Source organism: Medicago sativa, chromosome 8, assembly GCF_051527215.1.
Source record: "Medicago sativa cultivar Bolivia chromosome 8, Bolivia_mono, whole genome shotgun sequence".
In the NCBI taxonomy this organism is placed as follows: Eukaryota; Viridiplantae; Streptophyta; class Magnoliopsida; order Fabales; family Fabaceae; genus Medicago; species Medicago sativa.
In genome coordinates, this window is record NC_140756.1 from 30,771,859 (window position 1) to 30,843,947 (window position 72,089).

Here is a 72,089-nt window from a genome sequence, read left to right on the forward strand (position 1 = left end):
AACAAAATGGGTATTCACAAACAAGCTGAATGAGCAAGGAGAAGTAACAAGAAACAAAGCCAGACTTGTTGCACAAGGGTATAGTCAACAAGAAGGCATTGATTACACTGAAACATTTCTCCAGTTTCAAGATTGGAAGCAATCAGGTTACTTCTTTCCTATGCAGTTAATCATGACATAATATTATATCAAATGGATGTCAAGAGTGCATTTCTTAATGGTGTCATAGAAGAATAAGTGTATGTCAAGCAACCTCCTGGATTTGAGGATATCAAATATCCTGACCATGTTTTTAAACTGAAGAAATCACTATATGGCTTGAAACAAGCTCCCAGAGCTTGGTATGATAGGCTAAGTAATTTCTTAATCAAAAATGATTTTAAAAGAGGACAGGTTGATACAACACTCTTCAGAAGGACCTTTGGGAAAGATATTCTTGTTGTGCAAATATATGTTGATGATATAATATTTGGTTCTACTAATGCATCTCTTTGCAAGGAATTTTCTAAGTTAATGCATGATGAATTTGAAATGAGCATGATGGGAGAGCTGAAGTTCTTCCTGGGCATTCAAATTAATCAATGCAAAGATAGAGTCTATGTTCATCAATCAAAGTAAACAAAGGAGCTTTTGAAGAAGTTCAAGCTTAAAGATTGTAAAGTGATGAACACTCCAATGCATCCTACGTGCACCTTAAGCAAAGAAGATTAAGGAGATAAAGTAGATCAGAAGCTATATAGAGGTATGATTGGTTCTTTGTTATACCTCACTGCATCTAGGCCAGATATTTTATTCAGTGTATGCTTGTGTGCAAGATTCCAATCAGATCCTAGAGAATATCATATGACTGCTGTCAAGAGAATCTTCAGGTATTTGAAAGGAACAACTAATCTTGGACTCCTTTATAGGAAATCCTTAGATTATAAGCTAATTGGATTCTGTGATGCTGATTATGCTGGTGATAGGATTGAAAGAAAGTCAACCAGTGGCAATTGTCAATTTCTGGGTGATAATCTTATATCCTGGGCTAGCAAAAGACAAACAACTATTGCTATGTCTACAGCAGAAGCAGAATACATTTCAGCTGCAAGTTGTTGTACACAACTACTTTGGATGAAACATCAGTTGGAAGACTATCAGATAACTGCTAATAGTATTCCCATTTATTGTGATAATATTGCTGCTATTTGTTTGTCTAAAAATCCAATTTTGCATTCAAGAGCTAAGCACATTGAAATCAAACACCATTTTATCAGAGACTATGTTCAAAAAGGAATTTTAGATATACAATTCATTGATACTGAAAATCAATGGGCTGATATATTTACTAAGCCTTTAACTGTTGAAAGATTTGATTTTATAAAGAAAAATTTGAACATGCACTTTGTGTCTGATTAAATGTTTGCTTGCTCCTGAATAGGATTTTAGGTTCTGAAGTTAGTTCAGAAGCAGTAGTCCATCAGAAGCTCTTTATTGAGGTTCTGAGGAAAACTCGCTTCTGATGATGACGTTAGCATCTGAAGTCCAGAAGCTGGATTTTATGCTTCTGAATAGTAGAGTTAGTGGAAACGTTGGGAGTTACTTTTTGTGGTAACTTCTGGCCCATTAACTTGGTAGTTACTCTGAGAACTTCTGACGTGGCCTGTATGTATTGGTGTATAACTAAAAAGGGCAATGATGATTTAATAGCTTTGAAAGTACTTTTCACGCGCCCCCAATTTTGTCATTAATGTTATGTTTGTTTGTCTCTTTTGAATTGCAATCGTTTTACTTTTAACACTTTGTCAATTCACACACTACTCACTCACAACAAACACATCTGCTCTCAAACCTATTGCGAAGTAAGCGCATTCTCTCAACCCTAGAACCCTAAAACCATCATCTTCTTCAAATCTTCTTCAATCATCAAATGGCGTCATCAAGCTCACAACGAAAAGTTTCAGAATCTACTTCTAGCATGCAAGGCGCATCAGAATCTGGGTCCGTGTACAAAGAGAAGACTATGGATATTCCATGGAAATCCTTAATAGTTCAAATAGAATCACCGGTGGATTTCGCTTCACTTAAGAAGTACGAAGTGGACATGGAAGGTTTGGTAGATACTCAGAAGCTATCTGAGTACTTCAAGATGTTGAATGGGCCAACTTATGTGAACTTGGTCAAGGACTTTTGGTTAAGGGCTGAGGTGTACAATGGAAAGCCTGCAAAGGTCGCAAGTAAACAAGCTGGGTCAAAGAAAGGAAAAATGACGTGGATTTGAATCCTACCTCTTTTGATAGCTTAGAAATAAGGTCTGAAGTGATGGGCATTCCTATAACCATCACTGAGGATGTTATAGCTAAAGCTTGTAGAGTGGATGCAGAGGGAAGATTCCAAGAAATAGTCAAAAGGGAGATGTCATGCTAAAGAGCTACTATAACACGCTTCTGGGTGGGAACAAAGATGCTAAGCCTTATGTAATGGAGATTCACAACAGGATGTTGGTGAAATTCAGTAATGATTGCTTCTTTCAAAGAGCAGGAGGGTCTGATCAACCCAACAACCAACAGAAGCTAGCAATTTACTTCATGGCTATTTTTGATAAGATAAATTTCCCAAGATATGTCACGGATCATCTCTGCTGGGCCATAAATGAAGGCATTGTTAAAGGAAGGAAACAAGTGCCCTATGGAAGATTACTATCTGAAATCTTTTATCAAGGAAGGGTGCTGGATTTCTTGAAAAAGACAAGGGGTGCTTCTGACAAGTGCTTCAAAGTTTCTACTGCTGAAAGGACTATCAGTAGCAGGAGCTTATTTTCTATGAACTTTATCAAGAAAACCCCTGAAGATGAGAAGTGGATAGAGATGACTACTGCAGAAACTAAGATTATCAGGGACTTCCCTTCAATCTTTAAGGAAAGCAATCCTGAAATCTTAGCTAAATCAGTAGCTGAGTATGTCATGGAAACAGATGCAAGCCCACAGGAGGAAGCTGCTCCTGTTAAGACCAAAGGGAAGAAAGTCAAGGGAGTTACTGCAGAAGCCACTGATGATAAGCCCAAGCAACAGAAGGATGCTAAGAGAAAAAGGGGTAAAGCTGAAAAGGAGACGGTGCAAGAAGCTCTTGAGAGGTTAGAACAGGAAGAAATGGAGCCTAAAAAGAAAAAGAAGAAGGCTGCTGAATCTAAAATTCTTCCTATGTTTGAACCTACACCTGATATGAAAAAAAGGGCTAAAGAACAAAGTGATCAGTTCTTAGCTGACAGGAAGAAAAAGAAAACTGGGCCAAGCAAATCTGAATATTACTTTGTGGAGAAGATAACAGATGTTAAGAAAATTGCTGATGAAGCTGAACGAATGGTCATGAAGAAAGCTGATACTTCAGAAGCTGATGCTTCAAAGTCTACTTCAGAAGCTGTTGATATCACATCAAAGTTATCTCAGGTATCAAATGTCTCACACACATCTTGTACCACATCCTCTATTCCTTCTGAAGACACTTCTCTTTTAGATCACCTAGAAAGTCATTATCTAGGTGAACTAACCCGATCTAGCTTTAACACAACCTCAAAGAAAGCCTCTGAGACAACCCCAGAAGCATCTGCTTCTGATAAAGTTGTTTCAGAAGACCCCCCACAACAACAACCAGAACCCGAAAAAGCCTTTTCACCCCCTCAAACAGAACCTACAACTTCATCACCCCCAACTGTTCCTGAACCATCTGTTCCTGAACAAGTCACTCCTCAAAAGACCGTTCCTGAACATATTGTTCCTGAACAACCAGTTACTAAACCCATTCCTGAACCTGCATCTGAAACTGCTGCTCCTGAACACATTGTTCCTGAGCTAACCCCTGCTTCCATAACTCCTTCACCAGTACAAGCCATCAAGATCACCCACCATACTGGTGTATGTGATATGGACACAGACTCTGAGGATGATCAAGATGATCATGCCTCTGATATGGTAGTTGACCCCACTCCTGACCAACCATCAACTAGCCAATCCTTAACTACAAATGACCAATCATCATCAAACCTACCCACTGTAAACTTAGCCCCTCCAAAACCCTCTAAACAACCTTCACCTCCCACCATTTTCCTGGATTCTCAAGTGCTACAAGATGTGTGGGAAGATATTGCTTCTGAAGTTCTCAGACTGATAGCAGGAAGAAATGACTTGGGTCATCAAGTTAACTATCAGAAGTAATGGAGAAGGATCAAGGAAAGGGTCATCAACCTAATTTCAGCACTGCATGATTCCTGCATTGAGGCTCAAGAGCAAGCCAAGCAAAAGCTGGAAGATTGGTTGAATGGAATTGAAGAGAATACTGGAGATGTAGAAATTCTTGGTACTTGGGTGAAGAACCCACTCAGTATCAGAGGCAGAGAACCTGGTGAATTCCTGCCTAAGGATTTGCATCTGATTATTCCTTCTGAGATCCTGGAGAAGAATGATGCACCTGACCTGGCTCTAGCTCAGGAGAACAAGGTGCTCAAAGAAGAAAATGAAAGACTTGAAACAGAGCTACTAGAGCAGAAGCTGAAGATATCAAAATTGGAAGCTGGTATGCAAGAAGCCAAGATCAGATAAGACAACTACAGAAAAGACATGGACAAGAAGTATGCTGATGTTCAAGAGCTTCTGAATAAGATTTTAGAGAAATAAGCCAAACCCATAGATGCATACTTTTAGCTTATTTTTGTCTCTTTAGGCTTTTAATATTCTGATCATCTCTGCTTCTGATTCAGTTCTTTTCGCTTCTGATATTATATGCTTCTGAATTCTTCTTGCTTCTGAATATCATTAACTGTTTATATCATGTGTGTTGTTATTTGCTTTGATAATAATGCTTGTTATGCCCTGTTTATTTAATTTTTGAAGATGGTTAATATGCTTTAAAATAATTTGAATTATGCTCTGAACCTTTAATCTTACGTTTTTCTCATCTCTTCTTTTTGTTTATGTCTTTTTGCTAATGACAAAAGGGGGAGTATATGTGATAGTATTTAAAGGCTCTGAGCCCCATTAATAATATTTGAAATTTTTGAAAATTTCTATCCTTTTGTTTTACCTTAAAACGGTGTATCAAAAAGGGGGAGTATCAAATTTTAAATAAAATTAATTGAACCATTCTTCTTATTTATAAGTCAATTCTTTCAAATTTTTTTAAGCTCTGATATTATTGTGCGAAAAATGAATTTAATTAACCTGGATAGAACTTAGGGGGAGCTTACAAACCTCACCTTAAAAACTATCAGACTCAGGGGGAGTTAGAGCTTACAAACCTCAGACTCTGAGCTTACAAACCTCAGAAACCCCAAAGTCAACTCGTTAATTAGATTAACAACAATTGACCAATTTTAAATACTATTGTTTGTCATCATCAAAAAGGGGGAGATTGTTGGAACAAAATGTGTTTAACAATGAACCTTAAAGAGTTTTGATGATAACAAGGTATTAAAAATTGTAAATTGGACTAGCTAATATTTGTTCAAGTGTACAGGACAAAAATTAAAAGGTTACATCATTTATTGGTTCTGAATGAGCAAATAAAGAGCAAAAGGAATCAACAAGATTGAAGCTTAGTGCTCCTGAAGGCAACTCTTTCCTGAAGAGAAAAAGCGCTCCTGAAGAAAAGCCGCTCTTGAAGATTAATATAGTGCTTCTGAAGAATAGTGCTCCTGAAGACAAGAGGTCCAGAAGCCACATTATCAGAAGTTGCGTTATCAGAAGCCACGTTATCAGAAGCTGCATCATCAGAAGCTGCCTCATCAGAAGTCATTTCACCAGAAGCTGAAGATCAACTAGATTTGCAAAAGATTCAAAGATTGAAGAATCAACACTGCAAAAGCTAACTATTGGATTCGAAAACATAGCAGAAAATTAGTGGAACATTGTAACGGTCATTTCAAAGGTGTTTGAAGGCATGTGCTTGCAATTTGGACGAAAGCGTTGACATTGTACTATTGTACGAACTGTACAACCACCTTCTCCACTACTCTGTTTTGTGTCCACACTACAAGACAAGAAAACAGCTCCAGAATACGGCTTCGCCTGCATAGATGTTCCTTTGGATAAGGAATGGATTTCAAATTGGTTCTTCATAGGACAACAACCAAATCAGGGAAAAGATCATTGGTGAAAGATCAAGCTTCAACAACGACTCTTTGATGTGCTGGCAATTTCACAACGTCTCTTTCACACCTCTATATAAAGGAGTGAAGACTTAGAGTTTTGGTAATGCTGAATGAAAGACTCACAACATTATTACAAGTGCCAAACCTCTGCTGAAATTGTTCTGCATTCACTTAGAATTTCTGTGTCTCAAAGTCATATCTTAGAAATTCTTAAGTCATTGAGTCTGTATCTGATTTGTATTGTGAGCACCTCTGATTGTATATCAAGTGTTCAACCTTAAACAATTTTCTGTGTAATTTTGTTTAGTTAGAAGTCTCTTGCAGTTGTGCTTGAGCAGGAAGTCTCTTGATTGTGTTCTTGAGCAAAGGAAGTCTCTTGCTTGTGTGCTTGAGCAAAGGAAGTCTCTTGCTTGTGTGATTGAGCAATTGTAATCAGATATTACTCTTAGTGAAATCTCCTTGGAAGTGCAAGGGGGACTGGACTACTTCCGGATTGTGGAAGGAACCAGTATAATTGCTTTGTGTCTTTCTTCTTCTCTCTCTCTCTCTCTGTTTTATTCCGCTGCATTTAGATTCTGATTACCACTTCAGAAGCTGTCTCACTTAGCTTCTGATCAAGTGTGTTCAGTTTTAGGAGAAACGAAGAATTTTTCAAAAGACAATTCAACCCCCCTTCTTATGTTTTTCTCACCTTCAGTCCCTACTCGCTTTTAGCATTGTATATCGCCCATGGTCTTCCTTCGTCATTGCTGACCATGGCCCTTCCTTTTCCCATGGGAGCTTCAGATTTTGGGAAGGCACCAGGATCAGTGCTCTGCCTTTCTGAGTTCTCTTGCTGCTTTTGTGAAACATCCATTGATGCCACCTTTGGAGGGTGATCTTGGAGGCTTAGATCGACACACCTTGTTTTGGCATGGCACCATTCCTCTATTCCTGATGTAGTCATGGCTCGTCCCTTTCTCAGTTTGCGGAGTAGGACTTTTTCATGGTTGTCTACCAGTTCGACAAGCGTGGGGCGCTAGCTTGAAGGAGGATCTTTTGTTTCTTTTCCCTCTGTAACGAGATTTCCTCTTTGATGTTGCTTCTTGAGGGTTTTTGTCTTGTGAGGGTGTGACCTTCCCCCATAGCGCAGTAATTTCGTTTATTAGAATAATAATAAAGAATTTGTTTATCATTGTCGTGTATTTACTTGCTTTATCATTCCTTTACTTGTTATATATCTACTTGGATTTTCGTAACTGCCTTTTGAATTGGGCGATCACCGACCTACTTTTATAGCTTGCTAAAGTGAACACCATGGCTTTATCGGCCTTGGTCTTAGACTGAAACCTTTTGGCTGCCCGGAGCCATAGCTCGGGTTTTGGCCTGAAAAGGTTCAAACGTTGGACCAAGTGATTTGCCACGATTTGTCCAGGCCTTATTTTGTCTTGCCGTTCTGGCGAGCTTAGGTGTAACGCCCTACTTTTAATATTTATTATTTAATTGATTTATTACATTTTAGTAGAGTATTTTATGATTTATTATATATATTTTGATGGAATATATATTAATAGTTGATATTATAAGTATTAATATCATTATTATGTGGGGGAGGAGTATTATTATTAGAAATAAATAATTATTAGGGAAGAAAGTAGTTTTTAGGGAGAAGAGCAATTAGAGAAAGGGTTAAGAGTCAGTTATAGGGAAAGAAAATAATAACACGTACAATTGGAGAAAAGAGGAGGAGTCAGAGAGAACCCTAAGAACGAAGAACGCAGCCGTTGGAATTCAGAAAAATAATCTAAGGTAAGGGTGAGGCTAACTCTCATTAGTATCAAGTTTTGATTCATGAAGTTTGGTCAATTGTGGTAGTTTAAAATTTGGGAATTAGGTTAATCAGTTGTTGTAGGTTTTAGAGGAGTTGAAGATAGGTTTAATTCAATAAAGATTATATAAAGTGTATGAATTCTCATGAACTGTTGTGTTTAATTGATGTTTAGGTGGTAAAACAGACATAGATTGAGTTCCCTATTGTTTATGGGTGTTGGGGGATCAGAAATTGAGTTTTTGGGGTGAAAATGTTGTTGAAATCGTAACAGTAGATGAAAAACTCGCCAGAAATTTGCTATCAGCGAAACTCTCTGGAACATTTTCGTTATTAGCCAGGATTTTAGCTATCAGCGAAATTGGCCAGTGACAACATTTTCTGTTTCGCGTTCTTGCATCTTTTTCATACATTTCTGTTTAGAACCGGCTTTTGGTGTAAGCATAGAAGTTGTAGATAATTGAGTTAGCTTTCTAATGGCTTTGGAGTGACTCGAAAATGTTTTGTGAATCTTAAGTTATGATAAAAATAGTCCAAGTAGGTCTCGGAAAAACCATTTCCTATTTTGCGTTCTTGCGTCTTTTTCAACCGTTTCTATTTAGAACTGGCTTTTGGTGTAAACATAAAAGTTGTAGATAATTGAGTTAGCATCCTAATGACGTTGGGTTGACTTGAAAGTGATTTTTAGATCTTAAGATATGATAAAAATACTCTAAGGAGGTCTAAGTGAAATGTTATGAAAACAAAACCTCCTTCTTTCTCCATATTGACAGAACAGATCTCCTCTGGATCTCACCCAATAACAGGCAGAGTGCCTGCTCTGATGCCAATTGAAATTATGGCACGTTAGACTTAAGATGTTCTAAACGATGTTCCAACACAAAACACAGTAAAGAGAAGTTGTATACGATGTTTAGAACATTAAGCTAACAAACATAAACATAATAAAACAAAACAACAGACAGGAAAGAAAAGAGGCACAGGGAAATTGTAAACCCAGTTCGGTGCAACATCACCTACTCTGGGGGCTCCAAGCCAGGAAGGAAATCCACTAGTGCAGTCCGTATTCAAAAGCTCTCAGCAAACCTCGTTTGCACTTATGACCTAGGACCTACCCCAACAAGACTTCAACCTAGGAACTCCTAGATCTGAGATCCCATCTCACGCCCTTACAACTGATCACAAACCCCCGTGATTCACAAATTACAGACTTAAATGAAATGAGGTTACCCTCAAAAATAACAACATGCAACCTTGCTTAAAGGCTTAGATGCAGTTCACAGTCTACCTAGCTCCTTGCTTAAAAGCTTCGGAGTAGTGCACAGTTTACAACTCAAAGTACAGTCCTAAACATGCATCAAGATGATACACGAAAGGCTCACAATCAAAAACTCTAAACCTAAACAAACTCTATTTTGTAAAACAATGTCTTGAATAATTCTTCAGGTCTTGCAGCCTCCTTTATATACTGAAGCAAAGCGTGTCATCCCTTCAATCAAGCTTCAGATCAAACCTGTGACTCATTGCTCAATCAACATGGCCAGATAAGAAAACTCCTAGAAAGTAGGCTCATTAAAAGTCACATTATCATCACCTTAAAAATACTTTCCTAAGTCGTTTTAACAATTCCTTAAGAAATCACATATGTTCTGATCTTCTCATAATTGCACACGGTTTAGACCAACTCAAGCTGGCGTGGATTCCTTCAATCAGGCGAACGCGTGCATGAATGTAGACAAGGCACAGAACGTACAGACCAAGCCTTGATGTTGGAATATTTATTTTAGGCAAAAGTGAAGCCAACATACAAATATCCAACAATCTTCCCCTTTGGCAAATTTTTTGGCTAAAACAAATTGAGCCCAAACCTGTTAAATCAGAGAGATAACACACGCAACCTTTCCTTCAATTTTCACAATAAAAATCTACCTTGAAGAAAGGTTCGCATTCTTAGATTTCCAATAGATACCAAAATACAATTCTTCAGTCATCACGCATAATCTTCAGGTCTTGGAAGAAGTATAACATTATTCTCAGATTCTGCTTCCAATATTTTCACACAACAATTAACACATGGAAATAAGCAGACAAGAGAACTAGTAGGTATCACCATAGAGAATCAAAGTCTTGCAACAGAGGATATATAAGGAAAAATAAATTCATGTACATCCTAACCAGACAGTCAATCTGTCACAACACGCTACTTAGAGAAAAATAGGAAAAATAAATTCCCAGATAATATTCAGTAGCTCAAACAAGCAGGATGTTCCAACATCCACAGGAACATTCAGGGACACAGGAGTTTACTCCCCCTCAAAGGGCACAAACAACATATCTATCTTCTCCCCTTGAATACATGCATACTAATTTTTTTTTTTAAACAAACAAGCAAGAATACCAGAAAACCAAAATCACCAGAAAACCAGAATCAGATGTCTCAACATCAGTAGGCACATAGTCAGGAAACATACAACATGGATATATCTACTCCCCCCTTTTAGCCATAAAATATGCCAAATTAAAAGTTGATAAATGTAACACCCTATTTCTATTAAGCGGTAAAACGCGCGAATATAACAAAAATATTCTAGAAATAGATGCTACGTCTCAAAATAAAACCAACTTATATCATGCATATACATAATATTTCAACGGTCACAGCGGAATTCAAATCATAAACTTCAACATATACATGCCATGGTCAAAATATATCCTCATGTGAAAATAATCCAAGTCCGACAAGTGGACAATAGCAACAACATAGCAACGGAATCCAAAACAACAAATAGACGCTAAGCCTAATCAGAGCCTAGATACTACGATACTGACACGACAACGGAGAAAGCTCCCGTCATCCAAACATCCAACAAGCAAACTCACCAAGCGTCTAATCCTGCGCAACGTCTACCCATCCATACAGACAGGTAGGCGGTCGAAACCACTGGGGGTAAGTATTACATTAATCATAATCCATAAAAGATTTAAACATGAACATTGGAAATGAAAGATATATTCAAGAATACAAAATAACAAATCATACATGTATTCACAGTATTCATGATTCTCATACCATTCAAATCATTCCATATCATCATTCCAAGTTCATATCAACAAGTGTATCATACACGTATCACATATACATAACCCTCCCTCCTAGAACACTAGCATCACATGATCATTATTATCCCCCATCACTTACATTTCAAGCTATCACATTATTATCATAGCATAGCATGCATATTCAACCTCTAATCAAGTCATCAACAAAAGCTCATCATTTATCAACATCAATCAATGAAAACATTACTCACTTCATTACTCATCTAGCATGCTTATCTCAACAAGTACAATTCGTCATATCGAAGTTATAAGCAAGCCATCATCATTATCAAAGAACATCACCACATCATATATGTATATATACCTATACAAATCTCACCTCATCATTATTATTAAAATAACCATCTTCAATTGATTCACCAAGTGTATACGCACAAACAATTAAGACATGCAATTAGAGCATAATATAATTATTCACAACCATCCACAAAATTCACCAATGTACATATACACCAATCCACATAATCACAACATTCACCAAATTTCACCAACACCCAATTCACCAAGTCATATATTCAATTATGACACAACTCATCAATTATTCAAATGCATGCAATGTTCTAGACTCTTCTCTAGATGCATGTGGTACCAAATCAACAACAGTCATTAGATGCCAACTGAACATCTATGTAAGAGTACACCTCCTCTTACATGTAAGAGTACACCTCCTCTTACAACAACTATGTAAAAGTACACCTCCTTTTACATTTCAACAACAACAACAACATGGTATGATGCATGGACATATAGCAATGACTCGATAATGCACAACTCCAACATAACAACTACCAAAAACAATGTAAAGGTACACCTCCCTTTACATTTCAACAACTCAACAACATTGCATTATCAAGAATCATGCCCATACATTCAACAATCACATCTCACATAAGATTCATCAACATTCATCAACATTCATCAACATCGATTTACAATTCATTTCCATTTACATCACATAATTCAAGTAAAATGGAATAACACAACAATTTATGACAAACATCATTCTCATCCCTTCGCAATCATTCAAATACAATTATTTAGTCATATGTGACCATTCACAAAAGATTCATAAGACTTTAGTTCAACAAGAGTCATTTCTACTAAGTTCGTCTCCAAAAGTCACCATTTAAAAATACTAGAGGTTATGAACCAAAACCAATTCTACAAGCTCAATTGCCTATGACATGTATTCTCACAAGTCACTTATAGGTGCAGTAGAGTTTACATAGGGATTTCATCGGCCAAATACGATGAATTCATGAAGAACTCAAAGTTCGTCTCACTTTATCACTTTTCACAAAAAATTCCATTTTCAAATCACAACAAGTTAGATCCATCACCTCATAGATTAGATAGTATTAAACACCTTAATTGAACTCATAAAACCCAAGTTTGAAGTTTGGAAACAATCCATAAGGTTTGGGTCGACTTAGAAATAGTTATGCGGATTTTTCGTAAAATTTTCTCTAAGACCTCCTTGGAGTATTTTCCTCATAACTCAAAAACCAAAAATCATTTTCATGTCAAACCAAAGCCATTGGAAAGCTAACAAAATTATCTACAACTTTCATGTTTACACCAAAGACCAGATCAAAACAGAAACGAGGGAAAAAGACGCAAGAACGCGAAATAGAAAAGCTGTTTCTGGGCAATTTCGCTATTAGCGTAGTTGGAGCTATTAGCGTAGTAACTCCAGACAGTTTCGCTATTAGCGCAGTTCTAGCGAATTTCTTCAGTAGTTACGGGTTTTTACACCATTTTTGCCCAAAATCCCAATTTTCAAACCCCCAACTCCCAAATCAACTTCCAGAAAGTGTTTATGGGTCAAAACAGGTTCAATACACTTAAACAAACATGATTCAAGCATTAAAAACAACAACATAGCTCATTTCATCAAATTCACAAAATTCTTTCAAAACACCAACATAACCACCAATCTCCTCATGAATCCATAAACAACGATTCCAGTTACACAATTTTGATTCTAACAGCTCAACAATCATCAACAACAACTAATGAACACAAATTCATGCACAATTCAACATCACAACCTCATTTTTCATCAAAATTTCTCAAGAACACAATATACCCACAAATGCACATTTCAACATGTTAATTCACATACTAACATGCAATTATCATATAAATCATGCTCTCAATCATAACAACAACAATTATGCACGAATTCAGAGCAATTAGATTCAATTTATCAATTTCATAAAAATGGGTATAAATGAAAAATGATGAAATTATGATCAAAAACTAACCCCCTTACCTCTAACACCAAGAATCTTTAATTCAAGCCTCAATTTAGCTCCTAGATGATGAATCCCCTCTTCTAGCTCTAGCCCTTGTTCTTGTTCTTCTCTCTAGCTTCTATCTCTTCTCTTCTCAAATGAAATGAAATGTGAAATGTTGTGAAACCTAATTTTCACCAACAACTAGACTTTATATATGTGCTCTATTCAATTGGGCTTATCTCACAACCTTAATGGGCCTAACTCATTTCTATTCTAACATCCAAAGTGTCACTACTCACTTAAAGGTAAATTACAACACTAACGGTCACTTACCGGTAAATAAAATAATTACTACACCCTCTCTAGTAACTTGGTAAAATAACATTCTTACTAACACTCAAAATAATAAAATAACGCTAGCGAAAATTGGGCTGTTATAATAAAAGCATAAATTATAGCTAAAAGTACCTGACACTCTGAGCATTGATTGCTATAATTCCTCATGGACGCAAATACCCAGCTTGCTCCTCAGTTTCTCAAATTGTTTGACATCTAAGGCTTTTGTGAAGATGTCAGCCAGTTGTTCTTCAGTAGTCACATGCTCCAGAGTTACTACTTTGTCTTCAACAAGATCCCCAATGAAGTGATGCCGGATGTCAATATGCTTTGTCCTGCTGTGTTGTATAAGATTCTTGGAGATGTTGATAGCACTCAGATTGTCACAGTACAATGTTAGAACACTTTGTTGAATATCATACTCTTCCAGCATTTGCTTCATCCATACTAACTGAGAACAGCTACTTCCTGCAGCAATATATTCTGCTTCTGCTGTTGATAGAGAAACAAAATTTTGTTTCTTGCTGAACCAAGACACTCGATTGTTCCCAAGAAAGAAGCACCCTCCTGAAGTACTCTTTCTGTCATCTGCACTACCTGCCCAATCTGCATCACAATAACCAATTAACCTGGAATTGTCACTGTGAAAATATAGAATTCCATAGTCTGTGGTGCCATTTATGTACTTCAGAATCCTCTTGACTTGAACAAGATGACTCATTTTGGGCTCTGCTTGATATCTAGCACAAACTCCTACAGCAAAAGTTATGTACGGTCTGCTTGCTGTAAGATATAGGAGACTTCCAATCATGCTTCTGTACAGACTTTGATCAACAACTACACCATTTTCATCTTTGGATAACTTTAAGTGAGTGGCTGCTGGTGTTCTTTTATGGCTGGCATTATCTAGTCCAAACTTCTTCACAATATTCTTGGCATACTTGCTCAGGGAGATGAATATTGTGTCTTCCATCTGCCTGACTTGTAGACCAAGAAAGTAGGTCAGTTCTCCTTCTAGACTCATCTCAAATTCAGACTGCATCTGATGAACAAAATGTTGAACCATTTGATTCGACATCCCTTCAAACACAATATCATCAACATAGATCTGAGCTATCATGAGTCTTCCTTTGTCCTTCTTAACAAACAAAGTCTTGTCTGTTCCTCCCTTCTTGTATCGTTGATGGCTCAGAAATTTTGTGAGTCTTTCATACCAAGCCCTAGGGGCCTGTTTTAACCCATACAATGCCTTCTTTAGCTTGTACACATGATCAGGAAAATTTGGATCAACAAATCCCTTTGGTTGCTCAACATAAACTTCTTCATGGAGATACCCATTTAGAAAGGCACTCTTTACATCCATCTGAGACAATTTGAACTTTAGAATACAAGCCACTCCCAAGAGTAACCTTATGGATTCCAGTCTGGCTACAGGTGCAAATGTTTCATCAAAGTCTAATCCTTCTATTTGAGTATAACCTTGTGCTACCAATCTTGCCTTGTTTCTGGTAACAGTACCATTTTCATCTGACTTGTTTTTGTAGATCCATTTTGTCCCAATGACATTTATATCATTTGGTCTTGGCACTAGATCCCATACTTCACTTCTTTTGAACTGGTTGAGTTCTTCTTGCATGGCTTCAATCCAGAAATCATCAATGAGAGCTTCCTTCACATTCTTAGGTTCAAATTTGGACACAAAACAGGAGTTGGAGACAACATCATTAGATCTTCTGGTTCTGACTCCTTGATCTGGATTTCCAATAATGAGCTCTTGAGGATGATTCTTCTGAACTCTGATTGAAGGTCCTTTATTTGATTCTGCATTCTCCATCTCAGTATCTTCAGGGTTAGTCTCAGGTTCTTCAACCGTTTCAGGCATTACTTTCTTTTGAACAAATGTTTCAGGATATGCTTCAACACCTGGTACAACTTCAAGCATTGGTTCTTTAACCACATCATCTATCACCACATTGATGGATTCCATAACAACTTGAGTTCTGTTGTTAAACACTCTATAGGCTTTGTTGTTAGTAGAGTAACCCAGAAAAACTCCTTCATCACTCTTTGGGTCCATCTTTCTTCTGTAATCTCTATCTGCTAGAATGTAATACTTGCTACCAAGGACATGGAAATATTTTACAGTAGGCTTTCTTTCCTTCCATAGCTCATACAGGGTAGTTGTAGTACCTGTTCTTAAAGTGACTCTGTTATGAACATGACAAGCTGTATTCGTAGCTTCAGCCCAGAAATAAAGTGGAAGGTGCTTAACATGTAACATAACTCTGGCTGATTCTTGCAGAGTCCTATTCTTCCTTTCCACCACTCCATTCTGTTGAGGTGTTATGGGAGATGAGAATTCATGCCTAATTCCTTCATCTGCACAGAATTCATGAAATCTGGAGTTTTCAAATTCTGTTCCATGATCACTTCTTATCCTGAGAATACCTCTATTTTTCTCTCTTTGTAGTTGAATGCAAAGTTCTTTGAGTGATTCAAAGGTATCAGATTTCTCTCTGATAAAGTTCGCCTAGGTAAATCTTGAAAAATTATCAACAACCACCAGAACATACCTCTTTCCACCAATGCTAGCAACTTGCATTGGTCCCATTAAATCAATATGAAGAAGTTTAAGTGTTTTTGTTGTTCCTTGATGTTCCAACCTAGGATGGGACATTCGAGTCTGTTTACCAACTTGACACTCACCACAGATACTTCTATCAGTGATTTCCAGTTTGGGGATACTTCTGATTGCTTCTAGAGAGATAGCCTTTTTTTATTCCTTGCATATTCAAGTGACCTAGTTTTTGTTGCCACAACTTTACCTCTTCAGCTTTGCTCAGCAAGCATGAGGATATGATGTTCTTGAGAGATCCATAAATAACAGTTGTCCTTAGACCTAGTACCACATGCATATTGAAGTTGTCTAAGATGTTGTTGTTTAAGATGAGGAGTTGTTGTTGCATTGTAGAGTCGTCATAACATGAAATAAATGATGATTGCTTGTGATGTCGTTGTTGTTCTTGACGATGTTGATGCTGTTCTGACATTAATAGATGATGTTAATTGATGTTTATTTAATGTTGAATATATGTATGTTGATTACTCTTTATGAATTGTTATTTGCTATTAATGAATGTGAAATCTCACCCCTTCTGCTTGAAAATGTTGCTCTTCGTATGAGTAACTTGCAGGTAGAGAAGAATAGTGCAGTTGTGAGTAATCTCCGCCGTGTCGTCTAGGATGCTCTGATATGTAACGTGTAACACCCACATTAGACGTATCTAGAAAGTCTAGCATGTGTATTATTTTAGTACTGGATACATTAAAAATTTACAACAATAACTACTTCGAATGAATATATTATACAACCAAATGCATTCATACATAATAATACAACTCAACTTTTCTAAAGTATAATAGATGCATCCTTGAATATCCACCTCATCCTGCAGCGGTACGAACGAACGCTTGTCGCAACATCCATTCGGCTACTAGCTTGCTAATCCTTCCTGATATCTGAAACAAATAAGGATTGGGATGAGACATAATGTCTCAGTGAGTTCCACCTAATCCTAGACTATAGGTAACCTCGGGGGAAACCTACGGTCACCACGTGTCTACAATACAACCTGCCGGTTGAGTATACGTGTGTGGGGACTTGCTTTTCTAGACGGTCGTGCATACTAGGGCCGTCATAGCCTCATCTTAACTTGTTATAGGCTTCTCTTCTATACGTGTCATGGCGGTCAAGGGGAATCTAAAACTGCGATGCCAAAATATACTCTACGTATCGAGGCCTAAGCATAACATAATCATGACACGGTTCTAGACCGGACGATTAGGGGAAACCTAAGATCGTCATCGGCATATCTTTCTTTACTTGCTTCTACTTGCTTGAATACGTTGTATCTAACAACATATCATCTCTTATCACAAAAGTGATTCTTGCTAACTTACTAGTTCTTGAAGATCTACGTCAAGGCTCTATGACATGACATATAAATGTATGAACAATATGCATGGTCATATTCATTGATTATGTTAGCGTGTAACAAACAAACATTATCTGAGTTCATTTTACGGATTAGTCCCGAGTGGAGTAACCCCGGAAGTTAATCCCTTACTACCGATAAAATGCCTAGCTATGGCGTACCGGACTCCCTCAGTGGCATGCGGGTCCCTTACGGCTTGCCCGTTCCCCTCGTAGAACCCCTTGAATCCATCCTAGGAAGGATTACAAGAGACACGACACCTATTCTTACTTAATGGTCTTGACCATATATGATTCTTATCTTAAAACTTGCTTAAACTTTCTTGTGAATATGATATTAATCGCATCACATCTTTAACAAAATCTTGGTCTTATGCATGTATGAAGGTTAAACCTAATCATACTATCTCTTTTACCTCGGATCCTTAAACAATCCCACTAGAGGTAACTATATGCTTACTTAACTTACTTCGTGGATAGATATCTAATCGATTCACGTCTTGCCATACTCGTATGACACTTAACTCCTATACAAAGATAATATTCTAAATTACTTCGCATCTTATCAAGCATATTACTAATGCATAGCATTCTATTTCTTGACAAACTATGTCAAGGCTCTACTTTCATTCCCTTGCTTAATGATTATCTTGCTACCCGATTCTTGTTGTGCTATTCTCTCATTTGCCATGCTATATTAACTTTTCAAATACTTTCTTCTTCCTCAAGAAAACTTTGCTAAATACTATCAAATAGGACCTTGGTTTGAGGGGTTTACTTCTTGCTCAAAGAAAACAGTTCGAAAAGATGACAAAGCTGCCGGAAGCGAGCGAACCGTGTGTGACCACACAGTCTGCTCGCCATGGCGAGCAACTACACTGGGGAGGCGAGTACCTACTCGCCATGGCGAGTAGGAGGCGAGAAAATCATGTGCTCTGTTGCTTCTGCTCGCTGTGGCGAGTACTAGCTCGCCGTGGTGAGTTGTGACAGTCCAGAACCCTCAAAAATGATATTTTTGACCCAAAAACCTCAAACCAAGTTTCTCTAAGTATATTGGAATATATTTGATCATAAAATACTTGTAAAACACTCATATGGCAAGTATTGACAAGTTTGGTAAGCAAGGCAAGAAAAGGGCAACTAACTTACTTATAAAAAAAACTAAGTTGTCATACTATACTCACAAATCATAACATAATCCCAAAGGTAAGGAATACTAGCTATGGAACTCACCTAATGATTTGCATTTGATCCCCAAGCTTACAAGAATCATCAACATTACTTTACAAACCCTAATTCTTGATCTTGTTCAAAAACTCCATGATACGTGCTTCACCATAAGCTTCCATGCTCAAGCAACTAAAACCCTAGCCTCTTAGTCAATAACCAAACCTTAGCTTCCATAACCACATCTCTTGAGAACCAAAGTGAAGAGAGAGTTTAATCCAAACCCTAGAGCATGTAACTCCTTTCAAATAGTATCCAATCTTTGTAGAGGTTGGAGCTAACCCATTCTTGAAGAAACTTCATGCATAAACCTTTAATAAGAATCTCTACCAATCCAAAACCCTAACCCTTGATTCTCTTCTTGAGAGAAGATGTAGAGAAACCAACAAAATCCACACTTCCTTAAGTTTAAGAGATCATAAGGGAACATAGTTTGAAAGCTTACCATGAGAGGATGAAGTTTTAGGAAAGATTGATGAAGAGGAGAAGAGAGAGTGACGTGAGAGAAGAAGAGAGAAGGAGGAGGATGTCTTTACCAACAACTTAAGAGAGAGAAATGGATAAGGATAATGAGATATTTTGGTGCCTTCACCATTTAAATATCCTTTAAACGTGCAATTACCAAATTGCCCTTGCTCCAAGCGTGTTAAACACGACACTGATACTTAACTCGTATTTAGCTGACATCTCATAATAATTATTTCCGTCAAACTATCTTTCGTAACATTAATTCTCTGACACGATCGACTGGTAATATTCCGATACTGACAGGCGGGATATTACATAACGGGATGGGGATTGTCTGATGCATGTTTTCCTTGTTACGTATTTCCTTTTATTATTGTTGAACTATTCTCAAGAAGACTATTTAAGATGTTAATGTTGTGGCCTTTTAGTGCCAAGGATTTTTATAAGATGATGTAAAACTAATTCCGCTGCATGATTGTTGGATTTTTATAACGACTGGTTGTTTTAATAAATAGTATTTTGTTCTATTTAAATTGTGGAAAATGTTGAAAGATGAATGTGATGCTCCGTTTATGATGGTAAACTCTGATATTCTTTATATTTATTTATGTTGGGAAAACGGAGTGTTACATTAGGCCCATCTGGGGGATTTTACGGACCATCTTTATGGCTGTTACTTTGTCCGCCATTAGGGTGTATCGAGGGTTGTCGAGGCATCGAAGCCCGGACTTGTTCCCTTTACCATTATACATATGAGGGGGGAACATACCTTTGTCAATTCATTTATTACGTGATGGTATACTAACTGGAAAGTAATATACTTGATCAGGGTTGCATTTTGCCATGAACTATTTTGATTGCATTAAATAGCATGACCTTAAGAGGTAATTTATGAGCTTTTCCTCAATTGTGTAAATCACTACATCATAATTCTGGACTTTACAGGCCTGTTGAAGTTTTCCTTACAGGCCTGTTGAAGTTTTCCTAGTATAGTGCACCCAATCTTACTCAAGTAATAAAGTAGTAAGTTATCGTCTCCATAAGGATTTTCATTCAACTCAATAATTAGCAGAATTTATTTGAAAAGTAAATAAAAGAAAAGATTGGAGTGGTTGCAAAGTTTTAATTGTCCTTTCCCATGCGAGATTTGGTTTTTGAGATTTAGAAGTGTAACGTGTTGGACCAATAAGGGTCTTGTACAATTCCGCTGAGGTTTTGATGATAACCAAGTATTGAAGAACAATTAGATATACTAATATTTGTTCAAGTGTGCAGAATCATATAATATATCCATCAAAGTATTGAACATGTGTTACAGCATCAGAAGCACAAGAGAAGCTCAAAAGACTATGGTAGAAGATCTGGAGAAAGATCAACCAGAAGTCAACACATTGGATCATAAGAAAAGGACGCATCTCATAAGCTCAAGAGATCATCAGACTATGAAGAGATCAACAGACTCAGAAGACCTAGTCAGGTATAGAAGACTCCATCAGACTTGGAAGACCTTCACACCTCAGAAGCACCTGAGGGACCTAGACTCCACGTCATTTTTGTCGTCTTCTGTAGTATTACATTTTTTTAATTCAAATCTAAATACACATCAATTAATATGTTTTTGTGACTTGCAATTTGGTTTCACAATTTTTACTTGTTCAAATTCTATAATTCAAACGTGTATTTCAGATAATTTAAATATCTAAACTCTATAATCCAGACACATATAAAAGTTACAGAATCTAACAGAACCAAACCTAATGAAAAAGGTGTTTTCTAAACATTCAAAATTTAGACTCCAGACATAAGAAACGTATAAACTACAAGTCCGGATTATAGAATTCGAACCCGTTAAATATAGTAATTACTTGTGTGTTCTAGAATGCACCAACGGTTTGTATGGTTAAGAACACAGCAATAATTTACGGGTTTACAATGAATTGAAACTTGTGTAAAGTGACATGTATGGTTCATTATAGTTCACAAACCAACTTAACATGTCAAAATGAATTCTAAAATAGCATCAATTTAGATCGACGTATTTGGTTCATTAGACTGAAACTTCAAAACGACGACGATGTGAACAATCTTCTCTATATTCGCTTAGTATAATTCCAAGGAACTGATCGAGTCAAACACTATATTGATCAAGTTTGTTCATGTTATTGAGGCAAACACGTCATCTTGCGAGATTTCTACACCCAAGACAACAAGCAAGGTGTATAAGAACCTCTTCCTCATTAAAAACTTTACAACAAAATCCAGAGAGATAAATTCTTGATGAAGGGAAAAAAGAGTGCAGGGTCTACAAAGAAGAAATAAAAAGGTTCTAACATCAAATCAACAAAATCTATATATAAGTCGTTTTAAAAAAAGAATCTATACATAGGTAATCCTAACCTATTACGATTAAAATCTTCCCCAATTGAATCGCAGATATGATCCCACCAAGTGAATGTGGGGATTGATAGACCAATATTAGCAATCTTATTAGCAAAACAATTAAAAATGAATCTCTGACTTTTAATGAGAAATGAAAGTTTGAAGGAAGGCCCCATAATAACTAGAAGAAACACATTGCCTACAATTACTTGAAAAATCTTCTTTTGAATAACCAAGTTTATCATTATATCATATCAACATTTGTATTTTATACATTGTATTTCTTTGCATCGGCCCCTTTCCATCAGGAACACTAAATCATCAATAGATTTTGGCAGTGATCATCAATTTCCTCCTAACGTATTTGAGGAAGCATTTGTGTTCCCTGATTTCCAGTAACAACTTCTCTACACATTCAATCCTTTTTATCTAATAGTATCCATGCCCTGTAAACTGAAACATCAAGACAAAATGGAATAAAATCATACACCTTTAATATATATTCAAGGAAAATGGAATACAATCATAAAGTTTAATATATTTTTTGACAAAAATACATAACATAAAAACAAAAGTAATATTGAAACTGGTGGTAACCTGTTTGATGGCATTTCAGTTGAGAGATGGTATGCTAGTAAGTATACTTCCAGTCAATTGATACAAAAACAAGTTCAAGGAGCCCAATAGTCCAGAAAGCTCTGTCAATGTCTGCAGCAGTATTCTTACCAAGATTATTCCTAGAAAGATCGATGACATCAAATCATGAATTTGCATAAAATCAAAAACTCAATTCATTTGCTATAAAAATTAGAGTTTCTTTAAAGTGGCCTAGACTAGAAATATGGAATAGTAGCTTGTTAACATTTAGAGAGAAACTTAAGTTCAGTTCAAAGACAGAACATAATGTTGATATTTTGAGAGAAACTTACCAACCTTTATTATTTTGATGCTTGAAGCTGTTGACAACTAGTTTATGTGTTGTTCAATCGAATAACATTTATGATTGTTGAAATCAACTCCCTGAATCATTGAAAATTGTACTTCAAATAAGTTTCCAAGGGCACAATTAATTCCTTGTAAAGGATTATAAATTTATAATCTAACTGTGAAATATCTTACCCTAGAAAAAACTGACTTATATCACCACCAAGTAGTTGTCTATATGGAAAAGACTCGATGTTTGGTGTAATTGAAGAAAAAGCTCTGTCTTCTCTATGTTCTGAACTTCGCTATTTTTCTAGTGCCCCCCATTCCTCTCAGAGCATGAACACTAAATAAAATCAACGGATCTTTTTAGAATCCAACTTCAACAGAGGCATAATGATAACAGAAATTCTTGCATGTAATATAGAAAGAACAAATTTATGTGCAAACTAGAGTTAAACATTTCCAATAAACAAGATTGTCGTATAGGGATGAATGTATAGAGAATTAATTTAAATTAAAAACAGCAAAGAATAAAGATGTTAAATTTGAAATTGAAAGATACATATGTTTGTTCCCAGAGCAGGTACCTGCTTAAAATCTGGACAATATGAGAATCAGCTCATGCATCATCTAGAACTTGTAGTTCAAGTTATTATGACATCATTGATCACCACACATTGAATGTGAGAAATCTTCCCCCAATCTTCACCATTAGGTTTCATGCATCTATGTTTGAGCAACAAAGAACCGGTAATTTCTAGATGTGAAATGGATTTAGGTAGGCCCTCCACGGGTAACTATTGAAGGTTGGGAGAGGAGAGGTGGCAGAGACCCTTGTCGTCCAGTTTTTTAAGATTCAGACAACCATGGATAGACAGACAAGTGAGAGAGAGGGGAAGAAACCCAATATCTGGAAAAGACAACCATTTGAAAGCTTCTTGATTTTGGCAGTGATCACCAACCTTCTCCTAGCCATCCCTTCTAACATATCTAAGGCAGCATTTGTGTTCCCTAATTTCCAATAAGCAAAAGCGAGACTAGTGTAGATTACACGTCATTGTTGCCTGAAATACCTTTCCATATGAAATAATACCAAGACAAGTTTGATGGCATTTCAGTTGCCTGAAAAATATTAATAGATTAGGCCAATTGACATAAAAAGAAATGAGATAATATGCACCATGTTTGTCGAAGATGTTCATTGCTACCTTCTACTCGAATTAAGCTATCACTTTCTTTACATGTATGCATGTCAATTAGAAGGGTTACAACAGGTTTACAAAAATAAACCCAAAGAAAATTTATTTACCATCCTCATGATTGTTAATAATTATAAAATAAAATTTGTATATATCATGTTGCTTAAAAATTCAAATCAAGGTTAAAATAAAAAATTAATGACATCAAACTAATGTTTTATAAGAAGAATCAAAAAACAATAATCCCTGTTGAAATCAACTCCCCAAATCATTCAAAAATGAATTTGAAACAAGTTTCTACGGGCATGATGAATTCCTTGTAAAGGATTAATTACAATCCAACTGTGAAATCTCTTACCCAATCAAAAACTCATACTTAATAACCATAGACTTGTTATTTGGTGTAGTTGAAGACTCCTTCAAAAGTTGCATGGTCATTGATTTCAGAAGAAATCAAATTTGAAATTCAGCAAGTGTACCGGCCTCATATATCTTTGCCTTCTCTTTCTCCAGAACTTCAATGCTTCACCATTATACTAGTTCCTCATTCCTCACAAAACTTGAACACTAAATATAAACGACGTATCTGATTAGAATTCCAACTTCAACAGAGGCATAATGATAACGGAAATCCATGCATGTAAAACAAGAAGGAAAAAAATTTGTTGTGTTCAAAAAGAAGATGCAAATTCAAGTAAAAAGTATGCCAATATAAATCTACAACAATTCATGAGATATGCCAAAAACATACATGAGACTTTATCTAATATTTCCAAAGTAGGTCGAGTCTACCAAGTACTAGCAACTAGCCATTAAGGCGCAACTTGCGCTACTATTATCTGCTAACTACAGTAAAACATTTCCAATAAACAAGATAATATTGCACTGTAGAGATGAATGTTGAAAATTAATTTAACAGCGCCAAATATGTTGATATTTAAATTCAAACATTCATATGTATGTGCACAGAGTAGGTACCTGGATAAAAATTGGGCGATATTTGTCATCGATTATCTTGCTTTCAAAGTGATATATCTTCCCCCAAACGTCACACTTAGGTTTCTTGCATTGTTTTTCAAGCAATGAACAATTCTCAATTTCTATGGTTGAAATGGATCTATGCATGCCCTCAACTGGTAAGCACTGAAGGTTGGGGCAGTCCATAATATAAAAGTTGTCAAGAGAGGAGAGGTGGAAAAGACCTTTGTAGTTCAGTTTTTTATGATTCACACAATTATTGATACACAGAGTGGTAAGAGAGAGGGGAAGCAACCCTTGATCGGGAAAAGACTCTACATTCACATTTTCAATATACAGGCTTTTTAGAGAAGTGTTGATTCCCAAAGCACGTTTTAGTGAGGCGATAAGAAGTTCAGAGCATCTGGCGAGATGAAGACGTTTTAAGCTTGGTGGCAAACCTCCATCAGAGAACGACTTCAGTTGTGGACAATTAATTATAGTTAGTTCACTGAGAGATGGAAAGAGAGTGTGCATGCATTCGGGAAATGATACAAATTTAAGGCACTTTGTAATAGAGAGAGCTTTAAGTCTATGATCATGCTTATGATCATGTGAAAGCATTTCAAGATTCCTACATTTTGTAAAGTTGAGCCTTTGGAGTTTTGGGAAGAAATCCAGCGGAAAGGTCCGTAGAGAGTGAGAACTGAGAACTACTGGTAATGTCCAGAGATAGAAGGAAATTGTAACGAAAATCAAGGGGAATGTTCATATTTGGGCAACTCTCAATTACCAATGATTCAACAGATATGTGTGTTAAGGTGTGACCTGCCCATTCAAGCAACGACCCTTCCATTAAACATCCACCAATCATGAGAATTCTCAAAGTAGATGGTTGGTAATCAAATTGCAACTTTCCACAATTAATTAGATGTAATTCATGAATGGCTGGAGCCAATGATACAGAAGCCACAAGTAGTTCGCAAGAAGTAATTTCAAGTTTCACTAAACAAGGAAGTTGCTTAGGTAAACACCCCTTTAGATTTGGACAATTTTTTATTGAAAGCTCTTGGAGACATGGAAAAGCACCTGTCACAATTTTACAACCCCATTCTTCCCACCCTTTCATACTTGCAAATATTAAAGTTTGCAAGGATGCAAATGGAACAATACCAGAAGAAGAGTTATTTCCATTTCCATAAAACTCGCTACCAATCACCACTATCCCAGATAGCCTTGTGATCGACAGTTTCTTGAGAGATGGCAAAATTCCAAGTGGAGGCAACAACACACAATATTCACAATTGCTCAACTTTAAGGACACCACATTTGATAATGAATCATCTCCAAACCAATATGGAAATCGTGTACCACCATAGTTCCTTATTGACAACTCCTTCAAGTATTTCGAAGGTTGTAGCTTCTCAAGAACCTCCCTTTCTTTCTCTGAATTATCAGTGGTTGCATTCCATTCTAACTCTAGCTTCCTAAGGTGTGATTTATGTTTCAAATTTGCTGCATGTGCATCAGATGGATTGACAATGTTTTGAAGCTCTGAAATTGATAGTGTTCCATGAAGATTGAGTTCTCCTAACTGCTGAATATTTGCCTCACTACCTTTGTCTACATAGAAAGAACTCAGTACTTGAAGATTCTTTAGTTTTCCCACATCCATTGGCATTTTTCTTACTCTAGTTCCACTAAAATCAAGATAACGCAAATTAGTGAGTTTATGTAAATTTAAGGGCAACTCTTCAAAATAACTACAACTCCTCAACTTCAGTATTTGCAAGTTAAAGAGAGAACAGACTGAATCAGGCAGTTTTTTTATGGAAGTATGTGAAAGGTCTAGACAACGGAGGTGCTTGAGATTACCTATGGTGTCAGGCAACTCATTCTTCTCAAGGGATAACAAAGAGAACGACAAGACACGAAGGAACTTGAACTTTGAGAACAACTCATTCATAAATAAACTAGACATTTGATCATTCCATAGAGTACCACAGGGTGTCATTCTTAATGTTATGAATGTGCGTAAACTATTAGCATTGTATAAGGTTTCAAACATTTTAGAACCATCATGTGGAATTCCTAAAATTGAGAAATGTCGAGTCGTTTTTAATATATTATTTGATTCCTCATCTTTGCATGTGAAGCAAAAATCGCCGTATACACATTTTGCCAAATCATTGAGAAGGTCATGCATGACAAAATGTTTTCTATATACCCTTGATTCATGAAAAAATGACCTGGAAAATAGATCATTGAAATACTGTTCACCAACTTCTTCCATACTCATGCTCTGTCGAGGGCATTGCAGAAAATTTTCTGCCATCCATAATAAAATCAAATGCTCCTTTTCAATCTCATAGTTTTTAGGGAATAAGGCACAATAAGCAAAACATCTCTTGAGGTGTGAAGGAAGGTGATGATAGCTCAACATTAAAGTGGGGATGATGTTGCTCTCCTCTTCTGGTAAGTCCCATATCTCACTAGCCAATATACTTTCCCATTCCACAAAACTTGGTTTTGTGGACAAGAGACTTCCAACTGTTTTCAACGCTATAGGCAATCCTTTGCATTTTCTAAGTATCCATTTACCAATATCCTTAAATTCATGATTTATTCGAGGATTTTCATCTTGGAATGCATGCTTAGCAAACAACTTCCAACAATCTTTCTCTTCTAATTGCTCTAGTTGATGTATTCTAGTTGACCGCACAGTTGAGGCAACTTTTAGACTGCGGGTAGTGATAAGAACTTTGCTTCCCTGAGCCCCATAAATAAAAGGAGTCTGCAAAGCTTCCCATTGGTCACGTTTTTCGTTCCAAAGGTTGTCCAACACAAGAAGAAATTTCCTCTCAGATAGTTTTTCCTTCAACCTCACCTGAAGAATATCTAGGTCTCTACCATCATCTGTAGATCCAGTAATACCCTCAAGAATAGCTCTTGTTACCCTGAAAACATCAAATTCTTCTGACACTGAGACCCAAACTCTGACATCAAATTTATCCTCCATCTTTGTGTCATTGTATATATGTTGGGCAAGCGTGGTCTTGCCCATCCCACCCATACCAACTATAGAAACTATTGGCAGTTGATAGTTATCACTCTCAATGTCAGATGTCAGCCAGTTAGAGATAACTTCCTTGTCAATATCTCTACCATAAATAACAAAATCAACAAGCAAAGATGTTGATGGCAATTTTCGTGACAATTGGCTATCAGATCCAACACCAAAACTACTACTAGTTGCTTTCAAATCTAGTATATCTTTTTTGCTAGCAAGATATTCTAGATTGTCAAGGACTTCATGCATCTTTGATTCAATTTCTTTGTCAAATGAACTGGAAGAAGCACTGAAGAAATTCCATACCTTGCTAGTTGTACTGGATTGAGATTCAGCTTCAAGCATGCATCTGGAAAGTTCAATGTCAATTCCTTCCAACAAATCCTCTGCTTCTAAGACAGCATCTTTGACAGCATCAAGCCATGCTTTCACGGGTTGATTTCTGATCTGCTTCAGTTCTGCATCATCGACCACAGCATTGATGGAGAGAAGCGTGATTTTAAGTTTCTTCAGAAGTTTGTCATTGAGTTTTCTTCTTCGAAAGTAGTCCCCGATTTCAGCAGACGCAAGCTTTTCCAAGGTGACTTGAAAGAAAGCAGATAGAAAAGCACCACCAACCAGTTCGACTGCCATAGATGAAATGAAAGGTAGAAACCAACTTGAAATCAAGAAAGAATTGCAAATGCAAAGTTCAACTGACTCAATGCAATAGAGCGAGCTACTACGTGAACCCTTTTCTGAACAATAAAATTACTTTGTTGTGTTGTTGAGCACCTTTTCATATTTTATTATTTTGATAGCCGGCCAACCAATATTAGTAAGTCTTCCCAAGAAGATAAAGGTATAATAACATTTATATAAGATGTATAAAAACCTCTTATACTAGCTACTTTTGTAGCACTAGTTTCATTCTATATTTTACTAGTATAATCAGTGCTCTATTCGTTTGATATAACATAGTTTAAGCAAATTCAATGAAGGTGGGCAACCTGATCAAATAAATAAATAAACCCAACAAATGCTTCCAAGAAACTCCTAGCTTCCGTGAAATTTCTGGTGAATTTGTATCTCCTTGTTTTGTTTATTCATTAGTCAATAATGGATGGTTTAAGCAAGTTTAATTTTTTTACTTTTCTTTGTCAGGTGGGTAGATGACTATTGACTATGAGCTATAAATAACCAATCAATTTTTTTTTTTTTTAAGGAAAATAACCAATCAACTTAACATTATATATACTAGCGAAAAGACAGGCACTCAAGTGCCCGTCTTTCCACTATTTTTATTGCGCTAACATTTAAAAATTATGAACGGTGTTTTTTATGAAATTTTAATTTTGATTAAAACTAAAACTATAAATGTTTTTTTTTTCTTTCAAATTATAACAAATCAAACTAATCATAATTATCTATTTCAATGAAACTAACAATATAAAAAAAAATATAATCTAAATTCTTATTTTTTTAATGACATAAACAACAATTTTTTTTAAGGATCCAACAATAATCTTTATTATTGAAAAAATTGTTGTTTAAGGGTATCATTGGGATAATGAAAAAGTAAGTATAGACACACTCATCTTGTTTGTTACACTTTTTAAATGATAAACGAAAAAACTGAATATTTGTGTATGTTACACTTTTATTTTTATATTTAAATTTATTTTTATCTATTTGTTACATGTGTAATTTGTATTGAAAATTGATGGCATTTTCGGAAAGAAAAATTCAGCCCAAAAGAGCTGAAAGATGTAATTTTCTTTATATATAGTGTGTGTGTGTATGTGTGTGTGTATGTATATATATATATATATATATATGGGGCTGCTAATTTACACCCACATAAAAACACTAAGGTGTAAATTAGCAAGCTACATCCACTTATATTTTACTAAAACACCATTTTGTTTATATTCTAATTAAATTTAAATAGAAGGGCAATTTTGTAACTATCTTAAGGAAGATCCTTAAATAAAAAGAAACAAAAAAGATAATGACATGTTTAAGATACAAAACATGTAATATAGATAAACTTTTAAGGAAACAATTTTTGGAATGATGAAAGTGGGTGTAAATTAGTGAGGTAGGTGTAAACAATTTGATAAAATTTATAAAAATGAGTGTATATAATCAAGTGGGTGTATGTTGCTAACTTACACCTTAGTGTTTTTAGGTGGGTGTAGCTTGCTAATTTACACCCACTTTCATCATTTCAAATATTGTTTCCTTAAAAGTTTGTCTCTATTACATGTTTTGTACCTTAACTATGTCATTGATTTTTTTTCTTTTTTTAAGGATCTTTCTTAAGATAGTTACAAAACTGCCCTTTTATTTAAATTTAATTAGAATAAAAACAAAATAATGTTTTAGTAAAATATAAGTGAGTGTAGCTTGCTAATTTAAGATTAGAATGCAGAATGCAATTTAAAAAATGAATTTACCCAATAACCAAATGGAAGAACTTTTGCCACCAAACATGAATACTAAATTTAAGAAACATATATGGTTCAAATTCAACTTAAGCAGTGGCGTAATGACAACAAAATTGTTGCATTCAAAATTTAATAAATAAAAATAGACAAATAATGGTGTGTGAAGAAAGTGGAAGCCGATACAAGCAGCTAAGGTAAATAGTACTATAATCTAAATTGTCAACGTATGAGTTGAGATATACCAAAAACATATATTAAATTGATAAATTATTATACAAATCTGTGTAGGTTGAGTCATCCTCTTCCTCCTGTGATGAATATTAATATGCATGAGATAACTGATGTGATTGCCTCATTTAGATTATTATGCATTGAATGTGAGGAACCTTCTTCCAATCTTTCCCATTTGGTTTCCGAAAAATGGTGTTTAAGCAATGGACAGTTACCTCAAATAATGCATAAACAGGTTTTGAAATAATATGATTTATGATAGTTAACATACAAGGTTAGTGAAGTGTCCCTCCCTACATGACAAGTGAAAACATGAAGGAATTAATACCTTTTGGTAACCAGAAGAAATACAATGCCTACAATTACAGGAAAAAGCAACTTTTAAATAACCAAGATTATCATCATCGTATCACATCAGCATTTGTTGTATTTTATACATTGTATTTCTTGACATCAGACCCCTTTCCACCACATGATAAGCATGTATAGATTTTGACAGTGATCATCAACCTTCTCCTAGCCATCTCTTCTAACATATCTGAGGCAGCATTTGTGTTCCCATTTCCGGTAAGAAAAAGCGAGACTAGTGTAGATAACACTATCAACTGAAATACCCTTCCCTTACATATGATGTAATAACTTTTCAGCACATTCAATCCTTTCTATCTTGCATAACCTTCTTATCAATTCCCTGTAGACTGAAACATCAAGAAAAATACCTTTGCTCAAAAACTCATCTGGCAGTGCTGGAACTGCATCTGTATTATCTTTCTTGCAATAGCCATCTAAAATCCGAGAGTAGTGTTGATACTTTTTCACCTTGCAATAGTCAGAACTTTTCTTGCATTGGCTCCATTAATTCATGGCATTTGCATCAACTAGATATAAATAATGCCTTTCTACATTGAGATTTACAAGAAGTTTACATTTCAGTTCCACAAGGAGGCACTAGTCCAAAGCCAAATTAAGTTTGCAAGTTGCTGAAATCTCTTTATGGCTTAAAACAAGCAAGTAGAAAATGGTATGAGAATCTAACTGGATTTCTAATTGCTCAAGGATATAAGCAGTCTAGCTCAGATCACCCACTCTTCACACTCCACACATAATCAAGCTTCATAGTTTTACTAGTATATGTGGATGATGTTATCTTAGCAGGAAACTTGTATTCTGTTAATAATATAGTTATCAAGTTAAAGGTTAGCATAACAAAATAACCCTCTTCTCTTTTTTTGTTCTGTATTGGTTCCATGAATATGAACAAGAGGTTCTAGAGAGAAAGAACTTGTTGGTTTGTTTAATGCTTCAGCCTAAAGAAAGCCCCACATCGCTTAAAGAATATACAACAAAATTCTTTATAAACCGTATAGCTATTAGAATCTATTGATAGTATCTAAGGAAACTATTAGCATTGTGATCAATTGTTTGATAGATTACTTATTTTATTACTTACTTGGAATTATTTTTTATTACTTACTTGGAATTATTTTTTTATTTTTTATTAAAATTAAAAGTATCTCTATAAAACTATTTTTTTATTTTTTATTAAAATTAAAAGTATCTCTTTATATATAGTACAGATTATGATTATATTTCTAATATTCTCTAAAAAAATTGTTATATTTGTAATCACATAAAAGATTAATATCATCACTTTGTTCTTCTTAAAAAAAAAACATCACTTTGTTTTAGGCGAGAAAAAGAATGTGTCACAAAAGAAAAAAGGCACTAAAGAAAGTCTCTACTAAGATTAACACAACATACTGATAGGAACTGATATCAAAATATAAACTAATAGTAATATTACAATATAATCCCAAGAAATTAGAGAGTCTTGGTTCTCTCCCCTCCGAAAATTAGAGAGCTGGTCTCTCCCTACCTATCCTTTATCCCAATCCCTGAATGTCTTTCTTTTCCTCTGCATCTTATTTATAATACTAAGTCCTATTAGCTGTTACATAGAAGTCTAGTAGACAGCAATTACTGCAGACAAGTAACAGTTACTTATTTATAATATTATTAAATAAACCACTAGTATTCTATAAATTCTGCCCTTAGAGTCCTATTACTAACACATACATTAGTGAGAGACTTTCTTTCCTATCTAACACCACATACATCCTTCCACCACTAAGACACCTTGCTACCAAAAGATTATATTGAATTAAAAAACGTCACATAATTTTAAATGTCTAATAAACATGTATTTATACAAAAATCAGCATTACTTCAAAGAATATTGGAAATACTTAAATAGATTTACATGATTTTCTTGTTAAAATATAAAGTAACAAACTAATAATTGATATGGATCTATAAAAGGTTGAAATGACAAAACAAAAGCAGAATTTCAATTTTTTTAAACAAAATTGAATATTGGTAAAAAAAAAAAAAATCAAATCTAATTTTTTTTTTTTAAAAGATTGCTTTTCCCACTTAAAGAGTTGCTCTCTCACACCTCAAAAATACGCTTTTAACCCTAACGGTAGTTAATTGTCGTTCGCTTGACTACCGCTCTGACAAAAGTAGTTAACTGTTGTTTCTGTCAGTCATACAAGAAATGGCAATTATACTGTCAACCAAGCCACAAATTGGTCTGTCTCAGCACCTGTAACGCAAACCACAATTTCAGAAGTTGTACAACCACTTTAGCAACAATATTTGAACATAACCAACACCATTACATAATCATTCATAATTCAAAAATATTACACGAATTTGATATTACATATAACACAACAATACATAAATAAACTTAAAAGATTCATAAAATGATATCAAATCTCTACTAACAATTTGGACAGTTGCAGTTGGACAGTTTACCTATGGTTAAGTTAGCCCCATTATGGAACTGCCCCATTATTGTTTTCTTGGTAACCTCTTAACAGTTGAGCTCAGCTAACAGTTGAGTAAAGGTGCAGCTATCTATTATGTTGTAAAACTCTTTCTATGTGTAAATTCTACGAGAGGATATGTGAGTTTTCAAACAAAGGTGATAGCTGCAAAATAAAAGAGCAATTTTGAATCATACATGATAAGGTAACAAATATATCTATGGCCTTTTCAAAATATAGTATTTCTACAGAACATGGAATACAATCATAAACTTTTAATGTTAATTTTTTAAAGAAAAAAAAATGCATAACATAAACAGGATGGCGTCATTGATACGTGATGGAATGGATTCATGAAGCCTCAAAACAGGGAGAAACAAAAAACTAAAAACTCAAGAAAATGTATCAAAATTCCTATCAATCAATAAGAGAGGCAAAGGAGGCAAGAACAAGAATTACATCATCAAAAACTATATCCGTAATATTTTAAAAATCTAAACAATAGAATCTGACTTAATAACCACTTGATTGCATCTTATTCCATCGATCCAAACAAAGTCAAAGAAAACAACATAAGTAACATTAAAACTCATGGTAGCTAGCCATGCTTGAAGGAATATCGGTTGTGTTATGAGATGGTATGCTTGTACACTTCCAGTCAACTGATACAAAGACATGTTCAAGGAGCCCAAATCAGAGAGCTTTGTCAATACCTGCATCTGGATTTTTACCGAGACTATTCCTAGAAATATCAATGAGATTCAAAACATGAATTAGTATGAAATCACCAAATAATGTTTCACATGCTCAAAGAGTTAGTGGGCTAAAGTAGGAGATAAAACAAAGGAATCACCAAAATAAGGACAAACTTGAGTTTCTTGAAGGTGGTCTAGCCAACAAATATTCTCCAATTCCCTATCCAATATTTCTAGTTAAATCACTTAGATGATGTGGAAAAAATTTACATTAAACTATGCTAATGCTATGAATAGAGATTAATCAAAACATCTAAAAATTAGTCCTTGCAAGTAGCACCCCCCTACAATACAATACTTCAAAAAATTCAGTACATAAGTAGGAACTTGCTACATTGAGCTAATTTTCACTCATACAAGATTCTAATGAAACCATTTGAATGGGACAAAATAAAGGACAACTTGTTGCAGAAAGCAGGTCAAGAATATGTTCTTAGCAGTGGCATATGTTTTTGATGAATCCATTAGTACCGACATTTTGATCCAAGCAGCAATAGGATTATGCTCAAAGTCAAACTAATATAAGATGTTTCACTAATTAATTGTCTTTCATGGATAATATTTCTAACTATAAGATTGGCCATCTATTACCCACATCAATCTCTACCTCAAGTTTAAAGTAACATTTTATAATTAGCAGAGTGCATTTATATAATCAAGATGTATTTAAAAGAAAAAGAATATGATTCCGTCAACTCATTAGTCTTATAATTAGTTTTGAACAATTGACATAAAAAGAGATTAAGAATCTACACTGAAAAAGAGCATAGATTATATACACCATGTTTGTTGAAGTGAACTATCACTTTCTTTACAAGTATGCATATCAATTAGATGGATTCCAACATGTTTGCCAAAAATAAATTTTATGCAGCTAACAAATTTGGATATATCATCCGTGATGCTATATATAACAAAAGCAATGTCTGGGTCTCACAAAAGGTATATCATGAAAATACAGAGGCAAATGGCTATAAACGTCAACCAACATGTAACGATACTAACCTTTATTTAGATCCTTTGGAGCTGCTGGCACTGAATCGAGAGCACAGTATTTTTGTGGCCATGACTGCACAACAGAAAATGTAAATCTATAAAGAAAATGATATTTACATTAAATATTGGAAAATTCATCATATTTAGAGTAAAATTTTTGGCAAGTCTGTGGTCAATTTTGCGTGCAATGTATTAGTACAAATTTGTCTTAACAAAAAATAATATATATATACCTTGGCGTAGTTAACAACTTAACATGTTCCCCCATATTGGTTTTGCTAGCAGTGAACATGAGGAGTGGAACCAAAGCAAAGGGAAGCTCATATGATAGGATCATCTGATCAGTGGACAAAGAAGGGCCTAAGCAGAAGCTGATTTTGTAGTGAACAAAAATGAATGCATACACAAACAACATTAGGAATTATATAAACGATGTCATGTTGACAAATATATGCATATGTAACTTTATATAACAACATGAGTGGCCCTACATAATCCTGTTAAAGCGGATGAAGGCAACGGCACAATTAAGAAAAACTGTTAAACACAGCCAATTCGGGCCACATGTTGCTTCTATTGAATTTCATAAAGACAGCTATGTATGTTGAACATAAAAATACCAAACACGGTTGTTCATGACAGAAACTGATTACATGTTCAATTCAAGGTTAAATAAAAAATTTACGAAATTAAGCTTGTGTGCTATGAGAAGAACAAATGAAAATTATCTCTGTGAAAATCAAATCCCCAAATCATTGAAAACTGTACTTGAAACATGTCTCCATGAGCACAATTAATTCCTTAAAGATTATAATCCAACTGTGAAGTATCATACCCAAGAAAAAGCTCAGACTTACATAAACACAAAGTAATCGTCTAGTTTGAAGAGACCACTTCAGAAGTTTCATTGTCATTGATTTCAGAAGAAATCAAATTACAAAATTGTTGACAAAGAATCTAATTAAAACTTCAACTCTTATATGTCTTCTCTACGACCAGAACTTCAGTGCTTCACCGTTTTCCTGGTGCCCCATTCCTCGCAATGCATGAACACTACATATATCCAAAGATTCTAATTAGAATTCCAACTTCAGCAGAGGCATAATGATAACATAAATTGTTGACAACGACTAGCAATTGTTAGCTAATTTTTTGCTACACTATTATTTGTTAGCAATAGTGAAACATTTCCAATAAACGAGATTTTAATATAGGGATGAATGTATAGAGAATTAATAATCTAAAATCACCAAAGATGTCGAATTTAAAATTCAAAGATACATATGTATGTGCCCAGAGTAGGTACCTGACTAAAAACTGGCATCATTTGGAATTTGTAATTCAAGTTATTATGACACCATCGATTTCCACTTTTTGAATGTGAGAAATCTTCACCCAATCTTCACTTTTAGGTTCCATACACCGTTGTTTGAGCGACGGCGAACAATCATTAATTATTAGAGTTGAAATTGATTTAGGCAGACCCTCCACTGGTAAGCATTGAAGGCTGGGGCACCCAATGAGATTTAATTCTTGAAGGGATGGGAGGTGGCAGAGACCTTTGTAGTCCAGTTTTTTAAGATTCACACATTCACGGATATGCAGAGAAGTAAGAGAGGGGGGAAGCAATTGTGGATCAGGAAAAGACTCCACATCCATATTGTAAATATGCATACCTTTTAGGGAAGTGTTGATTCCCAATGCACATTTTACTGAGGCGATAAGAAGTTTAGAGCAACTGTAAAGATCCATGGATTTTAGGCTTGATGGCAAACCTTCAGTACAGAACGACTCCAGCTGTGGACAATCATATATGCATAGGTGAGTAAGAGATGGAAAGAGAGTGTGCATGCATTCAGTCAAAGATTTCAAATTCTCCAAATTGCAAATATACAAACTCTTCAGACTGGGTGCAGAGAATCCTGCCTTGGGAAAAGATACAAATTTAGGGCAATCAATAATTATCAAACGTGTAAGGCTAAGATCACGCTCATGCTCCTGTGAAATGATTTCAAGATTACTGCACTTTTGCAAATGGAGAGATTGGAGTTTAGGGAAGAAATCCAACGGAAAGGTCCTTAGAGAGTCACAACTACTAGTGATGTTCAAAGATAGAAGGAAATTATAGCAACAGTCTATGGGAATTTTCACAGTTGGGCAATCCCTGATTTCCATCGATTCGAGAGAAGTGTTTGATAATGTCTGCCCAACCCATTCAAGCAACGATCCTTCCATGCAATATCCACCAATGCTGAGAATTCTCAAAGTGGATGGTTGATAATGAACTTGCAGCTTTTCACAATCAATCAGACGTAATTCATGAATGGATGGAGCCAATGGAACAGAACCCGCAAGTTGTTTGCAGTCAAAAATATCAAGTGTCGTCAAACTAGGAAGTTTCTCAGGAAGATTGCCTTTTAGATTTGGACAATCTCTTATCCAAAGCTCTTTGAGACATGGAAAAGCTCCGGTCACAATTTTACAATCCCATTCTTCCCATCCCTCCATATCCTCAAATATTAAGGTTTGCAATGATGCAAATGAAATAAGATCTGAAGAAGAGCTACTCCCATTTCCATAAAACTCACTACCAATCATCACTATCCCAGATAGTCTTTTGATATGCAGTTTCTTGAGAGATGGCAAAATTCCAAGTGGAGGCAACAACATACAATTTTCACAATTGACCAAATCTAAGAACACCACATTCGATAATGAATTATCTCCAAACCAATCTGGAAATCGTGTACCACCGTAGTCGAAGATTGATAGCTCCTTCAAGTGTTTGGAAGGTTGTAGCTTTTCAAGCACTTCCCTTTCTTTCTCTGAATTATTACTTTTCGCATTCCATGATAAACTTAGTTTCTCAAGGTGTACTTTATTTTTCATGTTTGCTGCCAATGCATCAAAGGAATTGACAACGTTTTGCAACTCTGTAATTGATAGTTCTCCATGAAGATTGAGTTCTCCTAACTGCTGAATATTGGCCTCGCTACCTTTGTTCACAATAAACCGACACAAGACTTGAAGATTCTTTAATTTTCCCACATCCATTGGCATTTTTCTCACTTGAGTTCCAACCAGATCAAGATAACGCAGATTAGTGAGTTTACATAAGTTGACGGGTAGCTCTTTCAAATAGAAGCAATTCCTCAACTTCAGTATTTGCAAGTTAGAGAGAGAACATACTGAATCTGGTAGCTCTTTTATGCCACTATGGGAAAGGTCTAGATAACTGAGGTGCTTGAGATTTCCTATGCTGTCAGGCAACTCTTTCAGATTGTAGCAATAAGGCAACAGTAAGACACGAAAGAACATAAACTTTGAGAACAACTCTTGCAACCATTTTATAAATATCTGGTCATTCCAACTATCAGCAAAGGGATAGTCGTGTAATGGTAGGAATGTGCGTAATCTTTTAGCATTGTATAGGGTCTCAATTAATTTGGGAGATGTATTTTGATTTCCTAAAAATGAAAAGTGGCGAGTTATTTTCGAGATATGATTTGATTCCTCATATTTGAATGTGAAACAAAAATCCCCGTTTACATATTTTGCCAAATCGTTGAGAAGGTCGTGCATTATAAAATGCATTTCACTTTCCCTTGATTGCTGAAAAAATGAACTGGAAAATAGATCTTTGAAGTACTGTTCTCCAACTGCTTCCATTGTCATACTCTGTTGAGGGCATTGCAGAAAGTTTTCAGCCATCCATAATAAAATTAATTTCTCCTTTTGAAACACATAATTTTTAGGGAATAAGGCACAATAAGAAAAACATCTCTTGAGATGAGATGGAAGGTGATGATAGCTCAACATTAAAGCGGGGATGATGTTGCTCTCCTCTTCTGGTAAGTCCCATATCTCACTTGCCAATATGCTTTCCCATTCCACCAAAGATGACTTTTTGCACAATAGACTTCCAATTGTTTTCAAAGCTAGAGGCAATCCCTGGCATTTTGTAAGTATCCTCTTAGCAATGTCCATAAAGTCATGATTTATCTGAGGATTTTCATCTTCGAATGCATGCTTAGCAAACAACTTCCAGCAAGGTTCTTCTTCTAATTGCTCTAGTTGACGCATTTTATTTGATCGCATGATTGAAGACACTTTCTTACTGCGGGTGGTGACTAGAATTTTGCTTCCTTTAGCCCCATAATGAAGAGGAGTATGCAAAGCTTCCCATTGGTCACGTTTTTCATTCCAAACGTCGTCCAAAACAAGAAGAAATCTCTTGCTAGTCAGTTTTTCCTTCAACGTCACCTGAAGCTTATCAAGGCCTGTACTGTCATTAGTAGATCCAGTGATACTCTCAAGAATAGCTCCTGTGACCTTGAAAACATCAAATTCTTGTGAAACGGAGACCCAAGCTTTGACATCAAATTTACCGTCCATCTTTGGGTCATTGTATAAGTGTTGGGCAAGCGTGGTCTTGCCCATCCCACCCATACCAACTATAGAAATTATTGATAGTTGGTCGTTATTATTCTCAGCATCTGATGTGAGCCAATCAAAGATAATCTCCTTGTCAACATCTCTGCCATAAATAACATTATCAATAGGCAAAGATGTTGATGGCAATTTCTTTGACACTTGGCTACTTGATCCAACACCAAAACCACTAGATGTTGCTTTCAAATCTAGTATGTCTTTTTTGCTGGCAAGATATTCTAGGTTGTCAAGTACTTCTTGCATCTTTGATTCAATTTCTTTGTGAAATGAACTGGAAGAAGCACCGAAGAAGTTCCATACCTTGTTACTAGTAGATTGAGATTCAGCTTCCAGCTTGGATTTGGAAACTTCATAGTCAATTTGTTCCAAGAGATCCTCTGCATCTAACACAGCATCTTTGACAGCATCAAGCCATGCTCTCACGTTTGGATTTCTGATCTGCTTTAGTTCTGCATCATCAACCACAGCATTGATGGACAGAAGTGTGATGTTGAGCCTCTTCAGCAGCTTCTCGTTGAGTTTTCTTCCTCGAAAGTAGTCTTCGATTCCAGCAGAAGCAAGCTTTTCAAATGTGACTTGAAGGAAAGCAGAAAGAAGAGCACCACCAACCAATTCAACAGCCATGGCACGAAATGAAATGAAATGAAAGGGAGAAATCAAGCAGATATCAAAGAAAGGATTGCAAATGCAAGGTGCAGCTGACTCAATGCAATACTGATGAGCTACTTTGTGAATGATAGGAATTACTTTGTGTTGTTGTTAAGCATCTTTTATTTTCTATTTTATTATTTTGATGGCTGTTCATCCTATGTTGTTGAGTCTTCCAAAGTTTTGATAAAAACACATTTTGGATGGCTGTTCATCCTAGTGAAGGTGCATGAATTAATTCAATATGCAAGTGGGTTATATTATACTTACGAGTATCATCAGTGTTCTATTGTTTTGATTAAATCCAATAATTTTGATTTGTAGGCAAATGCATAAAGCAAAATTTAATATATGAAGTCTCTTTATTCCACATATAAATTATTTTTGTTTATAAAATCTAATGATTTGTTGGGAGACCTAAATTTAATATATGAGGGGCTTAGCTTCCTTCCTGATACAAAATCTCCTTAATTTAGAGAACTCGCAAAAATAAAAGTACTTTAATTATAAGTATTCTTTTATTATTGACTAAAAAAACACTTCATTTTTTAAAAGATTTCTCTATATTTCTCTATAATCTCATCCTTCTTAAGCCATCCCCCTCCATCCCTCTTCAAACTTTCAAACACAGACTAAATAAATAAACCCAAGGAGGGAATGCTTTCAAGAATCTTCTACCAAGAAACTTCACGTGACTTCTTCTTCTACCAAGAAGCTTCACGTGACTTCTTCTGCCGATGAATAATTTTAGGAATCCTCGTGAGCTTAGCTCAGTTGGTATGGACAATGCATAAAATATGCAAAGTTCGCGGTTCAAACCCCGGCCGCCACAAAAAAAAAAAGAATAATTTTTGGAACCATAGGAGAGTTCTTGGGAGTTAGTATATATTAAAAGGTTAATACTTTATTATTGCTAAGCATCTTTAACTATATTTTATTATTATGGTGCATAATTATATTGATAGCTGGCCAACACATATTGTTGACTGTTGAGTCTTCCCAAAAAGACAAAGATAATAGGTAATTTCTTTTCCCACCGTACTCTCTTCTCACGCGCTCTATTGTATTCCGAAAATACATTTCGGTTATCCAACTAGTTGTGTCACGTGGTGACTGGTGACCATGGATCTCATATGATAGTATGCTAGTGAAAGTGCATGATTCAATTCAAAAAGGAATTTTGGAATCAACAAAATTCATGCAAGTGGGTTTTATTCTATTTACTAGTATCATCAGTGCTCTATTCTTTTGATTTTAACTAATGAATAATTTAAGCAAATTCAATGAAGGTGGGATACCTAATCAATCAATAAATAAACCGAATGAATGCTCCCAATAAATTTCACATGAATTCATTCAACTTGCATTTCCTTGATTTTTTTATTTTATTTTTTTAATATGCATTTCCTCTCATACATCTATTCGATGCCTAATTTTCTTTCTATATTTTCTTTGCCATCACATCATCAACATATCACATCTATCACATCATCTTATCTATTTCTTTCTCTCAAGGTGTCAATGGATTTTTTGGTGTCTATCAAATAATTTCATTGTTTAAAGAGGTCTTATTATATGAGAAGAGTAAAAAAACAATGACTGTTTCTTTTTCCACCCTACCCTCTTCTCATACGCCCTCTTTTTTTCTCTTCAGAAAATACCCTATTCGGATTATATAATCCGAACTCCATTTTAGGGATTTTCGGATTATATAATCCAAAAACTTCCTAAACACAGAAATCGTAATACAATTGATACAAATGTCTATGTTGACCACCGTACTATCCCAACATAAACTGCAATGTAAGGAATTTTTGGGAATGAAGCTATGTTAAATCTCTTGATTCATTTACAAATAGTGGTCATTATTATATACAAAAGTTCTTCCTCCACTGCCACTTAACTCACTTTTCTGTTTTGTTAGTTTTACTTCTTGTTATTCAATCTGTTTTCAGATATCTAATTTATTATCTTCAGTGGAATGGTATATAATATCACAGACTAGACTGTAGTTTCTCCTCCCAAATAGTATTTGTTTTCGACACTATGCAGCAGTTGCAAATTGCAATGATAATATGATTCAATAAAATAGAATTAAAACATGAATCATGAAGCATGCAACCTGCAACCATTCAAAACATGAAGCATACAACAGACAATCTTTGACCCTTCAAAAAAAAAAACCAACAATCTTTGAAAAATAAAGTATGAAGCATACAACAAGCAACCATACAACAAAAATTTGAGATGAGATCAACAAACTAACCTTGGTTGTTGGTTCTGCCAGTTAGTGTCCTGCCCACACCCTTTACATCCATCTCATTCAGCAATTGCTCTGCCCTCTCCACATCCTCAGTTTCAAAAAAGTATTCGGATAAAAAATAGCTCGACAGGTCAACCCACTCGCAATCCATTTTATGGATTCTACAGGGGTTGAATGAGACAGATTGAAAATCTCAATCTGCCTCAGCAAAAAGGGTGGATTAAACCGGTCAACCTAATGGCATCAACCCATTTTAGCACTCCTATACGAAATATGATATATATGACCGAAAGGAGTATGTATACAATAGTATATATCAATATACGTTGTTAGAATAAATGCCTAGTTGAATTTTTTTTGATGTGTGTATATAATAAAATTCAGATTAATCCTTGCAGATGGGGAGCCATAACACATTAGTTATAGTCTGAGCAGAGCTATGTATACATCTCCCAGGGCTTGGCCCCTGCCACTTTTATAATAAACGCTCTCAAATTTACTGTGTTTTGTTGGTTTAACATTTTGAAAAGTACAATCTTTCAGAATTTGTAATATTAGCTGAACTATTCTATAGAAACAGTGACTTTAGTTTTGAATAGTAATAACTATAGTTGCATTATATGCCTCCGCCCTTGATAATGGCCTCTTATAACATAGAAATTTCACATGGATATTAAAACAACCTACGAGGTTGATCAGAGTATGCTATTAACAGAGATAAATATGTGGATCAGCAAGGCTTAGAAGAGACAGAAACAAACTCAACCTGTATCATTGGTATTGCACACAGCTGGTTTATGTTGACTTCCACTGAAGGGATCCAATACAACCTTGCAAGACCCCACACATTCTCATCACAATCATTTGAAAATCAATCCAAATAAGCAAAACCTACCAGATAAAATATCCAAGTTCTAATCAAATGATTTAAAACAAGCATGGAGAAAGCATTAGCTAAAAAATTACATGTAATTATTTTGAAAATGAAGTTCACAATGTCCAATGGCAATGAGAGAACTAAGAAATAACTGTTTTATCAACATTTTATAACAGAAAATAGTGGGAATTGTTTTTGTTTGGATATACCTATCTAAACATTATGTTACCAAGTTAACAGACCATCAATTTTTCGGAAAACAAAAAGCAGCTATATATTCCATCACATCCCAACTGCCAAGCATTTGTTCCATTTTAGCAGAGATTTATAACAAAGCAGAAAGCAACTTTGTTTAATTTTTTGACAGAGCCACAGATAGTCTATCCCTACTTTTACATGAATAAATATAATGAGTTTGGAAATTTGTATGCCCAGATAGTCTTCCAATCTTCCCAATTTGGTTTTCCAAAAAAAGGATGTTTAAGCAATGGACAGTTGCCTCAAATAATGCATAAACAGGTTTCGAAATAATATGATTTATGATAGCTAACATACAAGGTTAGAAAAGTGTCCCTACATGACAAGTGAAAACATGAAGGAATACCCTCTGGTAACCAGAAGAAATAAATTGCCAACAATTACAGGAAAAAGCTACTTTTGAATAAGCAAAATCATCATCATCATCATCATATCACATCAGCATTTGCTGTATTTTATACATTGTATTTCTTGACATCAGACCCCTTTCCACCACATGATCCCAGAACATCTGTGACACTTTGTTTTGACTAACATCAGGAGCACTAAAGCATCTATATATTTTGACAGTGATCATCAACCTTCTCCTAGCCATCTCTTCTAACATATCTGAGGCAGCATTTGTGTTCCCTGATTTCCAGTAAGAAAAAGCGAGACTAGTGTAGATAACACTATCACCTGAAATACCCTTCCCTTCCATATGATATAATAACTTTTTAGCACATTCAATCTTCTCTATCTTGCATAACCTTCTTATCAATGCCCTGTAGACTGAAATATTAAGACAAAAACCTTTACTCAAAAACTCATCTGGCAGAGCTAGAACTGCATCAGTATTGTCTTTCTTGCAATAGCTATCTACAATCCACGAATAAGTGCGATAATTTGGAGAAAATCCGGCATCGAGCATACCAAACAATAGTTCCTTAGCACTTTCGAGCTCACTAGTTTTGCAGAATCCATGAATCAGTGCTTTATATGTAAAGGAGTTGGGCGTTAGTCCAGCTTCTAACATCTTAGTTTTAAATTTCAAAGCAGAATTCAAATCTCCTATCTTACAATAAGCATTTATCAGTGTGTTACATGTGATGCTGTCAGCTTGGACTTTTCTTTCACTCATTTCGTTCAAGAGTTTGTTTGCATCCCTAATCCTGCCATCTGAACACAGCTTGCACAAAATCGAATTATAAGTAACAACACCAGGGTACAATCCCTTAGCCTCCATCATTTCACGCAACCTCAGAGCTTCCTCAAATTCATTCGCTTTACAATATCCGTCAATCAATGTAGTATATGTAACATGATTCGGAATGGCGTCTTTGATTTCGCCAAACATCCTCATAGCTTCCCTCATTTTCCCTTCTTTGCAAAATCCATAAATAAGAGAATTGTAACTAACAATATCAAGATTTATTCCCTCTCTTTCCATTTTATCCTGGACCGATAAAGCCTCATAATGCATACCCTTTTTGCAATACAAAGCTATCAAAGTATTATATGTAAAAATATCAGGAACCACACACTTCACTTCCATCTCATTCAATATAAACTCTGCTCTCTCCACATCTCTCGAAATTGAACAAGCATGAATTAAACAATTATAAACATAAATATTCGGAACAACCCCATCTTGAATCATTCTCTTATAAACCTTCCACACCATACTAGTAACACCATCTTTCAACAAAGAGTTCATAAGCACAGTACAAGCATGCAAATGTGGCTTCAAATTACACAAACTCATCTGCTCAAAAACCTGAACCGCATCATGGGTCATCTTCGATTTCGCATAATGTATCACAATCCAGCTCAAAACATGCGAATTAACTTCCGGGTCATCATGAATCCTCACCAAAGAAGTCAAAACCGAAGGCGATGAAAGAATTTCCCTTTGCGCCATTTTATCAAGCACCTGCTGTGCAGTTTTGAAATGGCGGTGTTTGGTGAGTATGTGAATCATGGACCATGAAGATTGTAAGGAATGAGTGTAATGTGGAATGGATTGAACCCATTTGAAGAAATGGAAGATGAAAAAGGGTTCATAACGGTGTTGCTTGAGGTGCAAGATAACTTGGTGAATGGTGGTTGAAGTGAGTGTAGAAGCTGTTTTGGGTTTTAAGAGATTGTTCCAATTACCCTTTACGATAATTGCACATACACTTTCAATTAAGTGCTTATTGAAAGTTTCAATCGAAACCATGTTTTTCATTATGATTTTATAGCTTTCTGCATGTGGATGATGGTGTCGTTTTCTGTAATTGGGGTCGATTGCGTATAAAAGAGATTATTCTGAAATGAATGGTTTGAGTCCTAGTTAGTTTCATTGCTCACAAGTCACAATTTATCTCGAGACCATTTTAGTTTTTGATTAGGGAAAAAAAAAAGTTTAATAGTGTTTTAATGTACGTCATTTCTGGATTTACCTCTTGTAAAAATATTGTTTTTATTTATCCTCTTGTAAAATAATTTTTTTTTCATAATACCGCCATACAAAAATAAAAAAAATTCAGAAATTTTGGTTTTTGTATGGCCTATTAGGGGGTATGTTGAAGAAAAAAATATTTTATAGGGGGTAAATAAAAAAATATTTATAGAGGATAAACCCAGAAATGATATATATTACAGGGGGTAAAGCATCATTAACCAAAAAAAAAAAAAGAGGCTAAAGTACCATATTTTAAGTTTGAGGTTTATAATAAATTAGTTTTAAGTTATTTTGATCATCCTTTGGTTTATAACAGATTGGTGATTTAAGTTATTTTGGTCACACATAAGTCTTTTATAAGTTTGTAAATGTTTTAAATTTAGTCCTTCCAGAAACCAAACATTACAAAAACGATGATGTGGCAGAAGGATAAAATTAAAAGATCAATATCTTACAAACCTCAAACTTAAAGGACATCTCGTATAATTTCGCAGAAAAAAAAATAACAATGCATAAATTAGTTCAATGATAAAAAATACGAAAATGTAAACGAGTGCCCCGCGAACTATTTAAGTCATTTAAATGGTAACATTTTTTAAAAATATGAGTAATCAATGCATCGGAAATCAAAAAATTTAATTTTTTTTATAAAATAATTTTTTCTTTTTGGATCCTTAAAGAGTGCCCCAAGGCACTCGTTAACAAAACTCTAAAAACTACCCCCTCCGGTCACTATTATAAGCAAAAGTCAACTTTTTAGATTCATTCAATAAATGATGTATATTGACTAAATACATCATTTATTGAATGAATCTAAAAAGTTGACTTTTGCTTATTAGTGACCTGAAGGAGTAATATATATATATATATATATATATATATATATATATATATATATATATATATATATATATATATATATATATATATATTCAAACGAGTTTTTCACATTTCATAGGAAAGAGGAAAGTCTTTTGTTAATTTGATTCATATTTAATCGTTTGTTACTCGCATACTTTGTTAAAGTGATAATGTGTAAGAATCTATGGTGACATGTGTTATTGACATGTCATCATCTTTTGTTTTTTTTTAATAGTTTAGTGTTTAGAAATCCACCATTAAGTCAAAAAAAGTGTGAAATTTAGGGTTTAAATCACAATCCATGCATATACAATGTAATGTCAGCACATATGTTATCACTTTAACCGACATACGTCGACAACGAATTAGTCAAATATGAATCATAATTAATAAATAGACTAATTTATCTTTAATATAAAAATGACAATGACTATTTTGATTTTATTTTTTCTTTGAGAATAAATTTGGCCGCAAACAAATTGTCAAACACTAAATAGGCTTTATTCTATTTTCATTTTCAAAAGTCTGTGTTTGTTTTATGAGCAATGATATATGAACAACTATTAATAGACAACTTTCATGACAACTTCATTTTCCTCTATTTCTATTGGTTGAAAATAAAAAGAGAGAAAAAGTAAGAGAGAGAATAAAAACATATTGTGAGTATGAGAGAGAAAGTTGTCAAAAAGTTGTTGGCAAATGGTTGTCAAAATATCATTTCTCTTGTTTTATTTGTTAACAGAGATAAAATTTAATTTTTAACTATGTGTTGATGGACGGGAACTTGTACAAAAGGAGTTAATGGTGATCTCTTCAGGTGTGTGGGAAGAGTCGGGACCCTCAAAGTAATGGGAGAAGTTCACATGAGACAATGTGGATCCCACGACGAGGTTGACCCTACCATGAAATAGTTTATTTATCTTTGGAAATATTATTTACAAATTTATATCTAAAGTTATTGTTGATAAGATTGAGCATTTTTTAATGATATCATTTCCTCGTACCAATAGAGTTTTACATCGGATAGTAGCATCCATCATAATATCATTGTGGCTCAAGAAATGGTATATTCCATGTCTAAAATGAAAGGTGAAAAAATGTTTATGTCTATCAAGATCAATATGGAGAAAGCATATTAGCTTAACTCAAAATTCAATGAAAATTGTCCATAAAATATTGTGGAATGGTGAGAAAACATAAATTTCTATTCCTTTTAGATGTATAAGACAAGGAGATCATATCTCTCATTTATTTGTCATTTATATGGAAAGGCTTCCGCATATTATGTTGACCAGGTTGAGGCGGAGTACTAGAAACCTTGTGTGCTGTTAGATATGGTGCTCAAATATCTCACCTTATTTTTGTTGATGATTTGCTCATTTTTACAGAGGCCTCTTTAGAGTGAGCTCAATTTGTTATGCACTAGTTGGATCTTTTCTACCAAGCGTCTAGCCAAAAGATTAATAGCCAGAAAACATGAATCTTCTTTTTCAAAAATGTTGATAATCATCTTCGTGAAGATATTTTACAATACATTAATTTCTCTCATGTTACAAGTTTATGTAGGTACCTGGGAGCAAATATAACAACTATCTAGAAGATCTACAAGAGGTAATTTTAATCACATTACCCTGAAAATTCAGCAGAGGATAGCTAAGTGGAAGCAACAATTTTTAGTATGGTAGAAAGAATTACTCTGTCTCAGTCAGTTATTATATCTATTTCTTATTACCACATGCAGTATGCAAAGATTCCTAAACCCATTTGTGATGAGATAGAGATCATTCAATGTGGGTTTCTTTGGGGAGATACTGAGCAGAAGCGCGGAATGTGTAACGCCCTCCTTTTTATTTAATTATTTTAATTAGTTTTAGAATATATTTATATGATTGGTATGATTTACATGATTTATGTGATATTTTCTTATGTTATATGTTGGTATTTACTAGCATAATATAATTGTTATTTGGTGTAGAAATATATTTGTTATTTGTTATAGATATATTTGTTATTTGGTGTAGAAATATATTTGTTATTTGTTATAGATATATTTGTTATTTGGTGTAGAAATATATTTGTTATTTGTTAGAGATATATTTGTTATTGGTGTATTATTATTATTAAGTGGGGGAGAGATATATTTAATTTAGAAATAAATAAGATTATGAGGAATAGAGTAGTTTTGAGGTGTAAGAGAAATAAGAAGGGGGTTAGAATAGAAAGAAGAATAAGTTGTTGGGCCAAAATAGATTTAGGAAGAGCGTTTAGTATTATAAATAGAGAAGCTTAGGTTAGAAAGAGTTTACCGGAAACCGCTTTTTGGAAAAGAGGAGAACAAGAAAGAAGAGAAGAGGAGAGAAAAGTCAAGAGAAGATGAGAAGACCTTAGGAAAGAAGAACGCTGCCGCTGATTCAGGAATTAATCTAAGGTGAGGGTGAGACTATCTTGCATTAATATTAAGTTGTTAAATCATTAGATTGCATCTAACAAGTTGGGGAGAGTTTGTGAGAATTTGAGAATTAGGGTTTTGAGAGAGTTTTGATGATTAGATGATGAAAACTTGTTGAATTGATGTAGAAATTGTATACAGTCCTTAGATAACCCATATGATGATTATTGGATGTAGTTTTGAGGTTAAAACCATGGAATTGGATGAGATGTTGGTGAGTTTAAGAATTAGGGTTTAATAATTGTAATAGGTTGTTAATAGATTTGAGAACCCTTTGAATTTGCATACAGTAAGTTGATGAATGATTAGTGTTCTAATGATAGGGTAATCATAGGGTAATGATTAGGGTCAAGTTTGGAGAGTATTGGATCGAATAAGAAGTGGAAAAGATTTCCCCAAAGCGAAATCGCAGCTGAATGCGATTTTGCTGTCAATGTGCAAAACGCGTTTTTATTGTCTCAGTTTGACAAGTTTAAGTTCCGAACTGGGTTTAGGTGTAAACACAAAAGTTGTAGGTATGGATGTTAGCTTTCTAATGCCTTTGGTCTCACGTCAATAGGATTTATAGAGCTTGAGTTATGGTCAAATTACTGCACGTAGGTCACAGTGAATTTTTATGGACTTTCAGCACAACTTTTCCGAATTTAAAATAAAAACTGGTATTGATCGGTACAGAATTGGTCTTAGGCGTAAACATGAAAGTTTTAGATAATTTTGTTAGCTTTCTAGTGGCTTTGGTTTGACATGAAAATAATGTTTGTTCTTTGAGTTATGATTAAAATACTACAGGGAGGTCTTAGCGAAATTGTACGGTGACAGCATTCTCTGTTTCATGTTTTTGCGTTTTGTTCATATGTTTCTGTTTTGAATTGATCTTTGTTCTAAACATGAAAGTTGTTGATATTTGTGATATCTTTCCAGTAGCTTTGGTTTGACATGAAAATATGTTGTGGATAATTTATTATGTTTTTACAAAGATACATAGTGAATTATTGTCGATGTTTAAATACGATGTTATATGAAGTTGTTTATGATTGATGAATATGATGTTTTAAGATGTTGTTTATTATCATTTGATATTGTTATATTATGATATGACATGAATTATTTATGTGATCCATATGTTGTCAAGATGTTAAGATGTTAAGACGTTAAGATGATAAGAGTTGTTAAGTCGTCGAGTCGTTATGAAGTCATCAAGTTGTTAAGATGTTATGTTGTCAAGATATCAAGATGTTAGGATGTCATAGATGTTCATAAAGCTTCTAAGACGTAAGATGTTGAGTCCATGCATACTCATTTAAAGATGAGGGCTCATGCCCTGGAGCTTTTGCTCAACCACGACGATGGAGCTTTTGCTCAACCACGACGATGGAGCTTTTTGCTCAACCACGACGATGGAGCTTTTTGCTCAACCACGACGATGGAGCTTTTGCTCAACCACGACGATGAGGGCTTATGCCCTAGGAGTATATTTATGCTCAACCACGATGATGAGGGCTTATGCCCTAAAATGGTACCACATGCATTTGCATTTTCATGATGATCAAAGATGGTTTAAGACGTTAAGAGTTGCATAGTTGAGTCTAGATGCATTGTCAGGTCAAGTTGTTAAGATGTCAAGTTGTTAAGATATCAAGTTATCGAGATGTTAAGATGTTAAGATGTCAAGTTGATGAGCTATTAATGAAGTGCTTTATGAATGATTATGATGCTTAAGATGATGAATGATTATGATGTGTATGATGATTGATTACGAAGTTGCTTATGATGATTGATTATGAAGTTGTTTATGATAAGATGCTATGTGATTTATGATAAGATGCTATGTGATTTATGGTATGATGCTATGTGATTTATGATATGATGCTACATGTTTACTAATGATGATATGTGATGATGTATGTGATATTATTGATAATATAAGATGAAGTATATGACTAATATAGGAAGAATAGTGACACTAGTTAAGAAAGTTTAAGTTGTTAGATATGATTAATGAATTATAAGATGTTTAAGTTGTTGAATGTACTTTATATGACTTATATGCTTTATATTATTGTTTGAGAAATCTCACCCCTCTGCTTGGAAATGTTGCTCTTCGTATGGGTAACTTGCAGGTAACCAGGATTAGTTGCGGTCGTGAGTGGACTCCTCACAAGTGTGTCTTAGGTGCTCTGATACGTAACGGGATGGGATTATGTCTTTACTTTCTGTTCCTTACGTATTACTTTATGAATCTTTCAAGAATTGATGTTGAACTAAGTTTTATGAAACTTTATATTGAGGCCCTTGTGCCAAAGATTATTTAAGTTGTCAAACTATTCCGCTGCGAAGTTTTAAAGATTATGTTGTTATATTTTTGAAGGATAAATTATTATTCCATTTACGTTTTTTTAAGAAATGTGACATTCCGTTTTATGATGAAAAACTCTGATTTTATTTAAGAAATTTTTACGTTGGGAAAACGGGGTGTTACAATTGGTATCAGAGCAGGTCGGTCCGTTCGGCCAAGTAGAAGAGTCGTTGTGTCGTGTCGTCATGTTTTCTAGTTAGTAGTTATGTTTTATTATGCGATCATGTTTAACTGACTAACATTGATGTGGTTTTGTGTTTTGTTTGAAGAAACAATAATTAAATTTATTTTCTCTTGTGCTTGAATTTCGAGGACGAAATTCTTTTAAGTTGGGGAGAGTTGTAACGCCCTCCTTTTTATTTAATTATTTTAATTAGTTTTAGAATATATTTATATGATTGGTATGATTTACATGATTTATGTGATATTTTCTTATGTTATATGTTGGTATTTACTAGCATAATATAATTGTTATTTGGTGTAGAAATATATTTGTTATTTGTTATAGATATATTTGTTATTTGGTGTAGAAATATATTTGTTATTTGTTATAGATATATTTGTTATTTGGTGTAGAAATATATTTGTTATTTGTTAGAGATATATTTGTTATTGGTGTATTATTATTATTAAGTGGGGGAGAGATATATTTAATTTAGAAATAAATAAGATTATGAGGAATAGAGTAGTTTTGAGGTGTAAGAGAAATAAGAAGGGGGTTAGAATAGAAAGAAGAATAAGTTGTTGGGCCAAAATAGATTTAGGAAGAGCGTTTAGTATTATAAATAGAGAAGCTTAGGTTAGAAAGAGTTTACCGGAAACCGCTTTTTGGAAAAGAGGAGAACAAGAAAGAAGAGAAGAGGAGAGAAAAGTCAAGAGAAGATGAGAAGACCTTAGGAAAGAAGAACGCTGCCGCTGATTCAGGAATTAATCTAAGGTGAGGGTGAGACTATCTTGCATTAATATTAAGTTGTTAAATCATTAGATTGCATCTAACAAGTTGGGGAGAGTTTGTGAGAATTTGAGAATTAGGGTTTTGAGAGAGTTTTGATGATTAGATGATGAAAACTTGTTGAATTGATGTAGAAATTGTATACAGTCCTTAGATAACCCATATGATGATTATTGGATGTAGTTTTGAGGTTAAAACCATGGAATTGGATGAGATGTTGGTGAGTTTAAGAATTAGGGTTTAATAATTGTAATAGGTTGTTAATAGATTTGAGAACCCTTTGAATTTGCATACAGTAAGTTGATGAATGATTAGTGTTCTAATGATAGGGTAATCATAGGGTAATGATTAGGGTCAAGTTTGGAGAGTATTGGATCGAATAAGAAGTGGAAAAGATTTCCCCAAAGCGAAATCGCAGCTGAATGCGATTTTGCTGTCAATGTGCAAAACGCGTTTTTATTGTCTCAGTTTGACAAGTTTAAGTTCCGAACTAGGTTTAGGTGTAAACACAAAAGTTGTAGGTATGGATGTTAGCTTTCTAATGCCTTTGGTCTCACGTCAATAGGATTTATAGAGCTTGAGTTATGGTCAAATTACTGCACGTAGGTCACAGTGAATTTTTATGGACTTTCAGCACAACTTTTCCGAATTTAAAATAAAAACTGGTATTGATCGGTACAGAATTGGTCTTAGGCGTAAACATGAAAGTTTTAGATAATTTTGTTAGCTTTCTAGTGGCTTTGGTTTGACATGAAAATAATGTTTGTTCTTTGAGTTATGATTAAAATACTACAGGGAGGTCTTAGCGAAATTGTACGGTGACAGCATTCTCTGTTTCATGTTTTTGCGTTTTGTTCATATGTTTCTGTTTTGAATTGATCTTTGTTCTAAACATGAAAGTTGTTGATATTTGTGATATCTTTCCAGTAGCTTTGGTTTGACATGAAAATATGTTGTGGATAATTTATTATGTTTTTACAAAGATACATAGTGAATTATTGTCGATGTTTAAATACGATGTTATATGAAGTTGTTTATGATTGATGAATATGATGTTTTAAGATGTTGTTTATTATCATTTGATATTGTTATATTATGATATGACATGAATTATTTATGTGATCCATATGTTGTCAAGATGTTAAGATGTTAAGACGTTAAGATGATAAGAGTTGTTAAGTCGTCGAGTCGTTATGAAGTCATCAAGTTGTTAAGATGTTATGTTGTCAAGATATCAAGATGTTAGGATGTCATAGATGTTCATAAAGCTTCTAAGACGTAAGATGTTGAGTCCATGCATACTCATTTAAAGATGAGGGCTCATGCCCTGGAGCTTTTGCTCAACCACGACGATGGAGCTTTTGCTCAACCACGACGATGGAGCTTTTTGCTCAACCACGACGATGGAGCTTTTTGCTCAACCACGACGATGGAGCTTTTGCTCAACCACGACGATGAGGGCTTATGCCCTAGGAGTATATTTATGCTCAACCACGATGATGAGGGCTTATGCCCTAAAATGGTACCACATGCATTTGCATTTTCATGATGATCAAAGATGGTTTAAGACGTTAAGAGTTGCATAGTTGAGTCTAGATGCATTGTCAGGTCAAGTTGTTAAGATGTCAAGTTGTTAAGATATCAAGTTATCGAGATGTTAAGATGTTAAGATGTCAAGTTGATGAGCTATTAATGAAGTGCTTTATGAATGATTATGATGCTTAAGATGATGAATGATTATGATGTGTATGATGATTGATTACGAAGTTGCTTATGATGATTGATTATGAAGTTGTTTATGATAAGATGCTATGTGATTTATGATAAGATGCTATGTGATTTATGGTATGATGCTATGTGATTTATGATATGATGCTACATGTTTACTAATGATGATATGTGATGATGTATGTGATATTATTGATAATATAAGATGAAGTATATGACTAATATAGGAAGAATAGTGACACTAGTTAAGAAAGTTTAAGTTGTTAGATATGATTAATGAATTATAAGATGTTTAAGTTGTTGAATGTACTTTATATGACTTATATGCTTTATATTATTGTTTGAGAAATCTCACCCCTCTGCTTGGAAATGTTGCTCTTCGTATGGGTAACTTGCAGGTAACCAGGATTAGTTGCGGTCGTGAGTGGACTCCTCACAAGTGTGTCTTAGGTGCTCTGATACGTAACGGGATGGGATTATGTCTTTACTTTCTGTTCCTTACGTATTACTTTATGAATCTTTCAAGAATTGATGTTGAACTAAGTTTTATGAAACTTTATATTGAGGCCCTTGTGCCAAAGATTATTTAAGTTGTCAAACTATTCCGCTGCGAAGTTTTAAAGATTATGTTGTTATATTTTTGAAGGATAAATTATTATTCCATTTACGTTTTTTTAAGAAATGTGACATTCCGTTTTATGATGAAAAACTCTGATTTTATTTAAGAAATTTTTACGTTGGGAAAACGGGGTGTTACAGAATGCCCGCCTGGTGAATTGGGATGTTTGTTGCTAACCAAAGACAAAACGAGGTGTGGGTTTTAAGAGACCGTGTCGGATGAATAAGGACATCCTTATGAAAATATAGTGGAAACTTATCAAAAACCAAGGTGATCTATGGTGTAGAGTGCTTCTCCGTAAGTATGGTAGACATATTGATCTATTGTTCTCTTTTAATTCTCAAACTTATGATTCTCTTATGTGGAAAGCCTTAGCACGGGTGTGGAGCGAGTTCGAACATTATGTGGTGTGATAAATTGGTGATGGTAGAAGTACAAATTTCAGGTTTGATAAGTGGGTCCCTATTAACGGTACTTTTCTCATCAACATTCCAAAGTTACATTGACACCACACTTTCTATGTGTGATGTCTTGAATAAAGATGGGGAATTGGAATAGTGCTCTAATCAATTTCTTCAATGTATTATTCAACCCAATAGATGGTCTAATTGGTAGGAGGAGGCCACATGACAACTGAATAAAGCTTAATAGTGATGGTGCTTGTAAGGGAGATGGAGAACTTACAGGATGTGGAAGCTTGTTACGTAACTTTGAAGGGAAACAAATCAAAGGTTACAATAAGAAAAGAGAAATGATATGTTGACAACCTTTTGGTTGTCCTACATCGTATTTTTATACTGTATAGATACTATATCATTTTTTAATTAGTTGTTTCTCTCTCTTATAGTCACATCAATAGTTATAATTGATGTATTTTTATACTAGTTGTCCAAAAGTTGTTGAATTTTAGACATTCATATAACATTACTCATAAGAAAATTGGATCTTGCAACACCTTTCATGCTGAAATATGGGACATGTAACTTGGATTGGATATGACTTAGAATAAGAGCATTTTTCATCTCGTTGTAGAAAGTGATTCTAATTAATTTTGATCTCTCCTTAGACTTTTCAAACTGTATACTCCTTTCGTCTTTCGATGAGCTTCATAGACTACTTTACTTTGGACTTCAGCTCTCTTTTGTAATTTAAAAAAAAATACAGATTCCAATCTTTAGAGAATAAAAATCAAAGAAAAATATTTTACAAAGGAAAATAAAATAAAATCTTATTTTACATGAATTGAAACAACATTTATGCTTAGAAAAGTTATATTTTTTTTTGAAGGATAGTTATATTATTTGTGCTTAGAAAAGTTATATTATTGTCATAATAATAATAATAATAATAATAATAATAATAATAATAATAATAATAATAATAATAATAATAATAATAATAATAACAACAACAACAACAACAACAACGATGATGATGATAATGAATTGGGTCAAGTGGTAAGGGACTTGAGTCCCTTAAAGATGCGGTCATGAGTTTGATTCCTAACTCACGCGTATGAAAAAAATTTGATTGGAAGAAGAGAACTCACATTTTGTATCTCACATGTTACCTGATAGAGATTAATCATTGTAAAGTGGTGGTGAAAAATTCATACCAATATCATCGTAACCCCAAAAAAGGTCTAATATCAACAATAAATTGATACATATGGTAAGAGATTTGAATCATTTAAACAAGTGGCCAAAGCTTTGATATTTATCTCTTCTTTTGGTTACAATTTGATATTTATCCTTCTTGTATGGAGAAAATTTTGTTGAAAAGAGAAAATCCATTTTATGTCCAATATATTCTTTGATTAGTAAAGTAACCACCAAAAGAAAGTGAAATATATGCTAAAAGTTCCATTTATAAGCTAAATCAACCAGTACCAATATTTTTAAGGGTCATGTTAACTTGTGCCCTTAAGGCACAAGTTAATAACCTTAAAAGGGAAATTAAAAATAAATTTTATATTAAAAGTATAACTTTTGCAACTTTTAAGACATTGAATGCACAAGTTTCAAAAAAACTTTCTATATTTGCCTTCTTAACTTATGCCCCAAGGGCACAAATTAACATTTCCCTATTTTTAATAGTATGACTTTGATTAAATGAGGTACACAATCTCTTAATAAGTAAAAATTAGGTCAAATATCATTTTTGTCCTTTTAGTTAGACATAATTTCCAAGTTAGTCCTTTAAGTTTCGAAAGTTTCAATTAGGTCCTTTTAGTTTGACAGAATTCCTAAGTTAGTCCTTTAAGTTTCAATAGTTTCAAACAGGTCCTTTTAGTTGATAAAATATTTCACCGCTACCTCTGCTGTCAGTTTCCGTTTAACTGATGTTGATGTAGCCGTTAAGTTGTTGACTTGGATCAAAATGCTGCCTTTTAAAAGCTCCAGGTTGTTAAAACGCTACGTTTAATGGTCTCAAATGATCATTTATAGTGCTAGAAAGGCAGCTATTTACGACAATAAATGTCTTTCTAGCATTATTAAACGACATTTATAGTGCTTTTAAAAGGCATCGTTTTGATCCAAGTCAACAACTTAACGACTACATCAACATCAATTAATTATTAACTGACAGCAAGGGTAACATTGAAATAGTTTATCAACTAAAAGGAAACCTGTAACATCCCGCCTGCTAGTATCGGAATAATACCCGTCAAACGTGCCAGAGGAAATAATTCATGGAAAGTGGTTAATAGTCAATATTTTATGACATGTCAGCATAACACGGGAAAAGTATCGGTGTCGTATTTAACACGCTTAAGGCAAGGGCAATAAGGAACTCACCTAATCAAGTCTCTCATGGCAGCTCCAAGTTCCATGCTCATACAAACAAAACCCTAGCTTCATGAAATTCTTTCTTTAAGGAGGAGTGGTAGAATCATCTCAAACCAAACTTCATATTACTTCCTTGTTCTTGTTTAACCCATATCATGTACAAACTCAATGCGGTTTTAGTTCACCCTTCACCGCCATGACACGTATAGCAGAGAAGCCTATAACAAGTTAAGAGTATTAAGACGGCCCTAGCAAGCACCGCCGTCTAAGAAGGCAAGTCCCCACACACGTATAATCAATCGGCAGGTTGTATTGTAGACACGTGGTGACCGTAGGTTTTCCCCGTGGTTGCCTATAGCCTAGGGTTAGGTGGAACTCACTGAGACATTATGTCTCATTCCAATCCTTATTTGTTTCAGATATCAGGATGGATAGCAAGCTAGCAGATGGACGTTGCGACAAGTGTTTGTTCATACCCGTGCACGATGATGAGGATATTCAAGGATGTAGTAGCTGGATGGACGTTGCGACAAGTGTTTGTTCGTACCCGTGCATGATGATGAGGATATTCAAGGATGTACTTTTACCTTTTTAGAAAAGTTGAGTTGTAAACTTAATGTACGAACACATTTGTTGTATTTGTCTTTCATTCGAAGTTTTTGTTGTTGTAAAATCTTAATGTATCCAGTACTAAACTAATGCACATGCTAGACTTTCTAGATACGTCTAGTATGGGTGTTACAAAACCCATTTGGGTTGGCTTGGTGGTATTGGTTTGCGATTTGGGAGTGTGTTCCTCCTTGAGGTCCTAAATTCGATTCTCCCCGATGCCAATTTAGGTTGGCTAATTTAGCTTCTTCAAAAAAAAAAAGTTTATCAACTAAAGGGACCTATTTGAATCTTTTGAAACTTAAAGGACTAACTTGGAAATTCTGTCAAACTAAAGGAATCTATATGAAACTTTTGAAACTTAAAGGACTAATTTAGGAATTCTGTCAAACTAAAAGGACCAAAAGTGGTATTTGACCTAAAAATTATTGAACTTAACAAAAACGTTCCTAAAACCCTTAAAAAGAAATCTTAAAAACAGATAGCGAAAAATTTGAAGGAAAATATTTTACGTTATTGGTGAATATCAATCGATAAGAAAATATTTGTATATATTAATTTTTTGTCATATACACTAGAAACTCTTTGAATTAATACTCAGTAAATTAATAAACTCTCTAAAATAATAAATTTGTCCGGTCCCGACTTGGGCAATGTAGAAAATTTTAAAACTCGATAAAATAATAAGATAATAATTTTTCGGGAGATCCCTTTATAATTTTCGGTCCCAAGAAAATCATAAATTAATAATTCATAGAAACTGAAAAAATTATATTAAGAATACATTGAACACATTTGTCCCTCTTGTTTACATTTACTGTACTTCAAAAGTCATTATTGATTTCCAATGCATATGAACACAGTAGTTACTAATTTACGTTGAGTCCCAAGGTTCGCTGCAACGTAATTCTAAGAGGCATAGACTAATTCGCCTTTTTGTTTGGTATGTACAGTATAATTACTTAAATGCTCTTTAAATTAATAATTATTAATTTATCGATAAATTAATAACTCTCTAAATTAATAAATTTCTCCGGTCCTAACATTATTAATTTATAGAGTTTTAACTGTAGTTTAGTAATTAGGTTCGTACACTTTAAATGTTGAGAAGTGAAAAATCACTACAAATATTTTTTTTGAAAGGTATAAATAATATCTTTGATAGCCAGCAACTGATATACAGTTATGAGACAAAATTTTCATATATGATTTTATATATATGGTAAATATAAATATAACTTAATTCAATCAATCAAATGAATGATTATAAAGGTTTTTATGATTAAAATTAAAAGAATTAATAATCTTAAAATTATGATTGTTTGATAATATAAATTTTCGTTAAAAATCTCATATATTTTTTTAAGGTTATGATGAAAATTGTAGTTTCGTAAAAAAAAACTTTTTAGTCAAAAAGGTTATAATAACTTTTTTTTGAAAGGAGGTTATAATAATCTTTTTAGTCAAAACTACGAGACAATAATAAAAAAAAAAATTCTATTACTATATAAACAGTGAAAAAGTGTACTCCCTTGATCTTAAAATAATAAATATACATAAATTATCAAATATAATTAATATTATATAAAGACTAGAAATTATGAATTGCTTTATGAAAATATTCTTCATTACTGATACAAGATGACTAAATTAAAATAATTGAAAAAATACATTGTAATAAATAGTAAATAATATAATAGAAAGATAAATAATTTCTCTAAAAAAATGAAAAATAAAAATTTAGACATAAAAAATTTATAATTTTGGGACAAACATATTTTGTCAAAGTGACATGTAATTTGGGATCTTGTGAGAATAATAAATATGAAAAATAAAAGTTTTTCTTTTTGACCAAATATTAATTAAAAATAAAAGTAAAATAATAATTTGTTTGAATTAAACAGATCTAATCTAATAGTCCTATTAGCTAAAAACAATTAAAAGATTTCGCCGCCGTGTTCCCTCCGTCGTCCCCATCGGAGAATCTCTCTCTCTCTCTCTCTCTGTCTGTTGAAACAAAGGTTCTATCTCTCTCTCTCTCTAGCTGTTGCATTTGACTTTGCATCCTTATTCCCATTAAGACTTCTCTTTTGTCTTTTCCTTCGTTTTCACAATACACTCTTCACATTACTGCTTCTCACGTTCCTTCCATTTTCCATTCACCCATTTTCATTCTTCCTTATCGTAATTTCATCCATTTCCTTTCAATTTTCCATTTTCTGTTTTAATTTGTATCTATAACAATGTAGAGTGTTTTCTACTCTCTTTTTTTTTTGAAGTGTTTTTTAAGTTTTGAATTTTTATCATGACGTCATGTTTTTTCTTCATTTTCACGATTTCATCCTCTTTTTTATATGTTTTAGTGATAAGATTCTATTCTTAATGTTTGGTTTTTGTTTTTCTCTATCTACTTCACTAGTATGTCTGTTATTATGTTTCATTTTTTTTTATTTTTTATATTTTTTCTATTTTATCCCTTTTTATTTTACAAATTAAAATTCAATTTTGATTGTTTATGTTTGATGATAAGAATGATTAACACTTTATAGGTATTTAATTTGATTATGAAATAGTTGATTGTTGATTAGGATCATAATGCAGAATAATTGTTAAACCTGTTATTGCATCTTGGCATTATTTAATTGATGGATTTATTTCATTTTTTTGGCTGATTAATAGTCTGGCCCTGGGTTTTAAATAACTGTCCTGGTAATAGTCGCAGTCGCGTTGTGATCCTTCATATTTTGAAGAATTGCGGTCAAATGCGGCTGATGTGGCTTAATTGCGGTCACATTGCGGTTTTGAAACTATCAAGTAGACTAGTGGATTCTAGTAAGAAGGGTAGTTAGATCACTAGAAGTAGAGGAAAACTTGGAAAAACTATAAGAGAAACTATCAGGAAGGATCTGGAGATTAACGAGTTGGATAAAAATATGGTTTTTGATAGAACATTATGGTGTCATTTGATTCATATAGCGTATCCACTTAGTGAGATAAGGCTATTGTTGATGTTGTTGTATTGCGATTTTGAAAAATAAGAAACAGTTATATTGCGGCCCAGATTGCAAATGCGGACTTTTATTTAAAACCCTAGTCTAGCCATTTAAATTTTGATTCTAGCAGTGCACTCTGAATTGTTCTTTAACTTCTTTTAGTTTGATTTTTTGATGCACTGAAGGGTTTTAGTTCTTCTGCTGATTTGAGAAATTTGTTTATTTACAGATCTGAGAGTTTGCTTGTTCTATCAAGAACTGAGGAAGGTTCAAGCACATGATATTTTGATATCTTTCTGTCTGATAGGAAGACCATGGCACGAGCTTCACCATTACTGATGATATGTTTGGTTCTTGGTTCTTCCTTTGCTACATATAATTTGGTGACAATGATAATCCACTATGGATCATCGGATAGTTTAGCTACCGAGGATGGTGGATTGTTTTTTGACCCTATTGTTGAGATGCCTGAACATGTGAAGAACACAAAAACATCTAAAGCACCGTTTCATATTGCGTTGACCGCAACTGATGCCATCTACAACAAATGGCAATGCCGTATCATGTATTACTGGTATAAGAAGCAAAGGAGTCTACCTGGATCAGAGATGGGAGGATTCACTAGAATTTTACATTCTGGAAAGGCTGACAACTTGATGGATGAAATTCCTACTGTCGTCGTTGATCCTCTTCCGGAAGGTCTAGACAGGGTGAGGCCGCTTACCATGACTTTCAGTTATACTTTTATATATGTTTTATCGTTTTTTCTGTATTGTTTTCCAGCTTATTGAATTAATAGTATTGTAGTTTGTTGTTATAATTGGTCTGTTTGGGTTGGCATATTTGAATTTATCTACTGACGTAAGCACTTATAAAATTGTTTAGAAGAGTTTATCAAAATAGCTTATGGGATGTACATAAACTGTTAGAAGCTGTTCTTCATATCTTATGAAAACAGCTTATTGCTTACATAAAAACAGTTTGACTTTACTTCGTCTTTTGTTAAAGAAATAGCTACATAAGCACTTTTATGATAAGTGGTAATGCTATAAGCACTTAGCTGTTTGTCCAAACAGGGTCCTAGTCTAGAATACTTCCATGCCAGTTAAAGTCCATTTTAACATTTGAAAATAAAAGGAATGCGGTTTTCGACTAGCATACCTTGGTGAAAGAAGTAAAATCCGACAAAATAATTTGGTATTGCTGAAATAATTCAAGGGATGATATCAGATTGAGGAAAGGGATAATCATTGAGTATAACAATTATATGCTTTCAGTCGTGTGCTTAAATTTTAAAGGTAGTAAAGACATGTAAATTTATGAGTCTTTTCCTTTTGTTTGTCGAAGATAGAAATAGTATAAGCTCGGTATTGCAAAGTTTAGTGTTAAGGTTTGCAGGAAAAAATATTTTGTGTATCAATTTGGAGTTCCAATCATTTATAAAATGTATTTGTTTAGGAAGTTACTGTGATAAGGCTTCGAGTCCAAAAAGACACATTATCCGGAAAATCTATTGTAGGAAACATAAGACTTAGTTTTAATGATTTCCATGTTAAGATTCTCCTATTATTGATAGATTGATTTATTCTTCTTTTCCATCAGTAAATACAATTTAAATATTTTTTGACACATTGCTTAATCTTTGCAGGGATACGTCGTTCTGAATAGACCATGGGCCTTTGTTCAGTGGCTGGAAAAGGCTAAAATAGAAGAAGAGTTAGATCTCTTATCCTAAGTGATCTATGTTTTAGTTGACAATAATATAAATTGACTTAGTTTCTCTGCATTTGATGCAGATATATTTTAATGGCAGAACCTGATCACGTATTTGTACGCCCTCTTCCCAATCTGGCATTTGGAGAAAATCCAGCTGCTTTTCCATTTTTCTACATTAAGCCTAAAGAAAATGAAAAAATTGTAAGGAAGTATTATCCTGAGGAGAATGGACCGGTTACAAATATTGATCCGATTGGCAATTCTCCTGTAATTATCAGAAAGGTAGAATCTCTTTCAGAAACTTCTATTTAATTGAATTGGATTAATACCTGTTCTTCATGGTTGAATAAACATCCCCTGTCCTTAACATTGTTCTGGTTTACCAATTTTATCAGTTATTGTTGCACTTGTTATCTATGTTGCATCGTCACTTCAGATTAAAGGCTTGTCCAGAGTCTGACACGTGTCGTCCGACATGACACTGAAACTTGTGATTTTATTCAATTACTTCCATTTTCTCAAATTATTACAGGTTTTGACGTGTCTGTGTCGTGTACGGTGTCTGGTATCTGTGTATGTGTCATGTCCGGTGTCTGTGGTTCATAGTTCGTTGTGTTGAAAGATCTCAATGGCTACATTCAATATAGACTTCTATTTCACTGTGCTATCTTGAATCTTTTGAATAAGCTGGTTCGATAAGACCAGGGAAGTGAATACTTTTAGCTCACACGGTGAGGGGTGCATATTTTTTATTTTTTTTCAGGATTTGATTGCCAAAATTGCTCCTACATGGATGAATATTTCTATGAAGATGAAAGAGGACCCGGAGACCGACAAAGCTTTTGGATGGGTGCTGGAAATGTATGTCTTATGCATTAACCGACATATGTTGCAGATTCTTTTTGTTATTGAAATGGTATTGATAGTTTGATGCTGACATTGTGTTATGTATTTTGGAACCAAGGTATGGTTATGCTGTTGCATCTGCCCTGCATGGCGTGAGACATATTCTGCGAAAAGACTTCATGCTACAGGTTTGATATAACATCATATAGATATAGCTCTTGATGTTTTGTTTAGTTATAATGTTATCAGCTCAAATGGTTACCAACTATTATGCATACCCAACTCTGATTTTACTTTTCTTGTATGTGACTTTTCAGCCCCCATGGGATACCGAAACTTTCAACAAGTACATTATTCATTATACTTACGGGTGTGACTACAATATGAAGGTACATTATTTCTCCCAATCCTTGAATGGAAAAATTATGGTCTTTGAATAATGGCAACAACAAGAAGAATCAAACCTTTTCCCTTCTTAAAGCTTCTTGATTTTGTTACTATGCCATGGAACTTTGATTTAGCTGGTGTGAACTTTTGTTGAAATACACCACTAGCTACTTGTCATGTCATAGATTTCATTTTTCTTTCTGGTACTGCTCTTAATATAGTTTCATAATACTCAGGGTGAATTGACTTACGGTAAAATTGGTGAGTGGAGATTCGACAAAAGATCACATCTGCGAGGACCACCACCAAGAAACTTGCCATTACCTCCTCCAGGTGTTCCTGAAAGTGTGGTATGTCTACAGCTTTCTAGTTTATTTACGAAATTTATCTTATTAGGATAATATTTAGCAAGAAATGTTTTCCATGAGACACACAGCTTAATTTAAAAAAAAACCTCTATAAAGTTCTGTTTTTTTCATTCCCTTACATGGTAGGTGAGAAGAAAATGCATATTTTCCCATGTATAATTATCTAATTGTGAATCACTAAAGAAATTATCCTCTAGTGCTGCCTGACATTAGGATACTATAATTAAAAACGTGATTTGTTACCATGTATGTGCTTGATAAATGTTACCAAACAATCCTTTGATTCGCTTATAGCCAGAACTTCTCAGATGCCCATAATTTTGCTTTTATCCTCATCTATTCTGGTGGCTGTAGAACGGACGGCCGCCTATAGGTGGTAGGGTTGGGTGGGTGGTACCGCTCAGATTGCGGCCAATCTTCCTAACAGCGCGCAGACCGGGCTTCGACAATTGTTCTACTCTCATATATGAAAAATATAAGTTATAGTGTTAAATAGAGAAATATTCTTGTGCATCATGGTGCGACTTACTTCCCTAGATGTTGTAGGTTGTTTCCTAATATAGCTACTGTCAGACTAGAAAGATTTTTGAGGTGATTGGCGAAACAATCTAATAGCAAATGATACCTCTCTTATGGAGAGGAATTCTTTGGATAATTTCCTAGATGTTAGTGACCATTGTCAAGTAAGATATTTTTAGATAATTTGCTTTCAGTGTAACATTGCCTTTCTAGTTCATCTTGTTGAAGTTATGAGATTTTGGATAAAAGGATGAGAGAAATAATAAGAAACATAATTGTATAGTATATAGATGGGAATATCTACATTCAGCCCCCCACTGCTTAACCGACAGTTGCTGTCTAGTTCATTGATCTGACTTCTATAGTATATAGTATATATATTTTATCCAGCAGCAAAAGCATTGCATTATCTAACCTGTTATTTGTTTGCTATAATGTTTTCAGGTGACTCTTGTAAAGATGGTGAATGAGGCTTCTGCTAACATCCCCAATTGGGATACATTGTAAATATTTTTTTCCTTCCTATTCATCATGGTATTTAAAGTACATGTTTTTCCAGTTACAGAAAAAGTGTTGACATCGAGGCAATAATTTTATTTTTCTCTTGTGTTTAGTCATAGAATCATAGATCAATTTGAACCAAATACCTCACTATACACCTTTTAATACAACTATTTAAATGAAGGATTATATCTTGTTTTCGGGGTGATATTCTTGAATGATATTTTGGCTCGTAACACAATGGCAAATAATATCGTCAAAGGGGGGCAATTTTTTGTACCCCTGTTTTCGCGCTATTACACTTTGGTTTATTTTTCGTTTTCTGTTTTGTCCTTGCTCGGATTAGAGTATACATCTGAACGGGATTCATCTAAAAGTATATATGCGGAGTTGATGTTTGGATTTACACTTTCTGGATTGAAGTAATACTGAAAAATGAGTCTGTAGTTGATGGTGCTGGTTGTTATTTGGAGATCTTTTGATCCATTATTATGTCGTGATGTGTTTGTACAAATTGTAAAACATACCGTGATACCTCATGTTATGAAGTCTAGAAACATGTCATGAATCCATTTCAACCATCGTCCTCAAAAAACCACATAACATACAAATAAACATTATGGGTCCGTTTGTTTTGGATTTTTTTGAAAAAAAATCTATTTTTTTAACTAAAAAATCACTTTTTTTGTTTTTGTAGTGTTTGTTTTAGATTTTGAAAAAATCCATTTTGTTAAAAAAATCATTTTTAGGCTCAAAATGAAAATCTATTCCAAGTAGCTTTTCCAAAATCTATTTTTTTTCTAAATACGAGCTCAAGTGTAAGGGTTTCAAATCTTCAAAAAATGATTTTTAGGATAGTAAACAAACACAAATAGAATAGATTTTTTTAAAAATCTCTACAAAAAAAAAATCTCTAGATTCTTTTACCTCAAAATCTATTTTTTTTAAAGCTGAAACAAACGCACCCTATAAGTTAATGTTAATTTACAAAATCTGACCAATCTATATTAAAGACTCCCTCAGGCATGTTTTCAGCAAAACCAAAAATAAAAAAAAAAGTTACATTGAGGTGTACCAACTTCGTTAGATTAAATTTTGTTTTTGGGTGGATAACAACAACTTCATCAGATGATGTACACTCTAGTTAGCTTCATTGTAAGTATGAATAACACTACATTCTTCATCATCTTCAACATGTTTTTGAGAGAATAAAGAGCATTGTCCTTTTTTAGTTACTTAATCAATCTCTTATTATTTTAAGAATCACTTAAAAATTTACAAACATTAAGAAAGTTGTACTAAATATTAAAAAAATTGTTATTTTTTCATGATCTTGTTATTTTAAGAATCACTTAAAAATTTACAAACATTAAGAAAGTTGTACTAAATATTAAAAAATTGTTATTTTTTCATGATTACCGTAATAGCTATTTTAGTAAGTTTAACGTAAAAAGAAAGGATATTTTTGTAAAAAATTATTAAAAATTAAGGGAATCTTATATTAAGTGACAATAAAATTTCAAAAGTGAATCCGAAATCTTCATTGGAAATCTAATGCATTTTCTTACTAGTGTCTTTTTATTTTTTGAAATGAATTATTCCATGATCATGGTGTATCGAAGCCTCATGTAGTGAATCATATTTTATTGCCTTTTAAAGCAATGTAAATTGTATTGTGAGTTCATAGAAAATGAATTTATCCTTTTAAAAGTGCTTATATTCTAATAAACGAGGGAAGAATCAGAGTCTTCCCATGTATCATTGAAAAATGCGGCATCTCTTTACTGGCCAAAACATTGATAACTCGGAACAATCAGAGTCTTCCATGATTTGAAAGCTTATTCGCTTAGAAATATCGGACAACAGTGTGGAGGGAGGACCTTCTCCAATTGTGTTGGACTCTCTCCTCCGCGGAGGTATTATTATTAGGCGCAGAAGCCTGAATCTCGAAAAATCTTCATTGAGAATGGGAGGATGGTGCATCCTTAGAACGGGTTTGGTATGCTGCTCTATTAAGATCTTTTGTTTCTTTGTCAAATAAGGAGTAAAAGGCACCCCTGCACCATTGCATGTCTCGAATTTATTGAAGTAATTCAACTTCCTTATGAAGCTTCAGATTGCTTTGTGGGGTGGATCCACCGTTGTTCTGTTAGCCACCTGTGTCTCAGGCACAATCTCGTCATGATTCGAAGGAGAATTCATCCCATGAGTCTGCGTTTGGTCATTTGGAACCGAAACATCAATGTGCTTAATATGCTCTTGGTCATGTTGTCCAACAAGCTCTAGAACGGGCTCTGTAGAATTTGAAAGACTGTTATGAAGCACATCATTTGAGACATTCTGCAAAGCAAAGCTAAAGGAGGTACTGGCGTAGGGTTTATCAATAGTATCAGGCTTTGCACTGCCTTGTGGTACCAAAGAAATCTCTATGGATTTCGGCACAACAATAATAACATGTATACATTCATCAATAATTGGTTTCTCTACGATAGTATGTTCATTGTTAACAATAATATTTTCCTCTACATCAATACCTTATGAACTATTTGTACATTCTCAACAATAGTAGCCTCTTCAACATTAAGAGGTCCATCTTACGTAGGCTTGGAAGTACCTCCCTCAGGATAATGCACACGAGGTTGTCATTTTGGGGACATTATTTTTTTTCGGGGCTGCATGCTCAACAAGTAAAGGTTTCTTATCATGATCAATCTTTTCCTTTGCCTTTTGAGGGTGCAACCACATAAAAGTGGAAATATTGTGTGACTAATCATGTGACAATGATAGAAAAATGGAGGGAGGCGTGCATAATTTCCTTCAACGTTGAAGGCATAACCTTCCTTTTCAACAAAATCTCATAAAAAATGCGCTTTGACAAGTCCATGTCTAGCAAGATGCATGCATAGTGACCAAAATCTTTGTTATGTGTAGTGACATCCATGATAAGAAGGGTGCCCACGAAACTTCCTATTTCTAGAAGAGTGCGTTCTCTCTAATATTCTTGTGGCAGCACGATGATTTTAATCCATATTTGGGCATGCGTCTGTTTCTGAGTGGAATAATTGAAATCCTTCGTTCATTGAGACAGACAAATAACCCCATGCTCTAGATTAACCATACTTGTAGCCCATACCATGCGTAGATCATCATATGTTGCGAAATCGAAGTCATAAAAGCCTCTGCCAAGTGGTACTATTTTCCATTTACCTGTTGTTTTCCAAATCTTTCCAGTCTTAGAATGAAATCCCTCGCTGCGTAAGGTTTGTCTCCTTTATTCAGAATTAATCTACCTGTTGTTTTGAAGAACAATCTTTGGGAGCATTTGAGATAGTTCACACGGCTTGGAAAGTACTTAATAACGCAAACTCATTTTGAATATTGTTAGATTAGCAATCAGTAATAGAGGAATAAAAGATTTTTTTTTTTAAGCCAATGAGACACAATCTTTGTTCATGTAGTTCAACCAATGGTGGCTACCTCTATGACTATAGAGCAACTATAGTTTCATATATTTCTTTGTTGAATTAGGGTTTAAAATTTTACAACTACAATATAGGTTACAACCAATATATATATATATATATATATATATATATATATATATATATATATATATATAAGTTCCTTCTTCGCTTTGTCTATATATGAGTCATACTAAACAATCTCCACCTTAAAAAATATCAAACCCCTATGGATATTTCTTGCATGATATTCACATCATGACAACTGGGGATATCCTTCTTAACACTGAGAAACATGTAACAACTCCAAGCCATACATGTACTTGTAACTGCTGACTGGCTTGGTCAACACATCAGCTGCATTACATGAAGTATGAACCTTTTCAAGTAATGTATGTTCAGATGCAAGTAACTCAACGATCTTGTGAAACCTCGCATCAATATGCTTGGTTATGGCGTGATACACCCGTCTATTTACGAAATAAATGACATGCTCTTACTATCACAACACAACTGAACTCCACATTGTTCAACACCCAATTCTAGCACCAATCTTGTAAGCCATTGATGACAGAGCATCATATGACATTTTGGCTATGTTTTTAGTACTTTTTCTTTTCATTTGAAGACAAATATGATGATAGTTGCAGGAGTTCTCAATGGTTTGAGGAAGATATTGTATTGTTTTCACTCGAGTCATTGTAATTCAGTTTTATCCTAGATCATGCAACTCCATAGGTGTTTCAAGTGTTTTGTAGCGAGGAATCATGTAAATCGATAGATAAAGACATCACGTGAAGGATCAAGGATGAATAATTGAAGATAAAGGGTTCTTAGAAAATTGTTGAAGAACGATCGAAAATAGGACGAAAATGAAAGAAAACGCCAAGGAGGGGCTGCCGTGGCCGCCCCTGTGCCTACCCCATGCGCCTCTGCGCATGGCACAACAATGGCTACTGCCCTGGGCACCTCTGCACTCAGAACCGGGTAAAAACCGCTTTTTGCTTGTTTTCCAAGATGGATCGGCAGATAAAGCCCAGTTTTCTTCTCTTAATCCCTATGTAACCTCATGCTATAAATAAAGACCCTTGCACACTATTTTATTCATTCATAAACATTGGACAGTGAAGGCAAGGGTCAAGCATCAGAGTTCCAAGGCAGGATTTCTCCTTCTTTTGTTCTCTCTAGGGTATGTTTTTCTATTGTTTTTTTATGATGTCTGTTGCCATGAGCAACTAAACCTCTATGATAAGGGTTCCAAGATGAACCCCTTCTAATTTGTTGGATTCAATTAATAAAGTTTTCATTCAATTATGCTTTTCTTGTGTCCGATTTAATTTGTACTTGTCTGTGCGTACTACTTTTTCAATTAAGAATTCAAATCGGTAATCTTGAAAATTGATCCGTAGAAGATCGAGGGGGTTGAAAACCTAAAGTTCTTTCTCCGTTCATGGCTCTATTAAAAGCTTAGTTTTTCATTATTGTTAATGAAAATTTAGTATGAAAACTAGGGTTTTTCTATTCTTTATTTTGAGAACGACACAATTTTAACTAGGTTAACTTGTAGCACATGTTGTCGTAAGATTTAATGGAGTTTAAAAACTAGTTTCTTAAATCAAAAGTACACACCACATAATTGTTGTTTTACCGAGTTAATTATGATTTGAATTATATTGGCTTTTTGTATGTTCCGTAATTTCAATCTTTTGCAAACAAGGTTAGGGTTCATAAACTAATTCTTGTGTTTTAACCGAATCATTACATACGACTTTTGCTCAAGTGTCTTTAATTCATTAAGGGACCCTGGATATTAGGGTTAGATATCTCACGAAGTGTAATTCCTTTAGACGACAATTTAGGAGTCACACGAGATGTTGCAGTCAAAGGAAATAATATTTTGACTATGTTTTTAGTACTTTTTCTTTTCATTTTAAGACAAATAAGATGAGAGTTAAAGAAGTTGTTAATTATTTTAGAAACATATTGTATTGTTTTCACTCGATTCGTTGTAATTCAATTTCATCCTAGATCATGTAACTCCATAGGTGTTTTGAGTGTTTTGTAGTGAGGAATAATGTAAAATCATCAAATCAAGACATCATGTGAAGGATCAAGGTTGAATAATTGAAGATCAAGGGTTCTTAGAAGGTTGTTGAAGAAAATACAAAGTGAAGAAAATTAATTTCAAGTTCCTAGGAGTTCTCAGGCGAAAGAACGATCGAAAACGGGAAGAAAGCGCAATAAATCGCACCCGAGGGACAATTTAATTGCTTATGATATGATTTATTGATTTTGAATATTTCTTATCATGCTTTATCCAATATTTTCTTACTATTTTCAATTATTTTTTGTTGATGACAAAAGGGGGAGTAAGACATATAATAACATTTAGGCTCATAGTCCACTAGGTTAATTTATAAAATAAAAAAAATTGACTTAGGAACCATCTTCTCATCTCTTAGCCTCTGGATTTTATGTGATTTGATTATGAGTGTTACATTTTTACACTTTATTGGACTTAAAATGAATTTAATTAACCTGGAAAGAACTTAGGGGGAGGTTACAAAACCCACCTTCTTGACTATTAGACTTAGAAGGAGCTTACAAACCTCAGACCCTAAAGTCAACTTGTTAACTAGATCAACAACAATTGACTATTAATATTTGTGTTTGTCATCATAAAAAAGGGGGAGATTGTCGAAACAAAATGAGTTTTAAACAATGCCTCTTAAGTTTTGATGATAACAAGGTATTAAACGTTCAATTGGATATGCTAATATTTGTCCAAGTGTGCATGACCATAGACTAAAATTTATTATGTTTTAATCAAAGTATTGGTTCTAAAAGAACAAATTGAAGAGCAATGATTTTTATGAGAAACTATGTTGCAAGTCAGAATCTGATGGAGTCAGACTCTGAAGGTCA

General features: G+C 34.3%; 2 protein-coding genes, 1 long non-coding RNA gene and 2 pseudogenes across 15 annotated transcripts; 1 reads left to right on the forward strand and 4 right to left on the reverse strand.

Moving 5' to 3' along the window:
• Window positions 1-10,541: 10,541 nt before the first annotated feature.
• Window positions 10,542-13,460, reverse strand: LOC146898333 (uncharacterized). Its single transcript, XR_015022925.1, has 2 exons — window positions 13,324-13,460; window positions 10,542-10,832 (listed from the first exon to the last, which is right to left on the reverse strand). It is a non-coding gene; the product is annotated as an uncharacterized LOC146898333 (long non-coding RNA).
• A 9,366-nt stretch (window positions 13,461-22,826) lies between these two features.
• Window positions 22,827-28,599, reverse strand: LOC146898334 (putative disease resistance RPP13-like protein 1; annotated as a pseudogene). Its single transcript, XR_015023154.1, has 5 exons — window positions 24,797-28,599; window positions 23,693-23,741; window positions 23,500-23,630; window positions 23,207-23,416; window positions 22,827-22,962 (listed from the first exon to the last, which is right to left on the reverse strand). The product of XR_015023154.1 is annotated as a putative disease resistance RPP13-like protein 1 (transcript).
• Window positions 28,600-32,769: 4,170 nt separating this feature from the next.
• LOC146898335 (putative disease resistance RPP13-like protein 1 pseudogene) lies at window positions 32,770-40,270 on the reverse strand (annotated as a pseudogene). 6 transcript variants are annotated; one of them, XR_015023838.1, is made up of 6 exons: window positions 36,394-40,270; window positions 35,945-36,140; window positions 35,321-35,458; window positions 35,097-35,160; window positions 33,326-33,501; window positions 32,770-33,110 (listed from the first exon to the last, which is right to left on the reverse strand). The product of XR_015023838.1 is annotated as a putative disease resistance RPP13-like protein 1 pseudogene, transcript variant X2 (transcript). The 6 variants fall into 6 exon arrangements; XR_015023842.1 differs by lacking the exons at window positions 32,770-33,110; window positions 33,326-33,501 and adding exons at window positions 33,732-34,078; window positions 34,190-34,251 and having other exon boundaries at window positions 35,321-35,424; XR_015023839.1 differs by lacking the exons at window positions 32,770-33,110; window positions 33,326-33,501 and adding exons at window positions 33,978-34,078; window positions 34,190-34,251.
• A 2,700-nt stretch (window positions 40,271-42,970) lies between these two features.
• LOC146898336 (Tetratricopeptide repeat (TPR)-like superfamily protein) lies at window positions 42,971-45,891 on the reverse strand. Its single transcript, XM_085738453.1, has one exon. It carries the CDS (start codon window positions 45,792-45,794, stop codon window positions 44,019-44,021), a length of 1,776 nt encoding a protein of 591 aa, XP_085594579.1. The 5' UTR covers window positions 45,795-45,891; the 3' UTR covers window positions 42,971-44,018.
• Window positions 45,892-60,295: 14,404 nt separating this feature from the next.
• On the forward strand, window positions 60,296-65,911 carry LOC146898337 (hydroxyproline O-arabinosyltransferase RDN2). Of its 6 annotated transcripts, none has more exons than XM_085738454.1 (9): window positions 60,296-60,394; window positions 61,596-62,076; window positions 63,015-63,082; window positions 63,163-63,364; window positions 63,846-63,943; window positions 64,047-64,116; window positions 64,246-64,317; window positions 64,552-64,665; window positions 65,647-65,911. In XM_085738454.1, exons 2-9 carry the CDS (start codon window positions 61,681-61,683, stop codon window positions 65,707-65,709), a joined length of 1,083 nt encoding a protein of 360 aa, XP_085594580.1. In that variant the 5' UTR covers window positions 60,296-60,394; window positions 61,596-61,680; the 3' UTR covers window positions 65,710-65,911. The 6 variants fall into 6 exon arrangements, with proteins under 6 accessions (XP_085594580.1, XP_085594582.1, XP_085594585.1 ...); XM_085738456.1 differs by lacking the exon at window positions 60,296-60,394 and adding an exon at window positions 60,420-60,557; XM_085738459.1 differs by lacking the exon at window positions 60,296-60,394 and adding an exon at window positions 60,429-60,604.
• Window positions 65,912-72,089: the final 6,178 nt, after the last annotated feature.

What these genes read in the sequence shown, in the direction of transcription:
- LOC146898336 (XM_085738453.1), bottom strand. Translation starts at nt 45,794, where the DNA reads ATGAAAAACATGGTTTCGATTGAAACTTTCAATAAGCACTTAATTGAA.
- LOC146898337 (XM_085738454.1), top strand. Translation starts at nt 61,681, where the DNA reads ATGGCACGAGCTTCACCATTACTGATGATATGTTTGGTTCTTGGTTCT. An exon ending in TTCCGGAAGGTCTAGACAGG is followed by an intron (nt 62,077 to 63,014) that starts GTGAGGCCGCTT and finishes TAATCTTTGCAG; the next exon opens with GGATACGTCGTTCTGAATAG. An exon ending in CTCCTGTAATTATCAGAAAG is followed by an intron (nt 63,365 to 63,845) that starts GTAGAATCTCTT and finishes ATTTTTTTTCAG; the next exon opens with GATTTGATTGCCAAAATTGC.